Source organism: Elaeis guineensis, chromosome 10, assembly GCF_000442705.2.
Source record: "Elaeis guineensis isolate ETL-2024a chromosome 10, EG11, whole genome shotgun sequence".
Taxonomy (NCBI): domain Eukaryota; kingdom Viridiplantae; phylum Streptophyta; class Magnoliopsida; order Arecales; family Arecaceae; genus Elaeis; species Elaeis guineensis.
In genome coordinates this window covers 20329954-20402042 of record NC_026002.2, presented here as the reverse complement: position 1 = coordinate 20402042, position 72089 = coordinate 20329954, and the positions used below count along the sequence as shown (strand labels likewise).

The 72089-nt window shown below is 36.6% G+C and overlaps 3 protein-coding genes and 1 long non-coding RNA gene across 8 annotated transcripts in view; 1 reads left to right on the top strand and 3 right to left on the bottom strand.

Moving 5' to 3' along the window:
• Positions 1-9012, top strand: part of LOC105059741 (uncharacterized) — a 14163-nt gene extending 5151 nt beyond the window's left edge. The window contains exons 2-3 of the long non-coding RNA XR_003798388.2: positions 1-498; positions 8627-9012. The exon at positions 1-498 is cut by the window's left edge and continues 1877 nt beyond it. This is a non-coding gene — a long non-coding RNA (uncharacterized lncRNA). The remainder of the gene's footprint in view (positions 499-8626) is intronic.
• Positions 9013-25948: 16936 nt separating this feature from the next.
• Positions 25949-28028, bottom strand: LOC105059740 (transcription factor MYB61). Its single transcript, XM_010943160.4, has 3 exons — positions 27578-28028; positions 27247-27376; positions 25949-27144 (listed from the first exon to the last, which is right to left on the bottom strand). The coding sequence occupies exons 1-3, from the start codon at positions 27708-27710 to the stop codon at positions 26220-26222; spliced, it is 1188 nt and encodes a 395-aa protein (XP_010941462.1). The 5' UTR covers positions 27711-28028; the 3' UTR covers positions 25949-26219.
• A 9299-nt stretch (positions 28029-37327) lies between these two features.
• Positions 37328-54512, bottom strand: LOC105059739 (uncharacterized). Of its 4 annotated transcripts, none has more exons than XM_010943154.4 (20): positions 54162-54509; positions 53641-53675; positions 53338-53459; positions 52833-52922; positions 52541-52660; positions 52294-52377; positions 51372-51449; positions 51015-51140; positions 50824-50913; positions 49764-49799; positions 49600-49655; positions 48142-48289; positions 46463-46919; positions 46262-46353; positions 45559-46114; positions 45318-45456; positions 39749-39790; positions 39263-39428; positions 38544-38627; positions 37328-37997 (listed from the first exon to the last, which is right to left on the bottom strand). In XM_010943154.4, exons 1-20 carry the CDS (start codon positions 54413-54415, stop codon positions 37902-37904), a joined length of 2871 nt encoding a protein of 956 aa, XP_010941456.3. In that variant the 5' UTR covers positions 54416-54509; the 3' UTR covers positions 37328-37901. The 4 variants fall into 4 exon arrangements, 3 of the variants coding, with proteins under 3 accessions (XP_010941456.3, XP_073100527.1, XP_073100526.1); XM_073244425.1 differs by lacking the exon at positions 37328-37997 and having other exon boundaries at positions 38541-38627; positions 39263-39313; positions 39400-39428; positions 54162-54512; XM_073244426.1 differs by lacking the exon at positions 53641-53675.
• Positions 54513-59925: 5413 nt separating this feature from the next.
• On the bottom strand, positions 59926-65593 carry LOC105059738 (protein ABC transporter 1, mitochondrial). Of its 2 annotated transcripts, XM_010943153.4 has the most exons (8): positions 64879-65592; positions 64172-64397; positions 63648-63800; positions 63253-63411; positions 62751-62910; positions 61445-61554; positions 60775-60891; positions 59926-60456 (listed from the first exon to the last, which is right to left on the bottom strand). In XM_010943153.4, exons 1-8 carry the CDS (start codon positions 65421-65423, stop codon positions 60067-60069), a joined length of 1860 nt encoding a protein of 619 aa, XP_010941455.1. In that variant the 5' UTR covers positions 65424-65592; the 3' UTR covers positions 59926-60066. The 2 variants fall into 2 exon arrangements, with proteins under 2 accessions (XP_010941455.1, XP_073100688.1); XM_073244587.1 differs by lacking the exon at positions 60775-60891 and having other exon boundaries at positions 64879-65593.
• Positions 65594-72089: the final 6496 nt, after the last annotated feature.

Sequence of the window (72089 nt, the reverse complement as noted above, 5' to 3'; positions counted from 1 at the left end):
GCTCCTTTCCCTCTCACCGGTGTCTTCTCTTCTCTCCATCCTTTTGACGGAGCCTCGAACGCGTGCCCAAAGAAACCGCGTTTCTGCTTTGCCCCCATTCTCCTTCCCAAACCCTATTTCCCTCCCCTTCAGCCCCCTCGCCTTCGCCCTCTTCCCCTAATCCCGCCCCTAGATGTCGCTCCCCGACGCCGCCGCCTCCGCTTCATCCTAGAGGAATGCCCACCCTCCACTGCGTAGAAGGCCAAGCCAGGTCCACGCCTCTCATCTTTCCCCTTAGGGTTAGGTTAGGGTTTCTGGGTGCTTGTGATTTCATCTTTTAAAGCTCTTCTCTTCTTCGTCGTGTTGAGGGTAGTGACGAGAAAGTGTTCATGGTTCCGGACGTGGAGTTGGGCCCCAGCAGCTTGGGAGGGCGGGGCGTCGGAGGCGGCCATGGAGATCTAGTAGAACACCGGCGGCGGGGGGGGGGGGGGGTGGGCGAGGGCCGGAATCCGATGGACCGTGAGTACTCTTCCTCCTCCCTCCTCTAACGCTTACTTTAAATCTGTTGTTAAATGAGATGCATGATCATATGATTCGTGGATTGAAACTATCTTTTGATGTGCAAATAGGTTTCAGGAAAGCCAAACAACGACTGCGAAAGAATTCGTAAATACATATGGTATTTCATTTGGTTGTAACCCAGCAGAAATGGCCGATAAGCATATAAAATTAGAGAATCTTCCAACGAAAACCTCGAGCAAATCAGAGAGATACTCCCCCTCCCTCTCTTGGCCAACACCCCCCGCCCCTCCCCAAAAAAAAAAGGGAGTCTTGCTATCATGTTTTAAAATGTTTCAAGGCAATAAGATGATTAATCAATTATTTTCCCCTCTTCTTTATCCACTTAATATTTAACTACATCCTTCCTTTTGTTCTTCTGTCTTCTAGGAGTATATGATAGCATCAGAAGATTACCATCTTTTCTTTGAAGAATAAAATCCTTATTGTCTCTTTGGTATCCATTGGATTCTTAATGAATGGCTGGAAAAAATCTCAAGCTTTAAAATCTTGCAGACAACAATTGCAATACTAGGCACTCGTTCTATAGGCTAGACTCCTGATCCTATTGTTCAAAGCCAAAACTTGAGCTAGATAAAAAAGAAAAGTATCCCTACACAATAAGGAACTTATGATCAACTCAATACATTAGCATAACTTGGACAACCTAATGAATGCTTTCACACTGGGAGAAGAGTCCCCTTTAGCTAAAATCAGTTGTAAAACTCACACTCATCAAGAACAATAACTTCTTTAAGTCTTAGTTTAGCAATTACCTGTGAAACATCCTCTTTTGTTTTTCTTAGCTTGTCTAAAGCAAGTGCCTTTGGTACCTTAAATATTTCAGAGATCATTGAGGCCTCATCAATAATATGCAGTACCAGCTTTTCTCATTTGATGACCTTCAAAGGATGCACCCTGAATACACAAACATGCATGTCTGCATTCTTTGGGGCTTGCATCTACTAATGCAAGGGTGTTAAGAGCGCCAGGCACCCTCAAGGCACTAGATCCTATATAGCACTTGAGGCGCTAGGCGCTGAAAAAGCGAGCGCTTGATTAAAGTCAGGCATTATTTTTTTAGGAAAAAAATAAGAAATATAAAAAATAAATATAGTCTATTCTAAAACTAAAAGTCTTCATTACAGCCTATTGTTCTAATGATTTAATCCAAAATTAAAAGTCTTCATCAGATTTTTTGTCTAAACACCACACCCAAAAGACTAAGGTTGCATTTGGTGCATTGCCGAGCAATCTTAGAAGGTAATGTGGATTGCCTTTAAGATAGTTGCCAACATTAAATTGCTAGTAATGTCGATTACTGTATTTGATACACACAAGTAATGTTGCAGTAAAATTACTGAAAATTTTGATTGACATGTTTGGTATGATAATTAGATTATCGATAATGTGAAATAAATTTTCAAAATATCCCCAATAATTTTGCCCTGGTGTTCTTTTTTTTTTTTTGGTGAGAAGTAATGGGAGTGATGTAGGTGTGGTGGTGGCGCAAAGAAGTATAGGCCGAGGGGTGTGGAAAATCGCAAGCACTGGGGTTGGGGAGCCGTGGAGGTGGTGGGGACGGGCATGAAGGAGCCACGGGGGGGTGGTGGGGGTTAAGGGCAGAGGAACCGCGGACAGGCAAAGGGAGATAGAGGAGCCACGAGCCAGGGGCGCACGTGGAGGGGCGTGGGGGGGAGGGTTGGACAATGGGTTTTATGAGATTTTTTTTAGAGATAATTTTGTCCAAAATTTTTATTGTAACATTGCCAAAAAAATGATAATCTGGATAGCCACCCCTCCCCAAGGCAATCCATGAGGCAATCTGGATTACCACCCAAAAAGCATACCAAATGCAGTAATCCAGATTACCACATTAAATTACCAGCAATCTGGATAGATTGCCAGCTACCAAGCACAACCTAAAATTTTTTTGAGTTTTTTATTTTCTCCATTGCTTACACAGGGCAGCCTATTATTCTATTCTAAAAATCTTCATCAGATTCTATGCCTAAGTTGTTATAATGATCATCTCCTCCATCATCAAATAGGCCATTCTCTACGTTCTTAATCTCTTTTTCTCATTGTAAAACTAGTGCACTGCTGACCTACTTTGTGAACTATTTTATTGAAGACAAATACAAACATGCTCTGTTTTATTGAATAAAAAACAGAGACGAACAGAGAAGGTGAAAGAGAGGAGATTAGGAGAAGGAGAAGAGAAAATAAATTGTGAAAAGAGGGTGAAAAAGAGAACAAAATTCATACTTTCTTTTTGCTTGGGTGCTATCAACTCAATGGAGGGAAGAAAACTGCTCCAGCCGTCCAAAGTGTAGGAAAGTTGAAGGGGTATAGGCGTATAGGATGCATGTAGTTATGACTCTTTAATCTCTTTTTTTAAAACCTATTCATCTCTTAATTTCTTTTAGTAAATTACTTAAGTATCCTTCTTTTTTGCTCTTTTAAAGGATTTATCTATTATCCATAGCTGTAATTTCAAATTGAAGTGAATTACAATTGTTAAATTGGAAGCTGAACATTCAGGAGAATAAAAGCAATTTTAATTGGGCACCAAAGACAAGCGCCTTGCGCCTCGCTCCAGGCGAGCGCCTAAGCGACAAAGGCGCTCGCTTGGCTGAAGACGCCTCACTTGGAGGAGGCTGAGGTGCTTTCAACCAAGGGCGCCTCACCTGAGCGCCCAGGCGAGCACCTTAATAATGTTGTACTAATGTGTGATGAGAGGTGTGTCTCCACCATCGAGCCAATCAATAATGTATGAAGGGTAGAGGCTAATTGTCTCTATTAGTCCTATTTCAAGTATTACTAATTTAAAATAACATATTTCCTTAATAGAATGTTTTGAGAAAGTCCAACAATTATAATTAATATTACAAAAACCCATGGAGTTTGTATTCATAATTTATAAAAATTGATATGTAACACCTAGCCTATTCTTTGAACTACGTTCAGTCCATTTGACCTACCTAGCAGTATTGTTTAGGCCCAAAATCGGAAGATATGAAAGAATGTTTTGGCATGTGCATTGCACGTGCAGTGAAGAAGGTAGACTCTCGATGGAAGTCTCCTTCTTGATTTTATCGGAGGGAAGCCGATGCCGAGAGGGATTTCGGCCTTCCTTCCATTCTATTTAAGGACCCTCCCACCCCCACACAAAGACAGGAGCTTGGATGGGGAGCTTGCCAAAATTCACTGAAGTAATTCGAGTTTTCATCCATCCACCAACATTGCAGCCAAACACACTATTGGAGGCCAGGTAAGGTTCTAAGATCCTTTGATTTATCCTCCTCCACACCCTCCTTAACCCTTAAACCATAAATTCTGGTTGGTTATTATCAGATTTTCTTTGAAAACCCGAGCCTTTGGTTCTCTTTTTTTGTTGTTTTTTGATTTCCAGCACCAATCATCGTCACCAATTGCCTATTGGGTGACCCTCCATTGCCCCCCATAGGCAACATTGCCAGCCACAGGTATGCTAGCCAAGAGTCATCCTTGTTCTGGGAAAAAAGGGAGCATATGTCCTTTATTTCACCAAGAAACAATAGAAAAAAAGAGGAGAAGAAAAGAAAGAAATAAAGCAAGAAGAAAAGAAAAAGAAAAGAGGAGTTTCTCTCTCCTTTCTTCTTCTCTCTTTTCTCTCTCTTTCCTTACTTTCTCTAGTTTCTCTCTCTAATAGGGTTTTCTAGATCTTAGAGAAAGGCCTGCTTTTAATGATTTTGTTCGATCTTGATGAAGGAGGTTTTGATTCCTGGCTGTTGGATAGCATATTGGTCCTACCATGACTAGATCGGGCACTGTTAGATTTCAACATCAATTATATCTTAGCATAATTTTTTATTTATAGTTGATCAGCTAGATGTCCTAGATCGAACTTATCGGGATGTCAGATGCTATCGCTTGGTTAGCCTATGGAGGTGTCGAAACTTCAGATTTTTATTCTTAAAATTAGCATGGTGAAATTTTGCTGAAAATATAATTTTGAAATATTAAGCTTTGAGAGGGATTTTTGGAATTAATTGGATTTGTAGTTCGATTTTGCTTGCAGAATAAGTAATGCTTCATTTGTTTTAGATTTATTGACAAATTATAAATTTATTATATTAATAACTTTTGAATCGTATTATTCATGATGCATGAATTTCGTGGTGCATGAATTGGATGAATGGTATTTGATTATTGAATATATTTTATTTTGGAATAGTATGATGATGTATTATCAAAAGTATTGATCTTATTTGATTGATTTCAATACTGCATGATTTTATGTATTTTTATCAAACTGAAATATGAATCATATGATTGATCTAGACTCTCAGTCTGACTATGTTAAGGATCATGCCAATGGAGGCTAATGTGTTGGCACTTGATTATTTTTGTAGGTTTATATCGGAAAAAAATATGCAGTATATTGCAAGTAGATGTGTGGTCCTGAAAGACATTGTCATAAGATGGCATAGCACACCGCAAGATGATGTACAATATTATGATCATGCCATAGAAAAAAATATGGTCATAACTCATGGCTAATGAGATGAACTTGATGTTTTGAAAGAATTTCGATTCATGAATAGAAAATTTTGAATTTTGATAAAGAATTGAATTTAGTATGCACAACGTTTTGGTAAGCCGAATATTTGGATTTGGATTTGAACTGATGGATTTTATATGCTTATTTTATAGAAATAATTACTTAATTTATTGCCTAATTAATTTAGTTGAAGTTTCATTGCTTGCTAAATTGTTTAGCTCATTATTTCTTAGCGTATTATTTTTACAAATCTTGAGAACTAAAGTGGCACTAGAATATGTTTCAGGAGAGCTAGTAGACTTAGTTTGATTTTTCGCCATTCTAGATTCAGATTTCTTAAAGTTTGATTAAGACCTTGAATATTATAGAAATTTTGTGAGGCATCAAAGTTTTATTTTTAGTTATTTAAATTTTGGATTAATTTATTTTTTTTGGCCATTTGCCTTATGATATTGTAATGAGATGGCTTGCATGCTTGTGTGGAGAGTATCCTATGGGTATGAGGTGGTTGTTGTGATCCCTGGCTTGCGATCTTGGATCGAGGGTGTGACAATTAAAATGGTATTAGAGCATAAGTGGATATATTCTAACAAATAGAATTAGATATAAAATGAGTGTAGGTGGGTAGACACTAGGGATATTAGAATATTAATTTATGTTGATCGTGGATAACTTAGAAATCTAGATTTGACATAGGTGTGTCTGTGGGTTTGAATCAGAATGCGTAGCAGAAGTTTAAAGGTTTGAATTATTTTAAAGTTGATTAGAGCAATTAATAGGCAATAATTCTAAATTTTTGAAGACTTCGGTAAGAAAATTTCAAGAAAGAATTTTTTTATGGTGGAGAATGCAACACCCAATCTTTTTTTTTTAATTTTTTTGAATTGGGCCTAGCCCATTTGATTGGCCTAGAAGTATGGTTTAGGCCCAAAACTGGAAGAAAGAAAAAAAATTTGACACGTGCACTACACATGCAGTGAACAAGGCAGACTCTTGATGGGAGTCTCCTATCCGATTTCGCTATAGGGAAGCTGATGTCGATAGAAATTTTGGCTTCCTTCTGTTTGGTTTAAGGACCCCTCACCTTCCCCTTTGATCCCACACCAAATATAGGAGCTTGGATAGGGAGCTTGCTAGAGTTCGTTGGAGTTTTCGCCCATGCACCGTCTGCCACTGTCACGGTCAAAAACACCATCGCAAGCTGGGTAAGGTTTCAAAATCTACACTTTCATTAACGTTAAACCATGGATTCTGGCTGGCTATCACTAGATTTTCTTCAAAAATCTGTTTTTTCTTATTTTTTCCTTTTTTTTGGCATATTCTTTGATTTTTTGGACTGCTTGTTGGGTGACCTCCAACTATGGTGCCATGGCTAGCATCGCCGGCCACAGCCATGCCAACCAAGGGCTCCCTTGTTTTATGAAAAAAGGCGAACATGAGGCTCCTGTTTCACCAAGAAGACAAGGAAAAAAAGAGAAGAAAAGAAAGAAAGGACAAAGCAAAGAAAAGAGAGAGAGTTTCTCTCTCTTCTATTCTTCTCTCCTTTCTCCCTCTAGTTTTTCTCTCTACTAAGATTTCTAGATCTTATAGTATGACTTTCTCTCAATAATTTTGATCGATCCCGTGAAGGGGGTCCTGATTCATGGTTATTAGGTAGTGTATCGATTTCTGTCCCGATTAGGTTAGATATCGCTATATCTCACGATCATCCTAGCATCTTAGCATAACTTTTGATTTGTAGTTGATCAATTGGATGCTCTAGATCAAACTATCCAGAATGTCGGGTGCTATCGCTTGGCCAGCCCCGTGAGGGTGTCGGAACTTCAAATTTTTATTCTTAAATTAATCATGATGAAATTTTGATGAAAATATAATTTTAAATATTAGTGAGAGGGATTTCGGGATTATTTGGATCTGTAATTTGTTTTGGCTCACAAGATAAGTAATGTTTCACTTTTATTAGAATATTAGCAAATTATAAAATTATTATATTAATAACTTTTGAACTATTCATGATGATGGATTTGATGAACTGTATTTTCTTATCGAATATATTTTATTTTGGAATTGTATGATGATGTATTATTGGAAGTATTTATCTTATTTGATTGATTTCAATACTCATGTTTCTATATATTTTTATGGAACTGAAATATAAACTACATGATTGATTTGGACTTTCAGTTTGACTATACTAAGGGCTCCACTAATTGGGGCAATACATTAGCATTTGATTAGTCCTTAAGGTTTATGTTGCAAGAAGATGCGCAGCATACTGCAAGTAGATATGCAGTCTTAAAGGACATTGCCGTAAGATGATGCACGTTACACTATAAGAAGATGCATATATTATGATCTTACCATAGAAAAATATGGTCATAGCTCATGGCTGACAACATAAACTTGATGTTGTGAAAGAATTTTGATTCATGAATAGAAATTTTGAATTTTGGGAAAAAAATTGAATTTAGCATGCATAGTATTTTGATAATGCTGCATATCTGGTTTTGCATTTGAATTGATGGATTCTATATACTTATTTTCTATAAATGATTATTTAATTTGTTGTCCGATTAATCTAGTTGAAATATTTATTGCTTGCTGGGCTTTTTTAGCTCATTATTCTATATCTTATTGTTTTTACAAATCCTAAGAATTGTGGCACAGGAATATAATTTGGGAGATTGATTAGAAGTAATTTTATTTTTTTATTCTAAATTAGGATTTCTTAAAGTCTAATCTAAGATCTTGAATATTAATGAAATTTTGTGAGACATTAAAGTTTAAATTTTAGTTATTTAAATTTTGGATTTATTTAATGGATTATTATTTTGTTGTTTGTTTTATTATATCATGATGAGATGTCTTGCATGCTTGTGGAGAGAGTTTCCTACGAGTATGCAGCGGTTGCATGACTCCTAATTTATGATCTCGGATTAGGGGTGTGACATGATTAGTATATAGTCATTTTTGAGATGTTGTGATTGTTGATTGGGACAAAAATAGCAACATAACTGATGTTTGTGCACGTGGTGATACTATAGAAACTATACATCACTAAGTAAAGTCTACTATGATGCATGGATGATATCTGTAGAATCATGAAAGGCATTCTCTCAAGTGGATAACTGGATATGCCTAGGAGATTTTCAAAAGTTGTTACTAAGAGAATGGCCTATTAAAGGTCCTTAGGATCTGTCTTCCCATAATAAATTAAAATTTTTGGCTGACTATTATCTTTTCTTTCTAACATAACCATCTTATTAATGATGAACATGCTTTTAAAAGTTCTCCATTCCCCAGGCCTGCTTATTGGCTGGATGAGTAAATTGCTTAGACATATATATTATTTTTAAAAATGCTTTTCAAGCCATCCGTTACTTGTTTGCTATTCTGATCATGTCTGATGCTATCATGCGAGTTATTATATTAGCATGTTAGAGCTCAGCTGGTGAACAATGTCTAGTTGTTTGATTAGTTTGTTTGATGCTTCCTTTGTTTATTTAATTTATTTCTCTCCCTCCTTTTTTTTTTTTTTTAAAGGCTGCTTAGGAACAGAGTTTCTGCTCAGCAAGCCAGAGAAAGAAGATCTATTTGAACGACCGGAAGTGCTGCACGACAAAATTTGGAAGTTAGAAGAAAAGATTTCAACTTTGATCTATGAAAACACTATGCTTAGGAACACCAGGCCTAAAGTTGATGAAGGTGTTGAGCCACAAGATGATGTGTCAGGCAACAACAACTAGTTATCTTGGTTAATGTTTCATGGATTACTGTCAGGGAGTCAGTTAATATATCAAAACTAATACTTTTGGGAGTTTTTTATCTCTTGATGCGAGACAAAGCTTCTTATGTTTATGGTTACTTGACCATCTCTTCCTTGACATTTCATTCTGCTTAATTCAGTTGGAAACTAAGGCCTTTTCCAATTGTCAGAGAGTTCTTTGTAAACTCTGTTTGCGTGTTGTGTTTTTAATTCTTGTGGAGCCACCCAGTCTTTCAGCCTTGATAGAGCTTTTTTTCTCATTCTCTTTATGAGGTCTTGACCTTATTGTCAAATTGTAAAAGTGGTGTCGCCACTTATCACCCATTATTCATCTTATATATATAATTTCACCTCAAATTACAGTCTGATGGATTTTTTTAGGCCAATCCTGAAAGGTTGTTGAGGTTTTCATGTTGCTCCTTGGCAAGATGAAGGATTTTGGCCACCAATTGCTAATTGAATCCTATGTTTTATAGATCCTCTTCATTAACCACTCTTCCCTCATTGCTCTCTGTATATCTGTTTTTCACCCAGCATGCTACCATCTGTCTGTTTGATTAATTTGGCCTCGTTCCTTGCATTTGTGTGGCTCTTATTCGGGCTTCGGCCCCTATACTACCCTTTCCAAGTAATTCATGTTCAATTTGTCCATTTGTTACCCTCTATATCCTTTATTAATTACCTGGGACTTCTTGAGTCTCTGCGCTAATTCTTTCTAGTTTACTCTTGTACCTGAGACTCCAGGGAGTTTCAGATATTGGGTTCCCTTTGTTATGAGCTTTGGATCTTGGAGCCTCTGCTCTCTTGAAACTTACATCTTGCTTTGATTCGACATCTTGGCTGCTCACCTACATCATGATGCAGGTTGCATTTTTCATTGATCACCTCTTATGACAACTGCTATGAAATTTGGTATAAAAAACTTCAAAAAGTGTGAAAAAGTTGAACAAAAAATGGTAAAAGTATGGAAGGGTGGTACTCTTCTATTGATTGGGTTGATCATATTTTCATGGATGAACAATGAACATCAAAACTGCAATTTTTCAGAAAGTTTTCAAGAAAACATATAGAGTGACATCAGAGGTTTAAAGAATTTGTGATCACTTATATTATGCCCTGCTGGAGATTCTGGAAATGAGCTATCATATCTTTGTGAAAATTTAGCAAACAATATGTAGAACAAGGAAATACAACACAAAGAGGTATTTAATCAGATCCTTTGTTTTCTGCAGGTATCCAGTGGAAAGTATGAAATTTTATTAAATAAAATGATTGAAAAATATATGCTAAGCATGATGGAAGTAATGTCGAAATATAAGGTGTATAGTCATGAGGTAGTACTGCTTCAGTTTCAACATTTAAATCAGAATACCAATGGGTCATTCTCTATTGGTGCATAACATGCTAAACATGTAACCAAAGGTCTTATATATTATAAAAGTTCATAAGTCGAATCTTATGTGCTCATATATAATTTGTCTTTGGCAGATTGTGATATTTTATTCGCTTATATTTTTTAATCCTGAATGGGACATTGTACATATATTTTCTACCTTCTTACATCTGCTTTTTGTGAGCTCTTACACAGTAAATCATCTGGCTGCTGATCCTGTGATGGTTTAAATTGTTTTTGCTTCTCAATTTGAAGGAATATGAAAGTGGTCTGAACTCACATAACATCTTGACATTTGAAATGAAAACTAGTTTATATTTTGGGCCCATTCTTTTGTGGGTAAAAAATTTATCTGGGAATCTACATTTTTCTTGGTAAATATTTTCTGGGCAACATTTAGATAGGAAAATATTTATCCATGTTCTTTTACGCATGGAAAAGTAGCTTCGAAATCTATTATCCATGTTCTTTCGCATTACTACTTTCCTGGGTAAGTTGCTAAAATTTATCCATATTTCACATGATATCTTTATGCTTTTTAAGTTTGGAGAAAGTGGATGATTGAGTTATTGGTCATTGAATGGAGGCAATGGAAATGAGGATGGGGCATTTTAAGAATAGCATTAAATGCTTACTTTACTGGTCGATGGGAAAATGATTTAGTCATCCTCTTAGATGGGTAAGATTTTTCCTCCATTTGATATGTAAATGCTATCCATGGAAAGTAACTTATCCCTTTTGAAAAGCATGAGAACATGGGTTAGTTGGTCAATGAAAAAGTTGATTAACTTTCTCATGATATTTATCTACAAAAGAACGGGCCCTTTATAAGATTTAGCTATGTAGCAAGTAAAGCATGAGTTAAATGCATGTATGCAGTAACCTATTCTGTTGTATAAAAACTCGCTTTCTGACAGACAATTCAGCAGATATCTATCCTTGAAAATTGTGTTACTTAAACATCTATTTGAATTTCAGCTTTTAATAGGAGGCTTGTTTGGTCGATATATTGTTGTACTACTTCAAACCACTCATGCTTTAACCACTCGTAATCTAAGAGTATCTTGAATAATTGACATCTCCATCATTAAAGCTGTCTTGCTACTTTGTTTTTCTATATGGTTAAGGTATTTAGGTTGGTATTCTCTTGATTCATGTTGTGTTTCTGTTCAATTTCTTTTGATAATTCAATATTATATATAACAAATTCAAAACATTGCAGACTTTCAAATCCCAATCTATGTCCCTGTCTATTTAAAAGTTCATAAAATATTTGGAAGGCCAAAAAGAGGTAGCTAGAAAAATCTTTGAAAAATAACAATTAATACATTATCTAAACATGTCTGTGTATGGTGATCTTTTTTTGGTATAAATGCATGGAGTTTTTTCTAAGACCAGAAAATCTACCCCAGTAACCTCCTCATTTCTGTCCTATCATAGTCAACTCTTTCCATGATTCCTAATCTATCATGTTTGGGACAGTTACGACAATTTTTAAAATTCTTGCTCGTCTGTTTGAATCATCATGTGTTTTGCTCGATTCGTGCAAGTTTTAGTTATCCAGGGTACAACAGCAGGTCTCTCTCTCCTCTCTCTCTCTCTCTCTTTCGGCATGTTAGTAGTCTGTACCATTGTTGTGATCATCCTGTACTGCTTGATGTATATTTGTATGTTTTCATGCTTGCACATATATGTAGATTATTTGTTGACGTAACCTATGTATTGGAGTTTACCTAGGCCACATGATTTTTGTTCAGATGAGTTGGATACATCCTCTGTATAGAACATAACTCATTTCCCTCTTATGATTCCTCATTCCTAACACCAATGCTCCAAGAAATTAAAATGCATATGCCATGATAGCCTGACTTAGATACTTTGTATCTATTTATTCCCTTGATGCTTGTGCTTGTTATTGTTAACCGGTAATGTCGTTTTATTATTTAGAGAAAAATTTCCACGATGAGAGAACATAACACCTCATATAATGATTATGATGGTAAGAGAAGCTAAATAGAGGGGAGAAGTTTGAGATTCTCATAGCTAAATCAGCTTTTGCAGTAGTCAATTGATATGCATGATGCGAGTGGCAAAAGCTGGCCTATTTCATCATGATCATCCAAATCTAACAGGATTTGCAGCGGTCATATTGGAATAATAGGGATTGTGATAGGGCTGCCTTCCTTTTCGCCTTGTTGGCTTTTTATGTTTTGGAGAACATTGATAAATTCCATCTCTTGGGGTACCTTAACTGTGAGTAACAAGCCTCATCACATCAATAAATCAGCTTTTTTTCGTTGCCATTTTTTTCGATCATTCATTATCATAGCTGTCAGCAAACCTGGCATCAATATCCACCTTTGTTACCTGGGCTTGGTTTTAAATATCATTTTTTTGTTACCGGACATGAAACAGATCTTGATTGTTCGCAGACTCACACAGCAGTTGGCTAATCGTCAAGCTTCCTGTGTTTTCTAGGTAAATAAATCTTTGTGAACAGTTTACTGTCTAACTGCCACTCTTCTTGAATTTTATAACTAAATATTAATGTCCTAATCCCAATTGACAGTGTTCAATGCTGGGTTTGGTATGGATCGAATAATAAAAACCAAGACGTCATGTGGTATCTTCGCTCCCAAACAATGTGCTCCATAGTTCTTTGTTCGTCTTACTTGCTAAGTGAATCCATCAGTTCGATGCCAGTTTGAAACATCTTACTTGACCAAAATCAGTCGTATTCTTCCAGTACCATTTTCAAGAGACATACCTAATTTTCATTAAGGCTGCTTATTGATTGCATCTATTTTTCATTGACTGCTGATGTTATACTCGGCATCAAGTTCCTACACATCCATTGGTAGTGTGGTTATAGTCAATGCCCTGTAAGCTTCTCTTGGCATTGACAGGCGATAGTTGTGGAATGCCAAAGGGTCTAAGAAGATTCCACAAGTAATTTGATGTTTGGCTGGCCTTTAGGCTTTTAAACGATGGCTTAGCGACCTCCTTATGGATTGATTTGATTCTTAACTGCACCAAGTCATACTTTAGTGATTTTATATAGGATTGATATTCATAAAACTTCTCAACACAAATTTACCTAATATTATGTCTTAGATGTTTGTAAGATTCGCTTGATCCTCTCTCTTTATGTTGTTTGATCCTGTGACCATTTATCGGTATACTCATATAACGATGTGTTTCATAAGCCAACAATTTATCTCCTCATTCTTCTTGGAAGGCTTCATATCTTAATTAATCCAATTCTCTGTTATTGCCTCATTTGTAGGATGGCTTTTCAACTATATACTCTTGCTATTATTTTATTCAAGTGCCATTGGATTAGATTTTTTATTCGATTAGACACCCTGCTCATCAAAACCTGTTAACATAGTCTGGCTGGCTGGTCGACATGACATCACCAGGAGATCTTTCGGACAATAAGAATGTAACAAAAATTATGAAATCATTCAGCGTTATATTTACAGGTGAACTAGGGGCCCAAGCTCAGCCAATGATGCGAGGTGTGAGGAAAGCTGCCACTTTCCAATTAACAAAAGGAAAAAAATCTTATTACTTAAAAGGTGGAATATATAGGGCAATAGGGGGACAAAGTAGCACTTTCAACCAGACAAGTTTTAGATAATTGGTATGTTAAAGGCTTTAAGGCTTTTTAGGTTTTCTACTTTCTTCTTGTTAAGGTCTATTGTCATGATTACGTGGCCCCTCCAATACCATTATTTTCATAAATGAAAAGTTAAACCACTTTATCTTTTCTCTCTTTTTCCATGTGCCAAACCAATTTGGACTAGCTTTAGACTAGTGGTAAATATTCTTTAGGAGTAGGCAACCTATTAACAGAGCAATTCGCGACTGCAGTTGCTTTGATGCAGTAATAATCACCACACAGCTTTGGAGAAGTAATATGTATCTGCTTCCAATGCCAAGCATTTCTATCATGCACATGGTCATCAAAATGTTCCCATGCTGTTAGAAAGGTGACGTCAGATAAACTCCTGTTGCACATGACTTCCAGGTGAAAATGTTGAGTAAGCAAAATGGAAGATTATACAAGCTGCATGGAGATTTCATGTTGTTAATTTGAAAAATATTGCACATGAAACACAACAATTATCAGGAAATTTCAATCGCAATGTTTCAATTGGCCGGTTCATTTGGTAAATAGTTTTTGAATGATAAAACCTGCTATGTTTCATAAGTCACCAACAATTTACGGATTATTGCAGCAGGTAAGGGATGCCATTTTAATGGGACAAGGCATCAAGGTTGTTGCCGCTCCCATGTTTGACTTTGAATACCATTGACCATAAGTTATTTTACAATTGTTATATTACATTTAAACTTGTGTACTTCTTCCCACTCAAAACTTGTTTGAAATTCTCCCTGTCATCTTAAATTTTGAATTCATCCTAAATTTTGAATTTGGTAGGTGAAAATTGGGCTGCTGCTTGGAAGTTTCAGCTGGGACATAACAGCTCTGATTTGGACTAATCAAAGGATTGTTATCAAGTGATCGTTGCTTGTTCTTTTCGATAGCTGTTTTGTCAAAAGGTAGGCCATTACCGTTGTGCTTGGTGGATGGATGATTGCGATAATATTATGTGAACAACAACCATCAATTCGCATATCCTTCCGATCATCTTACATAACCCCTTTTTTTTTTTTTTTTTTAATTTAAATCTTGATGAGTTCAAAGCCGGAGCACTTGTATCCTTTATCTGTATTGGTTTGTTAAATTTTTCTTGCATATATTTATGATATAACTGGAGCAAGATGCCTTCTTAACCCACAAGTACTAAGCAGTCATTGATGTTTTTAAAGGTATCTTGCAGCCCCCTCAGAGTTTATATCATTTGTGTTCTATGCAGTAGATCCGAGCTTCGATTTGCATGATCTTTTAGTAATATTCTTTACTTATTCAGAGTCCTACCTTATCAATCTCATGAGATGGAATCCATTGTTTTATATCAGTAAATTAGTTTCGTGCTTGCATGCTGAAAGATGCCTTGGTAGCTTAATGATATTTAAAATTCATTGTCACAATGTGGATGAATAGGATCAAGCAATAATATATAATTTCTTTATAGATGATGTGACATTGGGATTAAAGTGACCCCTAGTTGTCTCTTAATCATAGAAGTCTCGCACTCCTTATGTGCCTGACCTTATTAATTTATCTCTCTAATAACATACAAAATTTCAAAGGTGCATCCAAAGTTTTATTTCCGTTTCGTATTGCCTTTCAAATGATTAACAAATGGTGTGCCACCTGTTCTCCACCGACAGCATCTACTGAAGTACATACCAGCGGCTAGCAAACTTATGAGGAGCTCTATACAAACTCCAAATTAAGAATAGCTGTAGGATACAAAATACTCAAGTATAAATGATTTCAATCATGCATTTTGAGAATACCTATAGGATCTCTCAAGGGCTCAAAATGACTCATTAAATCGGGGGAAAAAAAAATCCTTTCAAAACATCTAAGTTAAAAGAGTTCAAAGATAAGTTTTTAAAATTTTGTTTTAGAGGAGTCGACCCGAAGTCAAGAGTTGATTTCTGAATGTTCACAAGTTCAAATAGAAGATTATTTTTTTTAGGAATTTTCAAGAGTCGAACCTCAAGATTCAAGAGTTCACCTCAGCATGTTTAAGTAGATAGGTACTTTCCAAGAAATGATCCCAAATTTTCAGGAGTTGATCCCTGAACAGTCTCAAATCATCAAAGAAAGAAATCTTGCAAGATTAATCTTCTAAAAAGTTGATCTAGAGTAGCATGAGTCGACCATAGATCCAAATTAGTCGACCTTAGGATGGTCTCAGGGATAAGATGAAAAGCTTGGAAAAATAGTCTCTCTACGAGTCAACATCAAAATGGCCATAGGTACAAGGCAAAGGATAATCAAAATATAATTGCTTCAAGAATCAATCTGAAGGCTGACTGGATGATCTTAGATGATGATGAGTCAACCTTTGAAGAAGAGGAGTCAGCCTCTCTGTATCTCATAGCTTAGCAATTAGTTTTTCTGGGAGCTTTCAATGGGTAGAATTGATTCTTAATGACTAGTTTGGCCCCTCCAATGGCTATTTTATTTCTTTCAATCAAAATTAAAAGTATTTAAGATAAGGATTCAATTGAGGAACAGAAAGGATGAATGATAAGATATATGATAAGATACTCAAGTGAACTTTCATGCCAATAACCAAGAGTGCATTAAAACCTTTGAGCTAGAGAGGCAAGAGTCTTAATTGCCTCAGCTATCAAGGAGAGAATCAATCATGCCATCAATCAACTTAATCTTGAAAAATAAGAAGTCAAAGCCCTTAATGCACTTCATTCATGACTTCTCTGTGCTTCATCAAGTGATTTTTTATTTCTCAAATTTTGGCTCATTTCTTCTAAACTTTATTATAGATTTTGCTTTTATTATAGAGTTCTTGGATTAGAAATTTGTGGAATAGATTTGTTCAAGTTCGTAACTGGATGGTGTATTAAACCATTTAGGAGTGATGGTAAAGGTTTTGTTTGATTTTCTGTACAAAATCAATTGGTTGATTATGAGCCCAATTTAAAACAATCAAAATGTAATCTTTGATAATTATAGTTGAATTCTCAAGCAAGAGATCTTGAAAAGTGAATGTAGGCACTGAATTCGATGCTAAACCACTATAAAATTAATGTATTTGTGATTGTGCATCGTTACTTTATATTTTTTAGCTTAATTCTATTATTATTTCTGCAGACACTTCACTTTCACACTGCAGTACTGAAATTAGTGCATATATTTATTTAAATTTTTTAAATAATTTAATTCATCCTTACTTTTGGGTTGCTATATCTAGGCAATGGGGTGCTCTTAGAACTCTCAAAAAAAAGTGGTATGATGCGTTCCTGATCTATTAAACCAACATCTATTGGCTATTTAAAGAAATTATCCAATAGTCTCATCTAGGTTGGAGGAAAAAAAAGATTCTATAACTTGCCCATTATATTTGCATTATTCTAGAGCAAAAAAGGTTCCTACTCAGATTAGGAATCAATCTAGACCGCTCAATCACACATGATTGGATGGGAGACATCAATCATGTGGTCTCACTCAATTATTGGTCTATATAAATTTGTTGTAGACCGACATGATTTAGCAGTAGCCCATGTGAGTAGTGTCGCTCTCCTTAGAAGAGTTGACCGAAACTAAAGTGGTAGGTGATGCAGTTTAAATGATTTTTCAATCCAATCTAACCCGACTTGATCTAATTATTAAATATATTAAATGGGTTAAATAGATCAAAAATTTGAAATCTGAATCCGACTTGATTATTAAACAATTTAAATAGAGCGATCTGTTATGATCCAAATCTATTTAGTCCAAATCCAAATCTATTGTATATTAGATACGGGTTGGATTGACGGGTTGGATCGCTATTTGTTATCTTTCTACTTTTTTACCATCATCTCGTGGCCATTAACACTACCTTCCTTTCCTACTTCTACCATGATGGTAGTGCTGGAGGTGGAGGTGGGCTTCGATGCTTCAATTCAAAAAGAAAGTGCAGGAAGTTGCGAATGGTGAGAAAGGGCAAGTAGCGGTCAAATTGGTTGAGCTTATGATACATGTTGGTGATGTAGTTGAGTTCTCTTTTCTTAGCAAGGTCAACAATAAAGATGTCGAGGTTAGGGATGGAAAGTGGGAGGAGGTCAATTGGTAGATGTCCTCGGGATGCCCACGCTCTCCATATAGAAATGATAACCCGAGTGGGTGAACCAAGGGGTGCCATGGGCCACACCCAAGAGGAGGTGGAGGTCTATTGATCTCATTGGTGTTGATAAGGCTAGGTGCGGAGGGAAGTGCAAAAGTGATCAAAGAGGTACCATGAGGCCGTTGCTAATGATTAATTTCAAGTGGTTTGTTAATTGAATCGAAAAAGTTTAGTTCTAAAAAATTATCAAAGGCATTTTAATCCTAAGCATATCATGTGACTATCACACGACAGTATCTCATGAGCTTAGGCAAATAGAGATGGACAATATGATCATATTATATCACTTAATAAATTTAAAAAATTTAATTTAAAATTTTTAAATTAAAAAAATAATAAGTAAAACAACGGTAGCAGCATATTACGGGCGGAACCTAAGATGACATTCTTTGCAGGTGAAATAAAATCTTACAGTCTAATCAAAAAAATAAAAAATAAAAAAATAAAACCTTACAGTACCTATGCATGGAGCGTCTATCGAGGTACAACAATTTGTGAAAGTTTTGGGCACTGGACATGCTGGATGCAGATAAAATTACGAAAGACATGGGCGTGGACCTGTTTCTTTTCTTTTCTGGGTTTTTTTTTTTTTTTCCCCCGGCTTTCCCTTTTCTTTGATTTTTGGGAAAGGAAAATGCCCTTCATTTGGTCGCCGAATACGCTTTCTGAATGGGGATCAGATCCAGCCTTGAGAGGCAATATATAACCGGCCTTTTAGCTCGTTAAAAAAAATAAAAAAAATAAAAAATAAAAAAAGACGAAGGATTTACCAATCAAAAAAAAAAAAAAAAAAAAAAAAAAAGGATAATGGACTTTGATTCGTCCGTGAGGCTTGAGATTCGTACATGCGCACGTTCTGGTCACGGGTGTCCAAAACGCCCAGTCCCGCAAGGAGCCGCCTGGTGGTGGGGCCCGCTGTCGGTGCGTTGACTTGGAGACGTCTCCTCCGTACGATCCGATGTCATCATGACAAGCCCTTCGTGCCAGATGCGCGCGTCCGGTTGGTTGGGACCACGCAGCAGTGGGCCCCATCCGGAAGTACGGTACAGCTGTCAGACGGAGCATGTTACTGACACGTGCCAGCGTGGTCTCACGTGCGGACGAAGCGGGGTTGCCATCTGAAAATGATTGACAACCGCTATCATCTAATGGAAGTTCCATGCGAGGCACTGTGATTCTTCTCTTACGGGGCGCTCCGAACCTACTCTGAACGGGTAATGAAAGGGCAAATATGGCTGCTACTCCTAAGCTAGAGTGGATCCATGCACATGTTTGTAATTGGAAAAATATTATTGGTTGGATCACATCCATCAGCTCCCTAATGGACCAATTCAATCATAAACCAACACGAATAAACAATAGACAAAAAAATAAATATATGAGAAGGGACCAATAGAAGCGTGATGGTTCTTGGTTAGATTGATCCATTAGCTCAGCAATGTTTCGGTCCGACGAAAAATTTCACATCTTTAGGACTAATACGTAAGAGAGGTAAATTACATAGGAATATAGTACGTCGGCAGTAAGGCTTTGGAGAATGGGCTCCACAGAGAGAAGGGTTGGTGGAGAAAAATTAGTTGTTGAGAGCCTATGTTTTGCCTTGTAGGAAAGGTTGGATGCCATAAATTGCCTCCTTATCCATTGCAAATTAATTCCTGAAGGTTAAAAGGTAAAATCAGAGGCAGTCATGTTCTAGATTATCAACTTTGACACGTTGTTTCAGGGGGAGAGCTCATGTCTTAGAGCTGCATTGATGAAGAACTTCAAAAGTTAATCCAGATTAGTGCAGATGCATTTGGATTTTCTTTTTTTTGATTGAAGATGCATTTGGATTTTCACTGTAGGGGGCTTTTAGCTTCCCGTTCTCTTCACTGTTGTTCAATAAATCGGGTGGAGTGTTGCTCCCCCTTCTCCACTTAGATAAAGGGAAGAAAAGGTTTCTGTTTGATCTGCCATCCACTGTCCATATCCTTGTACAAGTTACATGCATCACTGTTACATTGAGAACGCTGTACATGGCCGGACGCACGAGAGAGTTTTGGAAGAGAAGGCCAGATGGAATCGAGCACGTGTATTGAAAGTTCTGCATATGCTCTTGGAGCTAAGCTTTCTCCAATCACATTATGCATGGCATCATGTGTCCGTGTGATTTTGGATGTCTTTACATACCAAAGTTTGGGAACATAAATCTGTCCTCCACCCTATCATTTGTGGTGTGGAAGGGAAGTGTTTTGCCATTGTTTTCTACTGTTTCCGTCCAATTTGGTATCGTATCATCACTAGGTGCTAAGCATCATACAAAGGTGAATCTAAGTAAAATCAAAAGGCTAGAAATATCAATTTTCCTGCAATATCTATAACTTGCAGCTTCAGAAACTGAGTACTAAGCTTCCTATGGAGCTAAAAAGATTGTTAAAACAATGGCATGAGATAACAACTTAGTAACACTCCCCCTCCTCCAAGCACACATGCTAGTCAAAGTGTTGATCCAAAGATTAATTTTGATGAATAAAAATATTTAAGTATTTATTTTAGTTTTAATAAGTTGTTGGACTTTATATTAAAAATATTTCAGCAAGCTAAAGTCACTTTGAGAAAGTATTTTATGAATGCCTAATTGAGGAGTCAAAAAAATAAATTAAAGAAGCCACATCATGAAAAATCAAGAGAAAGAGATTAAAAGTCGACTTTAAGCTTCAAAAAATCAACTCTGGCATGCAAATGTCAAGTGGCACAATTCGAGTCAACTCCTACTTTTATCAAGTCAACTCTCTTAGGTAGACAAAGAGTTAGATTTTTCAACTTAGCCTCAAGCCGACTCCTACTTAGTTTTGAATCGACTCTCTTAAAAAAATAGAGAGTCATATTTTTCAGGCTAGACATCGAGTCTATCCTTACTTCTATCGAGTTGACTCATAGTCACCTCGAGGCGATCTCTATTTGAGTCAAGTCGACTTGAATGCGGCTAATAATTCCAATGACTAGTTCTGCAAAAGTTTCAGAAATGTACACAATAAGTCTAACAGCTAATTTTTGGTTTCTAACGGCTGGAAATATTTTTTTTAATATTTTAAGAAATTTTAAAGACTACCAAATAAATAGAAGAGTCAAAAAAAAAGAGAAAAAAAGAAAACCCAAGAGAATCAAGTATGCATTCAAAAAAGAGTTACAAGTCTCTAACCACCAAAAATCTTGAACCATTCAAGTGATTTTAAGAAAAATGAGTGCATTGATTGTCAAACTTTCTTAACACAATCTTCAATAGCTTTATCAACTTTGTGTTTTGCTCTTTTAGGAGCTTTTGTTGTGCTTTACAGTATAGTTCCAATTTACTATTGTAAACAAGTTTTATTTGGGATAAAAACATGGAGATAGGCCTATGCCAGTCTTGAATTAGAGTGCATTTGTTGTGCGAGCCTAGGATTAGCTTGAGGATATAGTTTTGGTTGATTTCACCAAAAAAGCAACTAAATTTTGATTATAAATTTAAAAAAATAATCAAGCTATAATCTAAAGAAATTATAGTAGAATTTTCAAAGATGACTTGAAAAGTGGATACAGATGCTGAGTTTAACACCAAGTCACTATAAAAGTCTTGTATTTGCTTATGCCTTATTGTTTCTTTACGTTAGCTATTATTTGCATCTTCATATTGTTGTTTATGACATAGCCCTCATTTATATTACCTCACTCAATTTAATTATTATCTATAACAAGTTTTAAATTTTTAAAAAATCCAATCATCCCTCTCTTAGATTGTCTATTTGGACAACAAGTGGTATCAGAGCTTGATACTCAGTCCCTTTTGATCTAACTATCAAGAGTAAAAGATCGGATGGTAGTTCAAATTGATGTGTCATTTACCGAAGACAATTGACATATACATCTCCTTTGTTTAACGACACAAACCATACTTATTAGAAAGCATGTATGTGTATTCTTATTCAAATATTTGATTATGATCTTTAGAGTGTCATAATCAATGGTCCACACATATCCATAATCATGGGAAATGATATTGTTGTTCCCAAACTTGACAAGGATTAGGATGACTTAGATAAAAAAATGGATCAACTCAATATCAAATTCATGAATGTTCTTTACCATTTTTTTGATGCAAATAAATTCAATAGGATTTTTACTTGTATTTCTACCAAAAAATGGGAGATAGAGTAGAGGTTACCCATAAGGATATCAACCAAATTAAAGAATCTAAGATAAATATATTTATTTATAAATATAAATTATTTAAAATGAAAAAAAATGAATCAATTACTAAAGTTTTTACTAGATTTATTGATATTACTAATGTTTTAAAAGCGTGGAAAAGTCTTATCCTAATAATGAGCTGGATCGAGAAATTTTGAGGTCACTTCCTAAGACTTGAGAGGCCAAAGTATCAGCTATTCAAGAGATCTAGGATTTCAATATTTTGCCCTTAGAATGACTTATTAGTTCTCTCATGACTCATGAGTTAACTATGAAATAAAATAATTAAAAAAAATTAAAAAAAAAATAATTACCTCAAATCCACGATAAAAGATGAGGACGATAGTAAGGGATCAGAAGAAGGAGATGAGGATAAGGATGTGGCACTCATCACTAGAAAGTTTAGGGAGTTCATGAGAAAAAAGAAAAAAAAAATTCAGAAAAAAAACTTTCATCAAATGAGAATCAAGCAAGAAGAAGAAAAAAGAAAAAAAGTAGATTATGTGCTATGAGTACAAAAAGTCAGGGTACTTCAAAATTAACTATACTCTCCTCAAGAGATCTTCAAAGAAAATTAAGAAGAATATTATGATGGCCACTTGGAGCAATGGTAAAGACTCAAACTATGATGAAAATAATAAAAAGTGGCAAATCTATGCTTTATAACATATGAGGAGGAGATAATATCCAAAACTAAGACTAATTTTATATTTGATGAATTGTAAGATGCATTCTATAATCTTTTTGATGAATTTAAAAGACTTAGTTTGAAAAATAAAGAATTTGAAAAATCTAATCATGTTTTGATTGAAGAAAAGGATGAATATTTGAAAGAAAAATATTCTTTACTTAAAAAAAATCAAGATTGAGGAAAGAAGTTTAAAAACTTAAACACATTGTTAAAAAATTTTCTTTTAATATTAAAAAACTCCAAATAATTTTATGTAGTCAAAAAGTCATTTCCAACGGAGCTGGATTTGGTTTTAACCCTATAAAAAAAAAAATTTTTTAAATTTTTTTTATTAAATCTTTATCAATTGCATTTCAAATGTTAGTGTCTTTTATTTGGGCAAGCTGGGACACAAAGCATATTCTTGTGATTTCAAAAAATTAAATATAATAAATTAAAAAATTTTAGATTACAAAAGAAATCAAATCATTTTAAAAGAAATGGTTCGTAACCTTACAAGATCTCAATCCAATGGTTGTTTCAGGAATTCATCATGATCCATCAATAAATTTCAAATGAAAATAAGAATTTAAATAATTTACTGGATCGATTTCTCTTGCTTTTCTGTTTTGGGTTGGTGAAAGGAGGCTTGAAATTGGACGAAAAATATTTAAATTAGGTGAAAATACTCGGGTGGGTACACAGTTTTTTTTTTTTTTTCCCTCATGGCTTAGTAGTTATCCCTGTTGCCCGCATTGACGAAAAGAAAATAGAATGGCGAGATCCGCCGCTAATAAGCTACCACCGATAAGCAAGAAAAGGAGACAGGACCGTTGTGTCAAGTGGAAAAAGGAAAGAGAGGGCAGTATCCAACCCCCTCTCAGCTAGCTGGCTCGAGACAAGTGGAAAAAGGAAAGAGAGGCAGTATCCAACCCCATCTCAGCTAGCCGCCTCGGGACCTTCTGGGTTGGCTGCCAGAAATGGTAGAATTAGCGGAGAAAGGGAAGCAAAACCAAAGGAGGAAACATCCTCCCCTGCTTCCGGTCATTACACATATATTTTTAATATCAAAAGAAGAAAAATCTCTATAAACTACCTGTAACTATTTTGGATCAATTATGTACTCGTGCCAATTTGCGGCAGAAAGATTCATGGCATAACTTGGGACTGGTGATTTGGAATGATATTAGCTTCTAGATATTTCCTTTGGCTCCCCACGCAAATTCCTGTTGGTAGCTCATCGCATAACAGAGGCTGGAGAGGCCTCTCGGAAGATTCTGCTTCAGTCTGTGCTTCCAAAAGAATCTTAATAAATGATGGTATTGTTCTAATTTCCTGGTTCAAAATTCTTCAACGTCACAAATAAGGCCATCAGATTCAGGCTTGCCCCACTAAATTCAGATCAGGAAACCGATTGGCTATTCTGATTACAATTCATCGATCGGATAAACCTTTTTTATTGAACTGTGATGGATGCATGCAGTTCCGATTCATTGCATTCCACAAACTTCCGTATGATAGTTTGACAGTAGCGGGATAAGCTTTCGAGCAGCCAGTACTCCATAAAAACACTGCTCGTTTTACACATGTGCTTTGCTGGTACCATGCAATCAAGGTGGTAGGGCCTTTTAGGATGGTGGCTTGCACCGAACTTTCGTAGATGTTCTCAAAGTCTATCCAACTCAATCAGAAGGTCCATTGGAGTTGGATTCTTTTAATCTCCTGCTTTCTTTTTGTCCCCTAAGCGAAAGAACCTAATAATACGGTTCACATGCACTGGAACAGAACAAGACCGAGCATAAATTAAATGATCTGAATAAAACTATTTCATACAGCAAAACATGCCACACTTAATCCTTATTACATGTCGACACCGTAGTTGCTCTTGTTCGATGCTCATTATTTGTCTTTTTACCATTTGATCATCAACTATTTTATTATTACTTCTTCATCTGTTATAGTTTCCGAACTCAATTAATGTTGTGAAATTTCATTTAGTGAACAGTTGTCTTGGCCATCTCATTAATACATTAGCATGTGATATGCTTCTTTTCTAAAACATGATGGCCCATCCCCATCAATTCTACGTCGTCAAGAAATTAAGTTGTAGCTGCTGATGGCGCATCTGCAGCATAGGAGGGAAAAGATGGGAAGGATATGAAATTTGAAATGAACCTTAGAGTGGTGAAGATTCTTCTCAAGAGAAATAGACCCCTCTCTCCCCCATTCTTTAAATTATTTTCTTCTTTTACTTTTCGATGGCATTGATCATGTGGCTAGATAACGCAGGCACAATGATGCTCGACTGATGGCGAATGCTCGAGAGAAGAAGGTGCTGTCTCTATTTGCTACATAATTTATACCTTTCCTTACCGAATTCAGCATCCTAACCGAAATCGACTGCTTGGGCTTGATTTATGTTTTCGACCCTTTTCCTAAGAGCCCAAGTTTCGCGATCTAGTGGTTAGTTAACATGGTATCCAAGCAAAAGATCATGAGTTCATCAAATCCTCATTCAAGGTGATATGTTATTTGTCTACAGAGTCCATATCTTGGTTGGTAGGAGTATAGCAGTCACAATCCTTCTATTAGTAGGTAAATCAATGTGGTACTAAACTCTTCTTTTTGGAGATTTGCTCTCTTTCTTCTCTGAGAAGTGTGTTGCCTTGCTTGACAAAAGTAACCAACCCTTCTCGGACTCTTCCTTCTAAAGCCATCCAATTGAAGTTGAGGCAATTGTGGTAGCTATCAGATTAGCAAACTAGAGGTGCACAGCTGTAACTCATTCCCAAAAGCAGACAGTGTGCAGTAGCATCATGGACGCCAATTCTGACTCTAATGAGAGGTTTTGATAGGAATACCATACCTTTTTATACCTGAAGCCATAGATTTTTTTTATTGAGTATGATGGCAATGGGGTAAGAAAAGATTTTTTTTTTTTTCTTTTTTTTTTTTAAATAATGGCAGGAGACCAAATAATCTGAAGTAGAGACATGATTGCTTACATGAGATACTATCAATATGCTTGTTCCAAGACAGCGAAATCAGATGTAAAAAATTAAAAACATTCACCGAAACAAGCTTTATTCAGTGCTTACCATCCAAAGATCAATAAGGGCTAACGTTTTTGTATCACAAGGGCCTATTTACATGAGAAGAATTCTATGGTGCACACTGTAAACCATTAGAAGAAGCCGTTCCTTCTTATTTCAAGCCTTTCTAAGTAGACAACTCTTGTGAAAAAGGAGTGCTTCTGTATGTCTCCCCTCCCATTCTATGAATCAGAGGCTCCACAAGGACTAGCATATATGCGTATCGATAATTTAAATTTGTTTGAAAGCTGTGGAAATCTTCTGGAAATCCTTACCAAATAATTCAGGAGGTTGCAGCCATGAGCTGAACCCATCAACCAAAAACTGGTTCTCTTCTTTGACAGCTCCATTAAATAGTTGACTTTGGTTCTGTAAATCGGTGGACGGAGAGATGGCGCCGTTAAGGTACTCAGACCATTTGAGGTCCTCCGGTTCCCCTCCGAGCTGGATTTGATCTTCTTTGTTGAGCACCAAGTCCGGCCATTGGAAGATGCTGCTGTCGAAGAGAGAATTGTTGCTCTGCAAGTCTGTCCCACTGCTGGCGTTCCCGCTGCTTGCACTATTGTTGCTAGAGTTACCGGCCTCCAAATACTGGAAACGTGGGAGATACTCCTCTGCAATACTAACCGTGGGCTTCAAATCCATGGAGTTCGGGACAACCGAGTTTGAGCCTGATGGAACAGCACTAGATATCATGTTGCAATTTAACTCCGTATTCGTGTTGAACAGCCTCAAGTTCTGGTTAAACCAGAGAGGCAGATTTTGGTGCATGGATGATAGGTTGGGGCTGTAAGCTGAATTCCGAAGGGGAAAGTAGTCCATTGAATTGGAGCTCTCATGGGTTGCGGCGAACCGGTCTAGAAAGAAATCTTTGGTGGGTGCTGCCAAATTCTTCGGCATCAATGGAGGAGCTGGCTCGGGAACTGTCGAGTTTGAATTCCCTGAGGTGGGGGCAAGAAGCTTCAGCTTGCTGGATCCGGAAGTCTTGTCACTGATTGTGAGGGCCTCATCTTCTCCTCCTCCGGTCTCAGAAAGCGGTTTGTGGGTGTTGGGATCAATGCCTCTCTGCCTTAGCTTCTTCTTGATGCAGGAGTTCCACAGGTTCTTAATCTCGTTGTCGGTCCTCCCGGGCAATTGAGCTGCAATTTGAGACCATCTGAAGGGGAGGAAATTAAGATATATCAGCTCACATAGATTGAATTCTGAGGGATGCAATGTTGGTAATTGAGGTTTGATGAGCTCAAGGACTGGTTGGTACCTGTTGCCCAGGACCGCATGGAGCTCGACGATGAGGTTCTCCTCCTGCTGTGAAAATGAGCCTCTCTTGAGATCAGGCCTCAGATAATTTATCCACCTCAACCTGCAGCTCTTTCCACACCTTTGAAGACCTGGAATGTGTGATTTTATCTTAGAATCTGGAAATAGTTCCATGCAGATATGAACTCTTTTCAAGATATTATCCCATGAAAGGAAAGAGCAGTCAGTATGATTAATTAAAAGAATTGCTCTTTGTTAGGTTTTCCTTTTTTTTTTTTTTTTTTTATGCATTCTTGTTTTAGGAGTTGATGAAGACAAAGTGGTAGAATTACCTGCTAGCTTGGGCACAGAGCTCCAACACCCATGGCCATATTTAGTGATGTGCTTGAGGAGCTTCTCATCCTCCTCTGGGGACCAGAGGCCTTTCCTTAGCTTCTGCTTGTAGCAGCAGGAGTGTTTCCCCATTTTGAGCGAGACAGGAGTGCAATGCCACTGAGGCCTTCAAAACTCCAGAGAATTTGGTGTTGGATCCTTTCCAATTATCAGCTCGAGGAGGTAGCTTTTGAGAGTATGAGGATTGGGTGTTGGTCTCTGAGAAGTTGAGGGGCTGAGAAAATGCAGTGGCAGTAGAGAGGGGCAATTGAATTAGGGGGAGAAAGTTGAGCTTGGAGAGAGAGAGAGAGATAGATAGAGAGATGTGAGGGTGACAATCAACTGGGTGTGATTGGGTTTGAGGTTTTTTTTTTTAATTTCTTTTCCCCATTTATTTCCTCCTCCTTTTTAAGGTGGGGAAAGGGGGGATCGAACATCTAAAATGTAGATCTCATCAGGCTCTGAGATAAACGTTTGTTCCTCTAATGGTGGGGTATCTAATCCCATAAATTAATGGAGAAGCAGTGGCGGGATTTGGTCCCCATGACTTTAAAGTTAAGGCAGCAAAAGTAACATTATTTGAAAGGTAACATAACAAAATATGACATGAATGGGAAGCAATCCAATACAGAAACAACCGTAGATTTTTGGGAAAAGGGTTGGAAAGTCCTCTCCTAGCAATAGACAAACATTAAACAATAAGCATTGGCCTATACCGCAGCAGTATATGTTTATCGTATTTGTGAAGGACTGAGGCCCAAAGGACAGTCCGAGCCCCATTCGAGTTCCTAAGATAATCTTGTGTCAGAGAAAACAGGACCCTTTTAGCTTTTTGCACAGATCCCCAGACCATGATCACTTCGGAAAGGCTGATCATTGATCGGAAAGAACAAAATGGCTCCATACATCTTCTAAAACAGAGGACACCTTCCTCTAGTTTGGAAAGAGACAATTGTGTCCCTTGGAAACTGCTTGGAGAACTTGGTATTTACCAATTGCAGAGAGTGGACAACCATATCATGGCTTCTCTGAAGAAACTGAAATAATGAGTGTGCCTGTGGATCAAGTATATAACTGAAAACAGGACTACTTGAAGTATCAATCAGTTAGAAGTACATAACTTGGCATGGTCACTATATTGCTCATCAGATGAGATGGCAAATTGCCTGTTACCATGCATCAGTCTAGATATATATATATATATATATATATATATGCTCCAATAACTTTTCACCCTGTACTTTTCTCTAATGAATGCATTTTTTATTTTTTTTTATATTTTTTTTGATGAAAAGGAGGTCAGAGACCACATTTTTTATTAAAGAATGAAAGAATTACAATACAATTAATATAGTGCTATTTTTAGTCAGAGGTATCAGACAAATAACAAAACAGCAAAAGTATTGGGAGCCAGGATGGATGGTGGAAGCACCGAGGAAAGCCCAAGCTAGGCTCTGAAAAAGATCTGTGACCAAGTTAGGTGAAGCTTCAGCAGTCGACTAGATCATGCAAGGAAATTCTACAGATTCTTCCAGACAGTTTATGAATACATATTTTCCAACTATTCCTCTCTCTCCTCACTTTCCTCGTATTTTAGCTTTGATATCTTTTCCAAAAATCTTCCAATGCAAACAGGATTGAAAAAGGAAAATTTTCTCCTCAAGAAGAAATGTAACAGTTTGTGCTTATCGAAAAAGTACCCTATGGCTCCTTACCCTATGAATAGGGTTTTAGGCTTTGTTCTTGAGAGTTTTTTTTTTTTAAAAGTAATAACTTTGTGGTTAATTTTCTCAAAAACCTTCAACAGCCTTGTTCCTCATTTTACTAAGTTATCATTTTGTACAATGAATTTAGTTGGAATTTTCTTTTCTTTTAATTCAATTCTAGCACCGAAATGTACCAAAATCATCAAAAGGTGAGGATGCAAGGCCTGAGAAATAAAATAACCTACAGTCTACGCAGTGTCTTTGTAATTAATTCTATTTTTCATCAATGATTAGACATGCAGAGTGCCATGATTGGGTTCATGTGACCCTAAGTAATTCTTGATTAAACAAAAGGGGGAATTTTTTTTTGGCAACAAGAATATTTTAATGATGGATACTGACCATCTTTTTTGTGTGATTTCTATTCCATTGGGCCCCTTCTTTAGAAAAGCAATCTCCTTTGTATCTCCTAGCACTCCAAGTCCCTGCTGTTTCCAGCTTAGGTGAGGGCCCCCCCAACCATCAGCTGTCCATGAACCTTGACAAAATTTTTCCATATTAAAGTCCAAGAACATGTTATTTAAAAAAAAGAAAAAAGATTAAAAAAAAAAAGTCCAGGAACACCAAATATTCTCTGAATAAAAAAATTCCATCAACCCTACGTATACCAATCGTAAATCAATAGAAAATGTCAAAAATATTATATTATATTATTAGATGTTATTAGCTGTCGTTGCTTGCTGCCACCTTGAGGTGCAAAGAACTCTCCATTCACTGTCTGAACAATTAACTTAAAAAATAAATAAAATAATATACAGCCATGTATATTCACAAAATTATGCCAATAAATTATATGTTTTTGTGTATTTATAATGCCTATCCTAGCGATCACAACCATCAATTTCATATCAATCCAATGCTCTCTATCAAGATTGTTGATACCAAAGATGTCTAACGATCCATGCCTATCATAAAAAAAAATTATATCCCACACTGCATGCATCATACCAATCATCTCACCTCATTTCGATGAGCCCCATTCATTTGCTCTCATCTTAGTGATTAGCACGGTGTACAGTTATGCTGGTGCAGATGGTGTAGGATATAATTTTTCAACCATTAATAGCGCACCATCGAAGTCTCTCCATCAGAGTACCAAAGTGGATCCCCCGAAACCAATGGCTCAAACAGGAGACTTTGATCCTGCCGGTCAGTGCAAATGGATGGCCTATTAGAGGGTTGGGAAAAAAGTTTGGGTCGACTCTGGGTGCCAATCACACGGCCCACCATTGACAAGGTCCCTCACCAGGGTATGTGTCCGGTGCGGTGCATGTACGGATCACCACAACCCATGGTTGAGATTTTTTTTTTTTTTTTTTTTTGTGAAAATTATGGCAAAGTCTTCTCTCCAAAGAAAATTACAGACAAGCCCTCAAAGAACCACTGCTTCTTCGAGATTCGGGACTGTTTAGAATGCACGGGCCCAGCCGGTGTATGGCTAAAAAGACCAAAATGCCCATGTTCCTTTCTACAGTAATGGGACATTCATTGCAAAGTCGTAGATAGAATGGTAATTTCACTGAAGGGGGGCATCCTTTACATGAGATAAGCGAAGCTCAGCAGAAAGTTGCAGCCCTTGATGTTACAGCCGAAAGTCTACTCGAGGTCGGATATAATTCGAATCCTATTTGCAGGCTCAAATTTGGCTTTGATTAAAGTCTCGAACAACACCTGAATAGTTTAATTGCGGGCAATGAAGTTTAATAAATTTCAAAGACCTATATATCAAAACGAGTACGAATGAATAGATTGTCAACCTGCCATACGTGTACCGATTAGTTTGGTCTTCTTTTTTTTTTTCTTTTTTTTTAAAAAAAATACAGTGATAATTAACATGGCACCACCCCTACTCTCCAAGAAGGGAGTGTGCCAACCACTTGGACCGAGTCCTCTTGGCCAAAATAGTATGAGCATACCATACCAAAGACCCGTTGACTCAGTCAAAACTACAGGTTAATCATTGGAGCGGCCGACGAAGACTCTCAGTCCCCGCGCAATTATGTAGATATATTTAGCATGGGAAGTAGCCCCTACATGATCCCTCTTTTGATGGGATTTAGCCTCTACCTACTCCGATTAGTACACTGATTACGCTATACCATATTTACATTTGCAATTCATCGTCCATAAAAGAATCCATCAATTGTTTGATCCCCGAGTGTGTGGGCTTGGGGGGGGGGGGGGGGGGAGACTCTAGTGTGATGCACGGCGATTGTTGTGATTGAATGGCTCAATTATAAGGTTTCTTAAGATGGTAGTTGTCAACATCTCTTTGAGGTGAGCAAGATGGCGCATTGAGCTCATCAGATCGGTTGTAATTGACCGGTTGGCCTCACACCAAGTGGATCAATCACTTTGATGGACCATATAAGGGATCACCGACGTTATAGCAAGATCATTAAGCTCTCTAAAAGTTGGTATTCTTACTGAACTTATCTTTTGAGTCCCGATGATGTTAATGGCAACTGACTTGTCATCATTGTCTAATATAGACAACAACTTATCGATGCTGAATCATTTACAGTATCATTGCTATATCGTTCTCGCTACCCCAAACTGTGTCGGCTGTCTGTCAACTAAAAATTTTTGTGGCTACCTCGGTTAAATTTATGATCTTGGTTATATTTCCACATCACCCTGTCATGTGTTTGGAATCAACCTGCAGACTGACATAATACAAAGGTATGGATCCATTGATGTTCTTAATCCTCTACTTTTTTTCTTATGTATAGCAAAGCATACAAGTTGACAGAAGGATTTGATCCGTAGAATGTTTGTTATGTCCTAACTATTGCTAAAATGTGGTCCAATCATGCAGATGGTAGAACAGGTAATTTATGGTAGATCACCTTTGTTGCTCCCCGATCCCAAGATGCTAACACAAACCGCCTCCATGGATCGACAATAAGCAAAGGTCAAAAAGCTCACCAAATTGGCTTCGACGAGTTCCTCCAATTATTTAGAGAGGGTTTTTCCCTCGCAAGCAATGAAAGAATGAAAAGAGAATAGTAATACTGGTACTAAGAACTAATAGAGTATTGCTATAAGACTTCGATTCAATGCAGATATGGCTGAGGTCGAATGCCGTCCAAGAACCAAAATACCAAGGGAGAACTTAAAGGAGAAGTCCGCTCTCGCTGGAATTTTTCCGACAAGATCTTCTGATGCTTAAGTCAATTAAAGTTTGAAAATGATAAAAAAAAGAGAGTATCGAAGGAAGAGGGAGTGAGAGTACGAGAATGTTCTCTGCAGTTGAGTTTATCTGAGGATCCCCTTGTTTCCTCTTGATCTCACTTCTAGTTAGGGTCTCCTTTCCCTCCGCCTCCTTCTATGCAGCTCGAGCTTTTTCTTTTTGTGCATACTTCCAAGCTCCCACTAGCAAGTTAGCATAGTCCATTGAAAATGTTTTGTCGAGAGAGAAGATAAGGTGCTTATTCCGCAATCCTCGCTTGAGCACCAACGTCACTACTGACTTATCAAGACTATGTACTTCAAGCATGGCGGTATTGAAACGCACCACATAGCTATGTAGTGACTCATCATCTTCTTGCTGGATGGAGAAAAGACTATCGGAGTTCTTCAGTTGGGCTCGATTATTGACAAAGTGGGCGAGGAACAACCTTTCGAGTTGTTCAAATGAATGAATGAATTTTGGTTGGAGTTCCAAATACCACACCCATGCCGACTTCTTAAAGATGGACAGGAAGGCGAAGCAGAGAAGGGTAGGACTGGCAAAATATGACCCAACCCATCAACTTGATCCACGTTCAATCCGCCATAAATAAGTTTGGATTGAGACTAAATGGATTTAGATCATAAATAGGTCAATCCGTTTAATCCGTTTAATATTTGGATCAGATTTAAATTTCAAACATTTGATCCGTTTAATCCATTTAATATTCAGATCGCATTGAATTAAATAATCTGTTTAACCTATTTAACTTGTTTAATCCATTTAAGACCTATTTATCCTATTTAAAATCTACTTAATCTATTTCTGATCCATTTAACCCGATCTGTTTAATCCATTTAACCCATTTAATCTATTTAACCAATTTAACCTAATTTGCCTATTTAATAAATGGGCTAAGTGAGTAAGATCGGGTTCAAGTCTAAATTTTTGATCTGTTTAATAGACAAATCGGTTTGGGTTGATGATTTTTTGACTCGACCCATATTGATCCAACCCGTATATGATTTGATCCGATCCAATTACCACCCCTAAAGAAGGGCATCTGAGATATCCTGAAGCATCATGAGGGCTTTGTAACCTTTGAAGTAATCGAGGAGGTCTGAGGAGCCATCGTACGACTCTATCTGAGACATCTTGAACCGATTTGGGATTGATTTTCTCAGAATAGCCTGAAAAAAGGGAGGTCAAGAGTTGAAGCTGAGACCGTCATTGTTCCGGTGACTCCCATTCTGGACCTTGTCGAGGTGGCGCTCGATATCGCAAACTTTTCACTCAAGATTCTCTTTCCGACAAGATCTTCAGAACTATGGAGAATAATCCAAAGTCAAATCTCCATCGAAAGAGGGGGATCACTATTATCAGTCCTCCTTCCTTAGGCTTCTTTGGGAAGGTGACTAGCAAAGAGCAAGAGTGGGAACAGAATGGAGAGTTCGTTAGGGGGCTGATTTTGGGCTTTGAGGATGAGATCGGCGGTGGTGCGAAGAGGGAGCCATTTGAGGTGCCAGCTCTATGGGTTGATGCCGTTTTGTCGCCTACTAGAGCTACTACACGATGTTGGTCAATGTCCGGATCTGCTAGATCAGGATGTCGAACAGTTGCAGATCCATCATGATAGGGTTGCACGATGGCAGACTCCCAGGCAGCACCACCCTAGCTACAACGAGAGGATTGCCAATTGGAGGCAGCGGAGTTGTACGCTCTTAATATTGTCATATTTTCTTTCCTTTTTGAATGGACTTGGGATCCTTTCTCTAGTACCAAACTATTGCTGCAAGACTTCGGTCCAAAATAAGTATGGCAGAGGTCGGCTCCTTCTGACCCAGGAGCTTGGCTTTAACTCAAGAACTGCAGCGTCTAAGAAAAACCTATGAGAAAAAATTTCTCTTCCAAAGAATCCTTCGATATCTAAGTTAGCTAGAGCTTGAGAACAATAAAGAAAAGAGAGAAAGGAAGAGTAAAAATATGGGTTGTTCTCTAAAGTTGGATTTACCGGAGGGTCCCTATATTATCTCTTTATATAGAGGTGAAGCAGTGAAAGTTGTTACGTTGGAATCTGATAGACCGTTAGGCCCTAGGTTGTTAAGTCTCAATCTGACAGGCCGTTAGGATATGAAATCTATTCACTAACCTATGAATCAGAGTCATTAATTGTGCATCTCAGTTGTGGATTCTACCCACGTTCTGAAGATTGTTAAGATATCCTTTACATGACTGAATAAGCTAGCAGTTTGAGATCGGTACAAAACTGAGATTTCGCCATAGATCTATCAGTGCCTATGCTGGTCGTGGGATCTCATTTTTTTTATCAATAAGATCTCGATCTTGAGGTCGATAAACGTCCAAATGAAGACCATCCATTGAAAAAATGAGAGGAGGCTCAATATTGTCTCATCAGCTTCACTCCTTTATATTTTAGTCATCATTCTCGCTATTAAATGCAACCTTGTTAATCATCCAAACCAATCTTCGTTTAGGACATGGGCCACTGTATAGCTACCACTATCCTAAAGATTTAGGGTTGGATTTTAGGGATTTACTCAACTCATGATGACTCATTGGATCCACGAGTCAAACACGTGGGTTGATCTCAGCTAGCCCAAACCTAATCCAATTATAAAAATACCATCCAAAGCCATTTATTATGAGTGGTTAAAATTTTGAACCCTAATGACGTCAACATTCAAAAAAACTCCCCATCCAGCCAGCGGTCAACATCAACGATACAGATCAATCAACTTCTTACCAACCAGACCAAAAAATTGCTTTGGTTGACTCATGAACAACCTAGACCAGAATCAGTTAAACCTAATGGACCTCTTTTGGAAATCCATGGGTTAGGTTGGGCCGAAAACTAGAGCCATTTTAAAGTCAGCGTAAAAAATTAGAGACATTTGAGAAACATTTGGGTTTTGTGATTCTAACCTGACCTGGCCCCTAAATTTTCCGGGTTCGCTTTACATCAATCCAAGTGTACTTAACCCAACTCAGATACAGATTGACCTAATCCAAAATCCTCAATATATCCCTCTTCTTCCCAAAGGCTTTTGCTAATTATATTGAGAACTTGTTTGGTTCATGAGAAAATTTTTTTCTAGGAATCAACTTTCTAAAAAATAACTTTAAGCAAGTCACCTCCTAAAAATATATTTTTGACATATTGATTGATCATAAAAAAAAATAATTTATCCAAAAATAGTTTATATTTGATTGAACATCTACTTTCTTGAAAAAATTATATAAAATAATTATTATATCCTTAATAAATATAAGATCATATCTTTTTACTCACAAACTTTATATAAATAATAATATTATATTATATTAATATAAATATAACAAATTATATTATAATATAATATTAAATTATAATAATTTATTATATTAATATAATATAATATATATTACTATTTTAATATAAAATTTATTTATATAGATATAAATATAATATTAAATATTATATTATATTAAAATATTGATGCAAAAATTATATTAATATTAATAAAATATTATATCAATATAAATATCAAAATAATATTAATATATTATAAATATTATAATATATATTATAATAAATATTATAATTTATTAATATAAATATTAATATTATATTATATTAATTTTACAAGGAAAAAAAATAAAGATCTTGACATATTTTACTTTTCACTATTTCTTCTTTACCATTCATTAATATGTTATAAAATTTTAATTATAGATCTTAAAATAATATTTTTTTAAAAAAATCATCACTTTTTATCTCACGAGAAGTCACAAAATTCATTCCTTCCATGAATTTTCACTATAAATTTTCACTTTTTATGAAACATAAGCGGTATCTTTTCCATAGAAAAAATTTTTTCATCTTTTTTTTCTTTCTTAAAACTCCAATTAAATAAAAAAAATCTTTTTTTACTTCTCAAAAATTACCACTCCCTCCACTTCCTGCAAACCGCACGAAACAAGTCCTAAATAAAGCATCCACAGAATTTATCCCTTTTATCTAGGTTGATCCCACCACTTATTTACTTGTGTTTAGTCCTATACGTGGTTTGTTTAAAATATATCAACTATTTTTTTTTGCAGTCATGAGTTTTAAACCTGTACGTTAGAAGTATTCCTTTTTTTTTTTTTTGTAACAAAAAATAAATGTATTCATTTTTATCATAACAAAGAAGTTTTATTTCAAAAAAAAATGATTAATTTAGCAAACCTCAAGTTTTACTCTGACAAAGAGTCATTTTCTCGTTTGATTACCAACTTTCATATTTTTAACTAAAAAAAATTTCCCGATACAGACCCAATCGAGCCGCAACCCAGCCTTTTAATCTGCCTGACCTGATCTAACCTCATTAGCTAATGAGACGCATCTAAGTCCCAAAATCATGCGAGATCCTCGTCAAGCATGACTTGGTCCCAACCCTCAACCCTATAACAAACTTAGCAATAATATTCTGAGATACCTGGAAATTTTTCGTACCCTGGATGTTATTCCACCTTAAATTTTCCAAGCTTAGAGCAGCCGAAACAGACCAATCCATTTGGAAGGATGCATAAGCACAGTTTCAATCATCTTTCTACACTGACAGAGGCATAGCATGAAACTTGTATATGCGGAGCAATACATAAAAGTCAAAAAGGGGCCAAGAAGAAAGTGAGGGATCCTGATGGAGCTCCTGTCCGGATTCAGATAATTATGTCTACCCTTTGTTACAGGGTTGAACATAAATGACAAATGCGAGTGATAAGAAAGAGGATTTTAATGGCAACAACAAGCTTACCATCGACTGCAGTAAAAGAACTCCATAAAATTGTTTCCTTAATGTTGATTGAAAATTTAGGAAAGCCTCGGTGCCAATGACAACACTTGAGCTCGCATCCACTGTTTGCAAAGGGAGCAATTCACCCTACCATCTAATGCTTCATATGATGATTTGATGACAAATAATCACGAACAAAATCAACAATATGTAAGATGGTACAGCAAAGCTTGGAATAAACTCGAAAGAGTAATTCAACTTTCTGGAGCCTTCATAGTGAACATGCAGTTTGTATTTTTAGAAAATAATGATCCAATTAGAAACTCATCATAAAAGATGCCTGCACTCGTTCCAAGTCTATGGATGTCAGCTGTATTTGATTTTTCTGATCAAGCATGATCACCTTAAATTTCAGTAAACACATTAGGCCATCAGCAACAACGACTATTACCAGAATTTGAATGAATCAGCTCCTGAAAAGAACTGGTTAAAACAATCACCAGCCAAGATTTTCTGAAAAGATTATCAACAGGGAATTCTGGCAGCTTTCTTGACACAGGTTACTGCTCTGTCAGTAATAGTAGAGAGATGCCAAGCAAATTAAGACATCTGTTAGAAGAAGGCTCAACGCATCAAAAACATATTTTGGTGCAAATAATCCCCATACCTGTAAGATAAAAATGAAATATGAGATAAAGATACGTAAGTTGCAATTACAAGTCAAGATACAAAAAACAGCACCAGAAAAATGAGGTTGCAAGGAGGCAAGCTTGACTTAATCTGGAAATTATCTGATTAGATCTGATCTGAACTAAACATTAATAACCATTGAGTTCTCTCCACTTGAAGGTGAGACCAACTAAAAGGAACACTGGTCACTAGAATTGCAGGTATAAATGATGAGTTCCCACCATTTTATTCTTCGTCAGTCCAAGCCAAACAAGTACTAATTCTTAGAAGTTGCATTTCAACCTGTGTCAATCAGCTGATCTTTTGTTGCTAGTAGTGTTGCTAACCTCACAATGTACCAATTAATCTTTTTCCAGAAATCTTTGAAATTGTCTGAACTTCCCATGTTGCTCTATGAAAGTTTCAACCATGAAATTGGAGTGCCAAAGCACATCTATCAAATTATGGATCCTATAATCTTGCTTTAGTGATCCATAAAATCTAGTAATGAAGAGAAAGATGGGAATTTGGAAAAATTATTTACCATCAAATGCCGTCTGTGAATTGTAACACATATAATCGCAAACATAGTTGTCACTGATGTTATCAGCCCATAAATCAAGAATACCTGAAAATGACGGAAAAAAAAAAAAAACATGTAAACAAAACATAATATCAACTCATATAATTTACAAGAATGAGAAATTGCTGGAGAATTATTTTACTACTTCTAGTGTAATTTCAAATTGGACTGAAAATGGATCAATGCCATTTATTAAACGAAAGCACCTGATCATCCATTATGATTGAGGCGGAAAGATACAAAATTCTTTCAACTGTTAAGATCTTCCAATTGATAGGAGATGAAAGACGAGCAAGAAATAATGTGAAGAAATCTAACTAATTGTACTCTACAAAGCATGGCTCAGAACTCAAGCAGATATATGGTCATAACAGAAGCTCATTAGTGTATGCCATCGATTGATAAATTAGAATATCGGTGCATTCATTAACAGCCTATGGTGACACTTCTGACAGCCAATCATCCAAATGCTCTCTCTCTGTCTCCCTCCCCCCCCCCCCCCCCTCCCTCCCCACCAAACCATTAAAATGTTAAGAAAGAGTAGGCATTTGTTTACATATATACGATGACAAGAATGTTTATCAAAGTAATGAGACTAAGGAGAGGTGAAATAGACCCAAAAAAAAAAATCTTTTGAGGGAAGGACAATTAAAAAATATTCAACATTGATAGGTCATTACCTGAGTTAATTTAACAAAAACGATACCCTTTGCCTTGTTTTCCTCAGAGTTCTGGGAATGGAGCGTGACAAGAAATGGAAGGCTAAGAATGGGAACAATGTGAGAAACACCGAACGTATCAATTGCTAGTAGAATACCTTGGCGAATGATATTGAAATGATCAAACCTGAATAACAAGACAGTACTGAAACTCATTATTGAAGTCAATGGACAACTTTAGCATCCAGACAAAGGTGTACACTTGTTAGATGAAAAAAGAAATCATACACTTAAAAAAGAAAAGGAACAAAACTAACAGTTACTCCTTAGGTGAACAATCTTAGACATCAAACAAAAAATATAGCCAACAGAAGTTAGTTCAGCTGGTTGATCCCCCTCTCCTAAAGGTTTGCCCTAAGGGAAGTCCAGCATTCAAATTCTGATGGTGGCACATTACCACTGTATTGTTCAAGAAAAAAAGTGAGAAAAAAAAAGTTCCTATCTCACCCAATAAATGCTGCGCCATACCGAAGACCATCAAAAGTACACCTGCAAAATTAAAATTCACATTACAAACATGTCATATACATGTAAAAAGAACAGCAATTTCATGCATGCATATAGCACGAAAAGCTATGCATGTAAATAAGAATGAATCAGATACACAAAAATTACATACACGTCCTATAAATGAGCCTACTGTAGTGTTATTGTGAATGAATATCATTTATCATCTAATAGTGATGAAGAACCCTCAGTTAATAAGGAATTTAGGCCCACTTATATTAGGTGCAAATATGGAAATAAGATAATTTTATCTTATTTAGAAACTAGAAATTTTTATTTTATTTAGATTTTAGAATTTTATTTTTATGCAGACTCTTATTAGGATTTTAAGGTGTTTGCATAAATTCATTCCTATGTTAATTGAAAACACTGATTGCATTATTAAGAATACAAGGAATACTGAGTGGCCCTCTCCCTCTGCCTTCTCCTCTTCCTCCTCTTCTCTCTCTCTCTCTCTCTCTCTCTCTCTCTCCATCTATCTCTTTCTTCTTCTATCCTTTGTTAATTGGTATCAAAGCTAACTTCCATCTACCCTCAGTATGGTAGCCGCTTTGCTACACCATCACCGCAAACCTAACAACTGAATGCACCACCCTCCCTAGATTTGCCGTCACCACCACCACTATCCATGCCCCACCACACCAACACCAAGAAAAAATGTTTAAAAAAAAAAAAACACAAAATAATCCCTTGTTTTCTTATCACCACCATCCTCATCCTATTCTTCTCCGCCACCGACTCACCTCACCCACAGCACCTTCACGAGCTCATCCACAATGGATCTCCGAAAAGTCTATTAAACACCTCCAAGGGCCACCAAGAGGTCACGCCCCCTTCCCCATTACCATCTAGTGCCTGATCACCATCCCAACCTTCTGCCTCTTGCCACTCCCCTTGTTCAGTCTCTCGCTGCCTCTCCTCTCTGCCACTCGAGCACCTATTCACTATCGCTGCCCTCCCATCTTCTTCCAGCGCCTCTTGAAACCCCACAAAACCATAGTCAAACCTCCTTGCACCCCCTCTTCCAACACACTCTCTCTCCAACCGTGTTTCCACCGACAACGACACCTCCAACCCTGGAAACTCTCATGGATCATTCTCTCCTCCCTCACCAGATGGCCTCACACGTGGCCTTACACACTAGGGCTTCAGATTTGAGGCCTTGCAAGGAAGGAAGCCCCGTGGATCCAAATCTAATCCAGATCCAACCCGTTTGGCTTTTATCCAATCCAGCTAGCACTGCCATGTCAGCATTTAGTCACTACTATGCTAGAAATCAATCAGCAATGCCACATCAGCATCCAATCAACATTGTCATGTCAGCATCCCTTGCCACATCAGCGCCATATCACTTGCTAAGTGCAAGCTAGCACATTTGCGCCACGTCAGCATTTGCAAAATTTTCCAAAGACATGTCCCTAACTAATTTCAGCATGCTAATTCCATTTTGGTATCTGATTTTGCAAATTCTACCTCTGCAATGAGTTTCTCTTTGCTAGAAGGTGAAGTAGTGATTTAATTTGCCCTTTCTAAGATAAGATTTTTCCATTGAAAGCTTGATTGATATTTATCCGATTGGATAACTAGTAAGTTGCTTTAGTATCAAGTTTAACCTTATTCATGTTCTTTTAAAAAAACCCTATATTTTTGTTTGTTTGCACCTAACCTTTATTTGCATCTAGCCTTCTTATTTGTTGCATCTAGCTAGTTTCTAGACATCCACCTATCATTTACATTAAAGTTACTAGTCTTGCATATGTGTATCGTAGTACTTTAGGATTCATATTACTTATTGCAATTTTAAGTCTATTTCTATATACTTTCATGGTCCCTGCGGTTGATTGTATCACAGTATGACCAAGAACTATGGACCAAATTACCACAAATGTTATCCCCTCCACTTCTGCAACATAATTTGACCCACAACCCCTTACGAACTCCATAGCCCAGAAATTTAAGCAAGTCAGCAATATGAGCAATTGAGCCAATAGGTAGGTCAAGCCCTAAGAGGTTAGACAGACACCATGTAGCAAATAGGGCAGATGAGTCTATTATGCAACCTGATGGGGCATCTTATTTAGTTGGATCAGTCCAAGGTACCCTGCCTACTCCTGAATCATTAGCAACTACTAATAGGATGAGTTATACCTTAGACTTGCTATTAGAGCCTTGCTTAGAGATCCTCATTATAATGTAGAGTCCAGGTTTGATGAGGGTGAGTTTATAGAGGCACAACAGAACCCTAGACACCAACATTAACAAGACCATGGCAGCCAATCCATAACTATGCAGGAGGAGTTTGTCATAGGCTAGTTGACCACCATGCTAGGCATCCTGATAGAGTCAATAGGCACTTCCCTCCACCCTATAGATATGCTCAGGAAACACTAGATGCATTACCAGGTTGATTAAGGTAGATATGCAATCTTATAATGGTAAATTAGATCCTAACACCTTCCTAGATTGGTTGGATGAACTTAAGGATTCAATTGATATGATATGACTAATAGGGACAGTTCACTTTGCTAAGATGAAGTTAGTAGGAGCTGCTAAGAAATATTAGAAGAGTGTCCAGCAAAACCTCCAACATTTAGATAAGCCACTTATCACCCAGTCATAAATCAAAAGTTAATGGAGAAATACATACTTTCTTACTACAAGAATATGTTCTTTGATCAGCTTCTACACCTTAGGCAAGCCTCAATTGTGTCTAAATATATGTAAAAACTTGATAAGCCTATGCTTAAGACAAGGATAGAGGAAGATCCATTCCACATAATTAGGAGGTTTATCAATGGGCTTGAAGAAAACATAAAGGAGGTAGAGTTATATGCTCCTAATTCTTTGAAGAAGGCCTATCAAAAGGCCATCACCATAGAGAGGTATCTTAAGACTCCTCAGCTAGGTTCTTCAATCATATGAGTCTTGTCAGTCTAGACCTGTCTCCCAATCGAGATTTGCTAAATCTAAAATTGTTTCCCAGTCAGCTTTTAGGAATAATGCTGCTAGGAATAGGAAATCTTAGGCTATTACTTGACGTAGTGGTTATGTAGGTGATCTTCATTCTAGTGGTTCTTCAGTGTAATGTCATCACTATCATAATAGAAATCATATAGCTGCACATTGTCCTCAATGAGCTTTAGCTTTAGAGCAAAAGTCTGATGATCCACAAGAGCCCAAGGACCAAGTAATAGACCCCATAAAATATTCTAGCGATGAGGTAGAGTTTGATGATGGTTAAGAGGTAGATGACCGCTATTGTAATATAGTGAGATGTGTTTTGCCTACTATTGTGGATAATGATGAGTGGAAATGTTTCACACCTTCGGTAGATACAATGAGAGATCTACTACGTTGGTCATAGATGGAGGTCATACCGTGGATGTGGCCTCTAAGACTGATGTAACTAAATTGAACCTTAAAGTAGAGCCACGCCCCAAGCCTTTTAAGATACTCTGGGTTAATAAGACAACCTTGCCTATGACTAAGGGATGTTTAAAGTCCATCAAAATGGGAGACTATGAGGATGAGGTGTATTGTGATGTGATACCTATCTACAGGTAATTTTTTGTTAGGGCGCCCATGGCTTTATGACATAGGTGACCAAACTTGGTAGGGGGAAAACCTATATGTTTAAGTATAAGCGCAAGAACATCATTTTAACCCCTGCCAAACCCTCAAGTAATGAGTCTAGGCTTAAGAATAGACCAACCCCTCAAGTTCCTGTTAGAAAAAGCATCTATATCCTTAAACAATAAATTTAGGCACAAAATTGCAATGAGTGATGTAAATTATAAACTTGCCATTGATGTGCATCATAGGGCTAAGAAGTTAAATGTAGGAGATAGTATCATGGTTCATATTCATCCTAAATCCTTGCAAAAAAAATCCTTCAAGAAATTGTGTGCCGGAGCCATTAACTCATTCCCCATCATTAGAAACCTTGGACATAATGCATATTTACTTGATTTACCTGGTCATATAAATATTTGTCATATTTTCATTGTGGAGGATTTATTACTTTACCCAGGCACCCTTAAGCCTCCAACTTTGCCATCTAGCATTTTTGCAGATACTTCAATTCCTAAGACATTTTCCTCAGCAATGAGATGAGACTGAGACAATTTTGGATGATGACATTGTTACTTCTTTTGATGATGGCTTCCATCATTATCTTGTTCTATGGAAAGGCTGCCCTTCATCTGATGCTTCTTGAATTACAAAAGATGAGTTTCACATCTTGGATTCTAAGCTTCTAAAGTGGTACTTGCAATCAGACTCTCTGGAATTAAGTTCCTTTCAACTAGGAAAGTATGATGAAGGGTCGTCCATTAATAAGGAATCTAGGCGCACCTATGTTAAGCGCAAATATAGAAATTAGAAAATTTTATTTTATTTGAAAAATAGAAAAAAATTGGGATTCTAAAATTTTATTTGGACTCTGGAATTTTATTTTATACAGACTCTTATTCGGGTTTTGAGTTGTCTATATAAATCCATTGCTTGTTAATTAAAAACACATATTGCATGATTAAAAATACAAGGAACATTGTGTTGCCCGCTCCCCCTGCCTTCTTCTCCTACTCTTCTTTCCCCTTTTCTTCTTCTTCTTCTTCTTCTTCTTCTTCTCTCTATCTCTTTCTTCTTCTATACTTGACCCCACCAAACCTGATGGTTGATCACCATCAGTCATACCACATAAGGATATGTTCATAATGCAACATATCTATTCTTGAAAAATTGCCCCTCTATGTTTTCATATGTAGACTCAACTTTTAGCACATGGGCAACAAATCATACTAGTATATGTGCATGCATTCATTTAATTATACATTATGCACATAGGTATCAATCCATGCAGGATAACCAAAGCAATTCCTCATGTTTCATTCGAGCAAATGTTTGGAAATATGAGTATTCTTGACTTTTAACTGATGCATCGTGTGCAATGGTTGCATATCTATTGAATGCATTTAGCGCACTTGTAGAAAACCCATTCCATATGTGTATTAAACAGAAAACAAAGCAATACATGGGGCATGAACTCAAGTGTCAGTCTTCTAAAGATGAACATAACACCATTTTTTACGTTGTTTCATCATTCATGTATACAGATGCAAAGGCACCACAACTTTCACAGTGCATTTGTTGCACAAACAACAACAATGATGTTAGTAATGTCAGTTTCAGGAGAAAAGATGTGTTCTTGTCAACAATCAGCAAGACACCAGTAACTCTGACTATTTGTTCTGTGTATATCTGCATGCATGTGCTTAAACACTGGAAGAGAGAGAGAGAGAGAGAGAGAGAGAGAGAGAGAGAGAGAGCAATTTTCAGGTGTAAATCATATATGACGCACTAAGAAGCTTAACTAATGCTGAAGTAAATAAATTGAATTGACTGAACAACAATAAAAGCTTACAATTGCACAATGTAAGACAGATAGGATTTGATTTCATCAGTAATTATATGATATACTCAAAATGCATCCAAATGGAAGGTACCTTACCAATGACCACTATAAAAAAATAGACAAACTGCTAGGAGGTTCCATTGTGTTACATGAATAGGACTAATGACAAACCCTCCCGAAGTCCCACTTTTGGAGTTTATTTGTTCTTCATTCTTGGACCTTATAATACACCATGCTGTCATATGAAAATGGTCCCAATATGAACATGTTATTTAAAGAATTAAAGTGCTGAAAAGAACTATTATAAGCAATAAACATAAAACTTGCAAACAAGTACCTCCAATTATGCAAATCAAACCAACGAACGGACCTTGCCTTCCCAAAAGAATCAAGATGGCTGGGCTCCATGAAGAAAGCATAGAAATAGTTGAAATAGTCAAACTTGCAATCGAATTTAAATTCCTATCTTTCTGGCCTAAAATCCGAGAAAGCACTGATGATATTAGTAGCCCTAATCCAACAGCATAAACTATTCGGGGTGCCAAGTTCCTCCCAATATCTTGAATCACCATGGACAAAGCAATTAATTTGCTTTCCAACACCCAATGGACTGAGATGAGCATATAGCTAACAATGGTACCCGTTATAAGAAGATATTTCAAGTATCGCCAACAAGATATCCCTAAAGTGCACTTGTATAGCAAGATTGCCAGTAAGGATAACATAATCACTGGTAACATCTCCAACAGCATCATCCAAAGAGGGTGACCCTCATAGATACCAAGTATATTCAAAGATTGAGTATTCAAAGATGTTGAACCAACAGTCTGCTTTGACATCCCAAATTCAATGCCATATCTAATAATGATATTTATAAGGAGAAAGAAAAACTCCTGCAAAGTGACAGTATAAGTCAAACTCAGAAAATCCAGTACATTGTGAAACTCAACATGTCCACAATATACAATTTCAGCAATAACATTATTACAAACTGAATACAGGAAGATATTCGAGTCTTTACTACTACTAATGATACTCACATCTTTTGAAAACTTCCCATTCCTGACTGAACATCGTAAGTTGAGAATACCAGTTGTAGCCAGAAGAAAGTTTGCCACTCTTCCTTCCATTACTAAATTTCATAATGCAAAAAGAAAAAAGAAAATTAGAAACGGAATGAACAAATTAGATTGACAGAAGGCTGTACCTACAGGAGTATGCAAAAGCAATTCAGAACTCACATATGTAACTGTTCGATAGGAAACTGGCTGCACGTATTATGACCAAAAGAAAAGCAGTAAAGAGACTAAAAGGAAAGGCAGAAATGCCTGATACAGCATAATATGACCGACATGCAATATTTGCCCTTCCAATAGCAAAAAGATGTATGGAAAGGGACACTAGCATAAAGCCAATTCCCGTGGCCATCAATATTAAGTCAAACTCAGTCCATGCTGAGCGAGCAAGCTTGGCAACACTCTCTAAGAAATTAGAGTATGCATTGATTTGCAACTGAAGAATTGATGCTGAACTATCTTGAGCTTCATTAGAGATGCCATTTTCAGATAAGCAAGCAGACGTTTTGGTATTTGACCAGCTTGTCTGTGCTTGTGCGTATAATTCTGCTACATGGTGCAAGTCTTCTGAAGGTAATCCAATAACTGATGTTGCAGAATAGAGATCAATGAATCTTTTTACCTGCAAGGTAAAGAGACCATAATAATTATGCAAACAACCATGCAAAAGGATGATATGATAAAGTATGTCAACAAGTTTAGAGATAGCTCAAGCTACATTGGATAATCTTTGTTGAATGAAATCAAGATGATCCTTCAATGAGGATAGAATGCTTGATGTCAGTTTCATGATGTATTGCACATAATTAATTTGGTCCTAGACCTAATGCACATTGCTTGAATATTAATTCATTGATGTACCATAGATGAGCAACTACCACAGACCCAGTGGAGATAGAAATGCATGACACCGCCAGAGAATTAATTTAATATAAAAGGCATCCTTTAAATGAATCCTAATAGCCATAGCAACATCACCAAAACTAATAATATATAGCAATTGAAGAAAATTGTACATTTATGCTGTGCCATTTAAGGGAAAATGTGTAAGTATTTCCATGAGTTAGTTCCATTGACATGAGAAATATAGAATGTGGGCATGTCACAAGAGATCATAACCAGCATATAAACAAGTTACTTGGGCAATTCCAAAAATGGGAGCTTTCTTTTTCCATTTTTGTAATACCAGAATCCCAATCATCCTAGGTTTTTCATTAAAGACTCCAAAAATCAGTTTCAGAAGGTGACAATAAGCATAGCAATAAATAAAAATAAAATAAAGGTCAGGTACACCTTGGTGGCTACTTTTCCACCAACTTATGAGAAATTATCAAGTAATTCTGGCATGTTTTCTATATTTAATGGATCCTTTGATCCTTGCATAGAAATGATAATCTTACAAGAAATTCCTTCAACCAAAATGCCTTGAGAAAACTGTTACATAGCATTCCTCTTAATGTTGCTAGAATTTTGCCTTGTCCACAGCGAGGGCTTTGTTATGTACAGGTGTAGATATTGAAAGATCAAAACACTGTCTCTAGGTGACAATGATGGAGAGACAATGAAGTACATGATATACTTATTTGAACATCCTTCCCAAGCAGGAAATTGATATGCCCTGCACAGTTGACCACATAAAAGGCCACTTGGAGGCTGACTTTCTCACTACTGAAACACATTTTCCTAAGTAGCAAAAAATAAAAGATCAAATAATAAATCTTCCAGCTTAGTTTTATCAGCTCGCTTGTATAGAAGCATATTTTCATAGAATTATATAGCCCTGTTCCTCCCATAGACACAGAGAATGATGCTACCCTAGTATAAAAAGTGGATATAAACATTACCTGCCAGCAATTTAAGCAGAGAGTGTTGGCATAATTTTGCATCCAAGCTTCCAAATTTGACCGAGATTTGCAATTATTAGTACCCATCTTTTGCCCATCCCATGTCGGAGCACTTAAAGCATATAATTCAGGATTTACACGCCCGATGCTAGAAACAGAATAACATAAATGTTTTCAATAAGACAGAAAATTCATATGTTTACTACAAAAAATTTGGAGTGGGTGAAAAAAAATATCCAACATATACAACATAATTTGTGAAGACATGTCGAGAAGTTGGTTGTGCATATGTGAGTGAATGCATGTGTCTATGTTTGTCTATTTGGAAGGATTTACATGCTCATAACACAAACAGGGAGGTTGAGAGAAATTCTCCATTTTTTATAAGAAATCCTCTGCTCCTCATTTTACTGACTCTTATTTGTGGTTTGGAGGATATTCTGTGCAAATAAATTTGTAGGCATTTGGTGAAGATGAAAACATATACATCATTCAACTACATTAAAAATCAGAAACATTGAAGTTTCATGCTCCTAAAGATTCCTACTTGATGACTTAGTATATAAGTACATACATGGTATGAATCTTTCCAGGGTGAGCTATTATGGTCCAGATAAAGAAGACTATGAGTAGTATGCCAATTTATATTTAGTATCAGTCCACATAGGGAAAATACATATTGCATCCAGCAGATATAACTTATGTGAAAGTCATGTATTTATGTTGCAAATTCTAACAGCAGTAGAGGTCCAGTTGTTGAAAAGTTGGAAGGAAATGCCAATATACATTATTGGTCGGCTACTTTATAGGTGTAACTATTATTAAATATGTAGGTGCAGTAAGTACCAGTCTATACCATACACTGTGGATTGCACCAAACAAGTAGGAGCACGATATAATTTTTAAGTACCTATATATTATGTGTATTCATCTGCACCAGTGTCCACTGACACAAACCAACAGGGACCAACAATTACCCCTTTTCATGTTTTTACCCCTTTTCATGTTTTGCTATAAGCTTTGGTACATAACCAGCACGGCATGGCATAATATGGCATGCTACCCACCCATGTCAGTTAATGCCCGCAGTGGTGAGGATCAGTGCACATCATTTCAGTCTTTGTATTTGTAAGTCAGGTAACAGATTGCTCATTGTCAACAAAAGAGGAAATCAACAAAATAGATAGGTCAATGGCACCAAGAAAATGCAATTGCATATTTGGTAGGTAAAGACTCGTTATATTGTAAACAGTTCCCACAAGCACAAACATGAGCATGAGAAATAAGAAAAATTCCCAAAGCCTAGGAAATAACCGTTCAAATAAGAGCACCTTACTGGAGGTAAGACTATCTGATATTTAACAAAATACTATATATCTATAGATAAATTTCCAGGTAAACAAAAATTTTGAATATAGTATTATAGCTATGGCATAAATTGTCATTGTTATTATGTACCTTCCAAAAGGAATAGGAATACCAAGAAGTGCTGCCACAGTTGCTGCAAAATCAAGCTGCAACAAAGAAAAGACAACAAAAAAATAAGTCTTGAACTAAAATGAGTTGAAGACTATTGATGGTCTTGATAAATCAACAATCTAGAGAACATAATTGCATCTGACCTGTTGGATGGTGCTAATGCATATCTTTTCTCCATCCTAAGAATTCGAAACATTACAAAACAAAAACATATAAGTAATTTATGCCAAAGCCTACTGATGCTGGCATCATAATATTTTTCTCAGATATAATAAAAAGAGGAAAAAAAATTGAGCAGCAAGTGAAATAAGAATTAAATAAAGTGCAGAAGAGTCAATATCACTTCAATTATTAAAGGTTGTTCTGTTTCACTATTTAAGTGATTGCTTCAATTAGTTCAGTGAACACACATCTGTTGTTTGACAAGGTCCAAAGTTTGTGGGTGCAGGAAAACATCAGATGTCGGAGAATTCAAAGATGATATGATAGTGATACGAACAATACAGGGCCAGTTGGGTAACAAAATTTACAACAGTGAAATAGGCTATATATCTCATTAGCTGATAATTTCCTTGGAAGCATTTAGGTGGACATTTAAAATGCCACCCATGTTGGAAGAACAAATCAATCCTCTAGCAAAATTGAAAATCATTTGTAGCTCTTCATTTTTTCCTCCACTTTTCATGGGAGTTTATAGAAGCAACATGCACTTTTATTAAGAAAATGCAAATGTTTCTATTTTACTACTCTAAACAGTATGGCTATATCGTTTTAATCTTCAAAAAAATTAATTGGTATAGGCAATGCCCATTGAGATTTTAATAATATTTTAAAACTATATAAAGACCATGTGAAAAGATAGGTTATGATATAGAAAACTATCTTTTAGCAATTCAGAGTCACGAGAATTGCTGAGTAGGCATGTGTTATCCGCATATCTACAAGTCTGCAATTATGTATTTATCTATCTATATTTTGCATTAGTTTCTGTCTCATGCCATAGTGCAATATTATTTGTTCTACACATCAAGGGGCACGGGCAGAAATCAGCATAACCAAATGATCTGAAAATGGAATATGAGTTCAAACAGGCATTGCTTAAGAATTTGGTCTGAAGATTCCATTTACAACAAGGTATGGCATCTGAATATAAAACAGTTCCATCAGTTACATGAATAAGCTTCACAGAGGTCATAAAAATACCAAATCAAGTTTGCAAGAATTCATATCAAGAATGGACAAGCTGGAAGCTGGAGGGCTTCTAAAACTCATTGCAAATAGCGATGTTTCAACCTGCACAGAATATGGTATAATTAGCAAGAAGGTGAATTTGAGCATGTATTAACATTTGCTTTAAAGAAAAAAAAAAGAAAGAAAAGAAAAGATGGATAAACCTCCTCCGGAGTGCCTCCACCATGATCGCCATTTAAGGTTTGGCCATGATCCCCCATCACAAGAAGAAAACTGTTCTCATGAGGACGACTAGGTCCAGACTGGCTCTTAAGCACATCAACAACTTTCTGGAAAATGGCAGTTAATTATTCAGGAAGGAAAGACTGAAGGATTATGAAGTGCATAAGGATAGTCACACACTAGAATAACTTCCGTAATCTAACAAGGCAGTACATTTCAAGAAACTCTATTCTTCCCTAGCAGCAACATAATGAGCTTCTAAGTAAACGCAAAGAAGCTAGGCAAGAGTGTTTTTACAGAAATTAATATTTAAATAGTTGAATTTCAAGAAAATTTACCTCCAAGATACTATTATATTGCTCCAACTTTTGTATCATTGGAGTAGAATCAACACCAAATATATGCCCTGCATGATCCTAACACCAGTTGGAGTCACAAGAATTGCTACATTACTCAAAATATAAACAAAGAAGATGGTATGAAAAGTAAGTGACAGAGAATCATTTAATTACTGAGTGCAGTAAGGTGTAATATTTATGAACTATAAATGAGTGCAATATCTTGAAAAAAGAATGACTTCTTATGGTTCTGGATAAGCATAAAATAAAAAAATTAGAAATCTTGCCAGGATGCATGTTATTTTATTTTAGAAGCGTTGAACTATGTTATCAAGAGAACTTCAGGAGATTTTTTTTTTTTTAAGTCTTGGAAATTGGGATAGCAGATGACCCTACTCCCTCTTTTTTCCAGCAATTCAGAATTTCATTCTGCCAAAGCTAGTGTCAAAATTTTGTGTTCTTGATATTTGCAACCCCCTCTTCCATCCATGCTTGGAGGCAGAAAGGGGACTTGCAGTCCAAGGAAACATGGGATTTCAATTGGATGAACACACAAGATGAAAACCTAGAATCTATATGCACAGAGTTAGTAGCTTCTGTGGCCAAGAAACAATTTTCTCATTATAAAACATGCAAACGAACCAGCAAATAAAGTTTTAGACAACAAAAGGCTACATTATGATCCATGCATTAAGTGTCATTACTTGCTCTTATTTCAGAAACCTACCAGCATACAACTTAATAGCATGCAAGAAAGAGGCTACAAACTCATTGAACTCATTCGAGTATACCACAGTGCAAAAACTAGAAGTGTGTGTATGTAATATGTGTAATACAAGCATAGCTGGCATGCTTATACAAATATGAGAAGTATTGTGTACTTGGACAAAGAACTATCTTGAAAACAGATACCCAGACTTACCACTCCAAGAAAATGTGCAATAAGAACATCCCAGTCATCTTTATACAGTGATGGCAGCAAATGTTCCATGACACCATTATCTACCTGCAGCATGCAATTCACACATATCATATGCAGAAAAGATAAAATCACCAGTAAATATAAATAAGAAAATAAACATACATGCATGCATGTTAAATTCTTTTTTTTTTTTTCAAAAAGATAATAATTTAAAACAATAGAGAAGCTATATTTAAAGAAAACATACTGTATCAAGATCTTTAACATCAAAAGAAGGGTAAGGATATGACTTGTTAAAATGATCAGGAAATAATTGCAACCACGTATCATCTCCCATCATCAGCACTCTCTTTCCATTTTTATTCAACTGTTTTGACATAAACAACATAAAGAGAAGGCATCGATAAGATTGAAAGAAATAATGGATGAGCAAGAAAATCAACTCAATATTGAACATTAAATTATATATTTATATTGCCTTGATTCCATTCTCTGCAATCCAAACATATGAACCGCAAAAACATATTATTAGAACAAACCTGATATATCAAATTATCTTCAACAATTGCTGGAGCTCCAAAACTATTACCAACATCAATAAATGTAGGAAGTCCACCAGTTGTTAGACCCTAGAGAATTTCAACAGAACTGAGGTTATTTATAGGCATTAGTTGATTACATGTTAAGCGAACACTTGAACACATGTAATGGTTCTCCAAGTCAAGAAACTCAGAAACATGAAAGAAGAACATGTTGAATCATGCATACGTAAAAATATAATGTACATTGTTTTTAAAATCTTCAAATGATCATCATCTACAATGAAAAAGAAGGCATTCAGCATCCACGAGATTACTAACCAAGATGATGATCCTTTAAGATTTATCTAGTGGGGAGGAAGGAAAAAAGAAAGAGAGCTAGATTATTCGTGAATAAAATGACGATAGTGATATGATTTACCAGACATATAATGTTTGAAATCAAATCAATTTAAAAAAAAAAAAAAATCATCATAAAACAAATCTTAGAGGGAATAAGGTTGACCTTCAGCCGCTGCAGGCTAGTTGTTGGCGGGTCTGCGATGGCCTTAAAAATCCTAGCAGATGATCCTTCTCCAGAGGCGAGCTTCTGCAGCACCCGTAACTTGTCCATCCACGGCTTTGCATCTGGAACAAAAGCCCTGCATCATCTCCGATCCTATACAAATGTTCTACTAGTAATCAACCTATCACCTAATTTTATTAACGATGCATGATGCTGCTGAGTTTTGGACTCTCCGATCAGAAAAAAGTTTTTTTTTTTTAAAAAAGAGAAAAAATAAATGGAGTAGATGGAGAGGATGCTGACCTGCGAAGAATGAACTAGGTGCAAGAAAATCAAACCTGCAACACGATGACCAATTTCTCTGAGAACTTGGAGAAAAGCCCCCACGAAAATAAACACGAAAAGGAAAAAAAAAATGAAAGCGATGCCTTAGTCCATTAATTTGGGGTTTGGGATTTGAATCCAATACAGGGTCCAACTTTTGTTAGAAAACGGAGCATAACTCCCCAAAAATTCTCATCGCATCCATCTTCTAGGTCTTCTCGGAGGAAAAAAAAAGGCCCAGAAAAATAAACAAGAAATCAAGCAAAGGAGCCGCTTTTTCCTACAAAATTGGATTTGGAGTCAAAATCCAACCCGAGTCCAAGTAATTTTTGGAATGAACTTCACATCAATTCTCACTCCATCAGTCTCCAGTTTATTCCAAGCCTTTATCAGTCGGAAGTCTCAATCCACCACGCGGAATCTAAGAAAGGGCTAGGGCAACCTCTTTTTTTTGGAGACGAAAGGAGGGAGGGAGGGAGGGAAGGAAGGGGCGGGGTCACCTGAGGGCGTCGAGGATGATGATGACGAGGCGATCGACGGCGGGCTTCGTCCAGCAGCGGCCGTCGTCGTGGGAGGAGGAGTTGTGAACGGGAGAGCAAGGGGAGTGGGAGAGGTCGGAGCAGCGGCTGTAGGCGGAGAGCTCGGTGCGGGTGAGAAGGAAGCCGCGGGTGAAGAGATAGATGGCCAGGGAGTGGAGGAGGAGGATGAGGAAGAAGGGCCGAATCAGAGCCCACTTCGATCCCATGGGAGCCATCGACGCAAACACACAAACAGAGAGACGAAGAAGGGAGACACCGAATCGCGAGGGCGATCGGATCGCTCGATCGTCTGCGTTGGCTTCTTCCCTTCGAAGCGGGAACAAAGGGTTCATCTCCTGCACGTGTCGCTCACGTGAGAAATACAGAAGAGGGGGGTAAACTTTGAGGCATTCATGTACGCAGATCCCTTGCAGGCTGATCGCAAGAAATCTTTTGCAACACACTTACCAGCTTTATAATTATAGTTTGCATCTGATGAAGCAAAGAGGCTTGTTACAAATAGAAAGGAATCTTGAATTATTTTTGTGGCAATCAAAATCCATCATGTAACTCAATTGATCCTATTGCCAAAAAAATAAAAAAATCAATTTTAGATTATAAGAGTTGTGTCCTTTGTAAGATGTGGCTTGATTCTATCTATCGTGACAACATTATACATGTATCAAATATATGATATCTTGAATATTAATAGTCTTAACATATATTAAATTTATATTATATTATAATTTTATTATATTAATCATGTTGAAACTTATAAACTTTTTAATTTTTTTATTTTTTATCTTGAACTTCAATTTTATACAATCAGACCATTAAACTTTCAATATTTTATAATTGATATCCTAACTTAACTTCTATTAGATAGTCTTGATGGAGATAGTCACATGATATCATTGAATATCAAAAGTTAATGATGTATATAAGATTTTCTTTCTCATTTTCGTGACTCTTTGGCTAGGATTTTTACTTTCTAATCCCATCCAAATTCTATCCTTCCTTTCCAATTAACAATTAGAAACTGGCAACAACTGCAAGGGTGAGGGGTGGTTTTTTCCTTGAGCAATGAGTGACAATAATCAACGGGCTTTCTCTCTAGTTTAGTAATAAAAGTAATATCATTAGCTATATTAGATTTTTCTATTATGCTTTAATCTTATATCCCTTAGGTTTTCCCCCTATCTTTTCATCCCGCATCTTTCACATTATTGAAAAACAAAGAAAATATTAGCTTATTTTGAAACTTTGCTAGTAATTATGATTTGTGAGTAATATCAATGATTAGGAGCAGTTTTGTTATTGTCATGTCTATATGGTTCCAAATCTTTATTATTTAATTGAACATGGTCCAAAATGTTTATCTTCTTTTTAGTCAAATCTATGCACCCGTTTCAAATGGGATTAAATAATTATATTTGTTACAATTTGTTTAATATAACCCAATCTATTTAGTATAATCTATTTTTTCAAATGGGATTAAATAATCAATGTTTCATATACCATGCATAATGGACAATGCCACCATAGTGGTGCATTATAGTAGCAAATTTGTCAACATGGGTGAACATGTTGATTATGTTGGAGGAGGTACAGCCTTTTATGACATCTATGACATATGAAGCATATGCTATGATAGGTTGCAAGATATGGTGAAGAAGCGGTGTGAGGATAAAGTTACGAGTATATTTTATAGGGTGTCTATTCTAAATCATGATAAAAGAATGAGGATTGTATATGAAGATATTCGACTTAAAGAGATGATAAAGATTGATCAGATACAAGGAATATTATTTATATTTATGTGAAATATGAAGAGGTGGCACTCAATGAAGTAGTCAAAAAGAGAGGTGAAAGAGTTTAGGTTAAGGAAAAAAGAATGAAAAATTAGGGCAACTAAAGGGTGGAAAGAAGCAAACTTAGGAATTTATGAGAAGCAAAGAAAAAGAAAAAGTAGCAGAGAGATCAAGAGCTTGAATGCTTCCCAATGAAATCCTGAGCTATTAAGTGATAATGAAAAGTTAATAAATATGAGGAACAAAGTGAAGGAAGCAAGAAATAAAAATAAGAATATTATTAATGAGGTACAGAGAGAACAGCCACCACTTGTAAGTGTGAGTACATTACCAAGTAATTCTACTAGTACTTTAGATGAAGTACAAGAATACACTAGTTCATAATTCTTCAGAGTTTGATGCACCTCACTCAAGTTCTTAAAATGAGTCTGCTAAGCTTAAAAAGAGAAAAAGTAGACATATTTCAACCCAAAGACGGACATACAAGATATTAAATTTTGTACAAAAGTTATGATATGCAATGAACAGTTCAAAAATGTTGTGGTATAGTATAGTATTATACAAAGATATGATGTTAGGTTTAGTAAGAATAAATGTAATAGAGCAAAAGTTAAATTATATTTAGTGGTTGTCTATTTAGACCACACTGTTCATATAAGAATACTATAGATAAATTTCATTTAAAACTTATATTGAGAGTGTAGACATGTAAGAACATGCAAAAATAGGAAATGACAACAAATGGATTGTAATAGAGTTTCTAGAGAAGCTAAGGATATATTCTCATACAAAACTAAGAAGATGAAGTATGACATCGGGACAAAATATGAAATAGATGTAAATATGTATAAATATTGAAGAGCTAGACAAATGGCATTGGAGGTAGCAGGTCTCATTACAAGTACTATCCAAGGCTAGTTGATGATTGTGAAAAGATTAAGAGCAATAAGGGCACCATAGCAATCTCGAAGGTTAAAAGGACTGATAATGGAGTGTGGAGTTTGAAATATTGTACCTAGAATTTGAAGCATTTAGAAAAGGCTTCTTGATAGCTTGCATACCCATATTTGGTCTCAATAGATGCTTTCTAAAATAGATAAGGATGAGATATTAGCTGCTATTATAGAGATGCCAATAACCAGATGTTCCCAATTGCAACGGTTCTGATTGAGGTGGAATGCAAAGACTCTTCATCTTGATTCGTCAATCTTTTGGTTGAAAAATCTAAGGCTTGAGATGAGTTGGGTTAGATAGTTATCAACGACCAATAAACATAAAACTTCATAGTTTAGGTACTTGATAAATTATATTATTTTTTAATTTTATTTTTTATTACATACTCAATGTAAAGTTTCGTACAAACAATAAGTGATCTACTACCATATGCTAAATGCAAACACTATACAAAACATATATATAAAAATTGGAGGAGGTATAAGGGTAAAGTTTTTAAGTCCATATCTTTTAGACCGTAAAGTGGACAACAAAAGATAACTTCCTTGATCTCATGGATGAGTTGAAAGAGCTATTAGAGGAAGCATGAAATGATTTCATATATGTAAATCCAACAACTTTTGTGAAAATCCTTTTCAGTCCATTTCTATAGTGTGATGTCATTAACAATAACATGACAAGGAACATTCAATAGGTATGTAATACAAACAAGAAAGAAGCCAATCAAAGAGATACTCAAAGATATAAAAAGGGCCATGAATGATCAGCATGGCAAAGAGGAGAAATATACTGTCAAGTGGCATAGAAGAATCTACCCTCAAACTCAAGAAAAAATTGAGAAGGACATGTGAAAACTAGATGGTGTAGGACAATATATAATAGAGACAAAAAGTATGAAATTATATATGAGAGACAATTTTATAAAGCGAGAATAATACCAAGCAGACCTTAAAAAAAAAAAAAAGGAAGGATCTATACGAGGAGTCTAAGTATCTTAAGAAACTTTCAAGAAATCAAAGATGTATGACATGTCAAATATACTTTCAAAGATATCATAACATGCAAGGATGCCTTAAAGGAAGTGAGACATCATCAATTGATATGACCCATTATGCAGCACCAATGAGACCTAAGAGTAGATTAAGGAAAAATCAGGTTGTGATCTAATTCATAATATACCTTTCAACTTAGTGTATGTTTGATAATAATTGATAATGTTTTGCTAGGTTATAACTAGTAGAGACGGTACAAGAAGACAAACAAAGTTGCTTATAAGGAGAATAATAGAATAATTAGCAGCTATTAGAACTAATAAGCAACTGTATAATGGAGGCTCTAATGAAAGCAGAAAAAGGCCAAGGTAAGAAAGGCTACCTAAGAGTCGTGGGCTCTATGTATCGCTAAATATTAAGAGAAATTTTGTACTAAGGTTCATATCGATATTAATTAGTTTGACTATCTTCTCTATGATTTTTACCCACCTAATATCAATATTAATCAAACTCATAGGGATCAAGTATGGCAAGATGCTTGAGTGAGGAAAGTGGAAGCTAGGTTAGTATAAGCTCACTAAGAGTTCATTTAAATACCGGAAGAAAATGCTCATTGGTGGATTTAGTCAACTAATATCTTCTCAGCTAGACACTCAAATTCTATTTGGTACGAAGGATTGATTGGAAGAAGGATAGATTGGGGAGAAAAGTTGATGAGGGAGAGGATGGATGGGTCTTCCATCCATCCTCCCCTGTGTTTGGTTAAAAAATTGAAAAATGTATGGAAATGATTTCTTTCTATCTTTGGTACAAAAAGCGTTAGGATGTGAGTCATTTTTTATGGATCAAAGTACTTCAGTCTAGGATGAGATGACTTTAACCATAAAATAGCTTTAGTTTTAAGAGCAACAACAAGTCTATGATCTCGAATAACAACCAATCTTCTCACCAGATGGAAGCCAATCAGAAAATGCCAACCCCAGCTTATCACAAAGCATCCTAAACGTTGGATAAACACTATCCCGAGGTTTACGATCTCACACATACTCGATCGATCCTGGATTTATACCGAAGTGGCAGATGGTATTCTACCGACCTCAAGAAAAGTTGCTTTTGCTTGATCCTATATTGAAATACACGCCATATGAATCATTCTTCTACCTGTAAACACCCACAAATATTACAATTAAACAACCCATGATAGCATAGTTTAACATCCGCAAAATTGAAAATATAAATCTAAGATACTGATTACACTCATTTGATAGTTTGGACATTCGTTAAACTTTTAACTTGAGTTGTCATGACTCCATGACATCCAGATTTTAGGTGCAAAGCTACACTAGCACTAACCTGAACTTTTATAGTTTTTTGTTGAGTCCATATTGCAGACTTGCAGTTGGAGACTCATATGATGATTTTGTGACTTTCCTTAATGCCATCTCTTTCGAATGGATTATGCATTTGAGATGAGACAGGTACCCTTCTTATTCTCCTCTTTCTACTCTTTTTGCTCATCTTGCAGCCATCACCAATCTCTAGTAACCAAAAAGCATGAAAATACGGATAACTAAGTTCAAGGTTAAATCCATCTTTACATGCCACATCAACAACTTCTTGACAGCATGTAATAATATATGACCATCTCCGTCACAACCACACAACCACCCAAACGAAGTTACAATAAAGTATTCATTATAAAATTTTGAAAGTTTGATAATTTGATTGTTTTAAATTAAAATTTAAAATAACAAATAAAAAAATCATAAAATTTTTGGCATAATTAATCCAAATTTATTTTATTTTTGGTTGCTCAAAAATTTGTCTCCATCTAAATGGATAGGAAAAGAGAAAGAACTCTAAAAAAAATTAGGTACTCTGTAAAAAAAAAGTATTGGTAAAAATATAATTAAAAAATAGGCAAGGTTGAATCAAGGTTTTCAACAATATTGTACTCCGCACAAAAAGCACCAAGAATGCACAAGCCTATACAAAGTATTTTGATTGAGTAGGCCATATACCATGTTGATGTCAACATTGATGCCAAATCAAAAAATGGCCTAAAAAAATTGAGCTGCCCACTGCAGCATAATATTATTGTACTGGTCAAGAATAAGACATCAATAAAGGTTAGACTGAACCGGACAAAATTTCAGCATCATCATTGCTGAATTGGTACCGTTGGTAAACTTGTAGCAACAACTCTCTGCATGGCACCACAGCACCGAGTTTGATGCAAGCCAAGAACGCACCAGAGAGCTTTCGGTGCAGACTGTAGGCCTCATCAGGTGGTGGAGTTAGCCTGTGCTTCAGCATCGTTGCCCCCAGGCTGGAGATGCTTTGAGCGATGTTGGTCGAACGGAAGTCATAGCCGCCCGGTTTCGAGAAGGGTAGCCCGACAATAAAACCAGCTTGGACGTGAGCCTCTAACATGACCTCTGATTCCTCACCTGTAAGGAAGCCTAGTCTACGGGACATTTCTATCACAGCGTCTCTGTCACTGTTTGCACAAGCCATCACCTGCTCACTCAAGGTAAATTAATTTTAGCACCAAGAGCTCAAGGAAAATGTTTCATGCGAAGATATCACTCTTCTGACATGTTTTGGAAAAGTGAAATTTTTCAATACAAAACCTGTTTTTTTAGCATTATCTTTGATACATTTCACCACTTCTGATGTTATTATAGTTTCAAATATCTCATCATATAGAACCACAAAAAACATTAAAAAATTATAATTGATAGATAAGGATTTAAAGGCCTGCATAAAGATTTAGTGAGAAAGTAGTCACTTCGAAAACCTCAGAAAGTGACTGCATGAAAAATGCAGGGTGCATACCATTCGCAGGTAATCATCTACAAAATGCTGTGGGTATTCACGAGCTGCCCCGAAATCAATGAGATTAATCATTTTTGCAGTCTCATCATAAAGGAAGTTCCCCCAATTTGGATCCGTCTGAGAACAAATCCAGGACATCATTACATACAAGCACAGGACGAAGGCAAACATAAGAGATTAACTAGTTAAAACAGAAATATTGAAAAACTAACTGAACGGATACACAAGATCATAGAAGCCAAATTGTGCAATCCTATGATAGCTATTACAGTGGCAGCAACATTTCAACTATGGAACTATCAATAACAACCAAATGTACATCACACAGAAGTATGATGCTCCCAAAATATCAAGAAAAAGAAATGCAATATTTGGAAAGGAATAGCAAAACTCTTTTGAAGAAATGCAAAATAACTATTCAATGGGGACATCTTTCACTGGTAAGCCTAAGAAACGGATAATAAGCTAAAACTTGATCCATTCGGAATATCTTGCAAAACCACCACGTGCATGCACAGACATTTGCATATGTTACATGCATGCATCATGCATGTTCAATCAAAATATTTGGACATAATCATAGCAATTTAAGTCCCAGGAGAACGTACTGGGGGTTTGATGTTTTTATTTGATTTCTAGGACAGAAGTATATAATGGGGTGAGATCATGCCTGCATGAAGCGGAAAACAAATAACTCCTTCAGAGTCAGCTCGAGCAACTTTTTTCCAACATAGTTACGAGTTTCCTGACTTAATAGTGCCACCTTATCAATTGGAATTCCTGAGCATAGGAAAACAGGAAGTCAGAAAAACTGGTTAAAGTTGTCTGTCCAAACTTTTGACCTTTATCCATGATGAAAAGGCGACACAAGAATATATTGGTTTTTCTTATTAATTATTAAAATGAAACAAATTAATAAATAAAACTTTGAGAGGAATATGACTTGTCTTTTGACAAAGAGAAAAGTTCAATTAAGGAACAACTCAAGTCTAGTCAAGCAACCTGTCATGAATACCAAATTTTCAGCATTGAGAAAGCCTACAAAGCTTTTCCAAGGAATATACATCTTCAGCAAGTTAAGAACACTTTAAAGAAATGCAATTCTCATTTTTCATTTGAGAACTCAACTGTTACATATTTCCAACAAGGAAATGACCAAAATGTTTGAAGAAAGGTCTAAATGCCTGGTCAGAAAAATACTAATAAATGGGATAAGGAGCAAAGTTAAATTAGCATGCGGGGTAAGGGGTACAAAATTAATATGCCTCACGAGATGGTACACAAAGAATCAAAATAGTCAGTCATTCAGTTTAATTTTCCAAATTATCCATGCATTTTAAATCCCCTTATATCCAATCTCTTTAATGCAAAGTTTATATATACAAAAATGAGATTAAATTTCCAAATGGAAAATATAGAGAGCAATAGTTTCTGAGAAAGGGAGCCTAATAACGTGTGCAAATTAGAAGGATTTATCTAGCATGAAATCAAGCTCTTGCCCCACATTTTTAAAGTATTCAATATCACTAGATTCATACACACTGCCATCCTTCACTTAGCGCTAGCAACTCTATATTATTTAATAAAACGTTGCAACAATCAGATTAATTTGGACTTATCTTTCCAAGTGCAACCACAAGCAGTTGTTAGGAAAACAAATGAATAAACTCACAAATCCATGTCTCCCAATGAAGCAACAGGTGCCTTAAAATCTAAAGAAAATGAATCATAGCAACAAAAAGCAATAACATACATCATAAATGCAATCGATACAGTGAAGAAGTCTATAGAATACTCATGTAATACTGCTAGAAACCGTAAATGATAGAGACAATGAACATTATCTTTCATATTACAGCTAAGCACACCTCAGGCTCAGGATACAGTCGAATACACTAACAAACTGGGATAAGATCAGATTCCAAAACTTTCAGTTATTTAGGAAAGAGAAGTGATACATAGTGGATGTATATTACCTGTGACAAGCTCTGTTGTTAACACTCTTCTGCTTGAAATCTCATCAAAGACCATCGGAACATAGAATCCTTCTGAACCTGACAGTAGCTCACGGAATCGCTTTTGATTTGTGGCTTCCAACACATAATCACATTCTCGAGATAGTTCCTCTTTTGCCACCTGCAAAAAATTCAACATTACCCATGATTATTTTTATAATTTAACAAGAAAGCTTCTTTCTTTCCTTCTTTAGAGTTTTGAGGCATTGAGATCTATAAAGATCGATATTTTGGATTTAAAACTGGAAATGAAAGAAATCTGAGACTATTTGCAGATTTGAAGTAAATAATGTGTTTGAACAATTGCATAAGAGTGTTCATAGTTGCTAAATACTTGGAAGGGCCATACAAATTTTATTGACAGAATATTTAGATGGTTGAAAAGCAATCAGTTAAGGTCAGAATAATTAAAAATTTTATAGAGAATCAACATCAAAAATACTATCAAAATAAATCAATTTACCTTCATAGCTTTATCAAGAAAAAGCCCTTTTGGGATGAGATTTGTATAATCTAGAAGCCGCCTCACATTCTCAATATCACTTTCAATGCTATCTGCAACACCAGGGTACTGTATTTTCATAGCAACCTCCAAACCATCCTTCATAACAGCCCGGTGAACCTGAATAGAAGAAGGTACATTGCCTTTCAAAATCAAAGTAAACAAAAATCAACTGAAACAAATCCAGTTAAAATTAGATTAAACAGATAGGTACTTGAAAATGTAATTACTAAGCCTTTTAAGAATTGATTTATTTGATCTTGTGACATGGCAAAAGAAATGAATAATTTTGAGAGAAGAAGAAAGATAAGTCTCAGCCACATAGTTAACTTTAAATGACTTGGGAATGAAATGACCTGTCCAATACTAGCAGCAGCCAATGGCTCATAATCAAAGCTCCTAAGTTTAGATGACCAATCAGGACCCAGTTCAGCATCCAAGACTTCATTGAGCTGGCTCCTTGGCATCACATCAGCACCTTGACGAACTATTTCTAAAGCTGCCAAAATCTGCATCAGGGAGAAGAAAAAAAAATAAAAAAGATGCCATGAATGCACTTATGATAAAGTTAATGCACTATATGTAATTCCATGCATTAATGGACAATGGTGACAACTTTTCGCTAGTATACAGAGTTTCCTGACAGTTCTTGTTCTAATAATATTGTTATACTTGAAGAAGAATCTGAAGTAACAATTTTGTTATATCATCAAATCCATTATACCAAATCATAGATACATGCATGAAGATTCAATATGCTGTTTAGTTGCCGAAGAATATGGTCCACAAGAAATCAACTCAAGTAAATTATTTAGCCTGTATTGGTAAAAAATGTATAGCAGCATGGGACTAAACTAAAAGCCTGAGAAACGAATAATACCGGTGCTGGCACAAGGGTCTCATCTTGGATGCTCAACATCTGGCCCAATTTCAGAGCAGCCCCCCGCATTCTACACAGTGCAAGTGCCAAACGTTCTGCATTTTGCTCTGATAAGAATGGTGAAAGGGAAGGCTGCTTCTCGTCGGTTTTCGGCATACCAAAGACGATCCTCTTTGCTGATTCTTGGATTGTTCCCCATGCAAGCCCAGCACCCAGACCAGCAAACCTTCAGAATTACGAAAAAAAAGGGAGAAATCTAAGCTCATGATATCAAATAATGAAGATTATGATGATGATTTATCCCTGGAATTTCCGAGTTCTAAGAACAGAATAAATAGGATTCACATTTTAAAAAGAAATGGGTTAAACCAACGCTTTAAATCCTTAAGCGGTGTGAAAAGAACATTTATAAAAACGAATTATATCATCAATGGGACTACCTGAAACTGTAAATCTCACGTTCAGTGGAGATTTACCCAAGAGAATCTGCAAAACCAACGAAGAGCAGAATTCACCAATGCTATCAAAAGGAAGCAATTTGCCAGTCAAAATTAGTGTTTTTGAAGGCCCTAGAAGTGGTCCTCATCGAGAAAATGTCATCCATTTCGTCTTCTAATGGAAATTTGAATCAAGGTCTAACGTTATAGAAGAAAGTATAAGAATAGCTAATTGGTTACCAGATGGATGGAGAGAATGTCTTGACTCACCCAAGAGCTCTGCTAAAAGGGGTCGATGGGACTCTTCTCTCCCGCGGCCGCCTCCTCTTCAATGGAACGACTGTTACATCACTTTTACCACCACCACCACCATCACCATCGCTTCTTCCCCTCGAAGCGTCCAAAATTTGATCTTTGTGCCCACAATTTCCGTCCAAATCCTTCAATTCGCCTCTAGCCTTGGCATCCTTGGAATCCTCCGAGGTAAGGACTTTCTCTTCAATCTCCACTGCCGGAGCCTCCCTGGAACCGCCCTGCTGGTGTTCGGATCTCGCGACGGCCTCTTCGGGAACTTGGTCGGAGAAATAAACGATGGACTCCTTAGTTCGGGGGGCGGAAACCAGGTGCGGCCTCCCTCTTGTGAGCCCGGCGATATCGGTGGCGGAGACCACGGCGCTCTTGAGGGTTCTGGAGATTAGGGTTTCAAAGTCGCCGGCACGGGCGGACTCGAGGGCCGGGGACCGGCGGGCGGCCTCGAGGGCGACGAGGGAGACGCCACGGAGGAGGCGGCGGAGGTCCTGGAGCGGCGGTGCCATGGGCGGGGAGGGGATGCTGCTAATCAACGGGCGCTCTCGCGCGCTAACGTGCGCACCGTGAGCGGCGGTGCCCCAATATGCGCGCCGCCCACGGGGATTGGCGAAGGAAAGAAGCGCGCCGGGTGTCACGTGGAAGCCCTCCACCCGCCTTGCACGTTAAGACCGCACCGTGCTTGAGAACTTCCTAGTTAATCCGCCGCCCGAAATTGAAAGCCCTCCGAGCCGGGGCTCACAAAATATTATCCGATTCATTAATTTGATTCATATTTAATTTATTATAAATAAATTTAAATTTAAATTAAATAAATTTAAATTATAAATAAATTAATTTATTTAATAAATAGATCAGATTTGAATTTTAGATATTTTATTGATTTAATCCATTTAATATTCAAATCAAATTGAGTCAAATAATCTATTTAATCTATTTTTGATCTATTTAATCCGATCTGTTTAACCCATTTAAGACCCGTTTAACCTATTTAAAATTTGTTTAACATGTTTCTGACCCATTTAACCCGACCTATTTAATCCATTTAATATAATTTGATCTATTTAATAAACGAGTTAAACGGATCAGATTGGATTATCTGTTTAATAAACAGATTGGATTCAGATTTGAAATTTCGACCTGTTTAATCAATAGGTCAAGTTTGGATTGACGGCTTTATGATCCGATCCATTTATGATCTGATCCGATTGCCATCCTTATTTGGAGCAAGTTTATACTGTTTTTTCTTCTCTCTCTCTTTGATGGAAAAAAATAGCTTCGATTTTAATAAATTATAATATGTAAAAGAAATCTACAAAAGTTTAGCAATGTTTAATATAGTTCCACACGTATTGGAACTGCTTGGCTAACTTACTGATCGGCTATCTTGAGAGGTCGGTTTTGGTCATCTTAACCAGGAGGATAGAAAATTAAGATCTTATTTGGCTAAGTCTATAGAATATCAAAAAATAATTTTTGATCTTTCAAAAATCTTTTTAGATTGTACAGTGATATTTAATAAAAAATCAAAAAAATTATTTTGATTTTATCAAAAAATTAAAAAATTTTATTTGAAAAAAACTTCATTTTGAAATTTTTCTAAAAATATTTTGTGATTGATGCCAGAAAGCTATTTTTATTTAAATAAAAATTTTTAATGATAGAAATACCTACTAACAAATCTGAAAATTACATCTTATATCATATCATATTATATTTTATACTATAAATATAATATGATATAATAATAAACTAATATTATGATATATTATAAATATATAACATAACCTATTATAGCATTATTATATTATAAAAATATAATTTGATATAATAATATTTAATAATAATATAATATTTTAGATTATAATCATATAATATAATATGTTCTATTATAATTTATTATTAGATTAAATTATAGTCCATTATATTATATTACATTCTATATTACATCATAATTATAATAATATTATAATATTATATTATATTATATTATGTTATATGATAATAATATTATAGAAAAAATAATATTTTAAAATATAATAATATTTATGTTGTAGACATATAATATAATCTCTTGTAATATTATTATATTATAATAATATGATATAATATAATTATATTATAATAATTATAATATATAATATTATATTATAATCCATTATTAAATTAGATTATGATCAATATATTATATTATAAATTATATTATAATTATAATTATATTATATTATATTATATTATTATATGATAATAATATAATATAATATAATAATATTTTAATATATAATAATATATTATATTATTTTTCATTATAAAATATCATGTGATATCTTTTATTATTATTTTATTATATAAAAAATATCTTTTTATTTTAATTATTAAATATATATTAAAATTTTAAAATATTTTATAAATATAGTCACTAAACAGCAAACAGCTTTTTAAAAAAGCTCTACTTTCAAGAGCTTTACTGCCAACAATAATCTAAGACATATGGTCTTAAAATCTAATGCATACTTTAGCTAAAGTTTGTGGTTTTACTCTATATACTTTCTCTTCCTCAACTAAATTCATCTTCAACCTTATTAGTCTTATGTGAACATCCACCAATTGAGCTTATGGAGAAATTATTAACTATTCGGCTGAAAGCAACTTCAACCCGAAAGTTATTGCAAAAGCTCTTGCATGGGGTGACTTCGGCATGTTTGGCCAAGCTATAAAAATCAGCTTATTTTGAAATGACTTCTTTTCCAATGAAGTTTCAGAAAAAGTACTGTAAGAAAAAAGTAGTTTGTATTTGGCAAAATTATTTGATAAATACTTTTATCAGTATTTACGAAGCAGTTTATGTTGGGTAAATTTTTTTAAAAAAAGTATTTTTAACTGTCAAATTACAAAAAAAGACATGTATAGATTTACTTTACAATTAATATTATTTAAATATATAAATATTTTTTAATATTCATTATGGTTAATTTTAATTAAATTTTTTATTTTTATTTAATTAAAATATAAAAATAAAATAACAAAAAAATATTAAAAATTTTAATCAATAAAAATATAATTGAATTAAAAATAATATATATTGAATAGAATAATGGAAGGGTTATGTGAAAATAAATAAGGGTAGTTATTGTAAATAATAATTTTGAGTGAGGATATTTTTATTTTGAAAAAATTAATTTTTTGCTTCTGTTTTCAAGGAGAAGCTCCAATTTTCTGCTTCCTCCTCGTAATAGAAAAACTGCTTTTACTACCGCTCAAAAGTAAATTATTAAAAAAAAAAAAAAAAAAAAAAAGCCAAACAACCTATTTTTTTCAAAATAAATATATTTTTTTAAATAAACAGCTTTTTTCTCAAAAGCTTGGCCAAACAGGCCATTCATCCACCAGCACTGCCACGTTGAGCTCAAACTTTTTCTTCTAAGATGTCAAATATCCGATCTTTTCGGTTGCTATAGCAGTAGCGTGATGCATCCAAAAGAGGTTGGAAAATTAGCTTCTCAAGTCCATCAAATTTGCTACTTTACTATGTTTTTAACTTTGGCTAAGTCATCAAGATTTAAGCCAATGATATCTTGATAGCGGTCCTCTTTACATTTTTTTTTCCTTGTGCAAAGTGAAAATTAGGCTCAGACTCTTACAAAACCAGCCCTACAAGCATTTGTCGTTAACAAACAATTGAACTTAGATGGAAGTGTATCTCTTTGCTTCCGACAAACATCTTCTTGGATTGCATTTATTGGGTGGATGTCTGGCCAGGACACTATCTTCCAAAACTTTTTCAGTACCATGCGATGTAGCAGGAAGAAAGAAGAAACAAAACAAAAACAATCAAAATACGTGAATCAGCCATAAAAGAGCTCGCCTCCATGAGACATGCAAACTTCGCTATGAAAAAAAAAATTTTACAAGAGGAGACCTCATCCTCAACTCTTGTACATCCAATTTTCTCTCTCTAAAAGTTCCCCTCTCAAAAGCTCTCTCTCTTGAAAGACCCCCCTAAACCCCTGAAGTGTCTGGCGTCCGCTGTCCAGGAGCCTGCTGCTCCTTCTCTCTTAGCAACGCACGCTTCCTTTTCTTCCTCGGTTCCGTACGGCGTCCACAGCAGAAAAAACCAAACCCTTAAATCCTGATTAGAGATGGATTAGGAGTCCTAAACAAAGCCAAATAACCCCCTGGACCGTCAGATCAAAACCGAAACATCTATAGGCCCTCCGATCGCGCTCCGGTCCACATAATAGTACTGTGGACCGCGTGAAATACGTGAGAAATGCCCACACAGTCCACAGGCCCAGCCGTGGACCACCCGATCCACGGTGGACTGGGGCACAGGGCCCAGGCAGGGCGCCTGGGCCTGGGCCGGCCCGTGCACGGGTTGGGCCGCACGCCCGCCTGGGCTGCGCGCCTGGGTCGCGCATCCCGCGCGTTGGCCCCGCCTGGGCCGCGCGCCGCCGCCTGCGACCGCGCTGCCAGCGACCGGCGGTCCTCCGCCGCCTCGGATCTCGTGCTGACTTCAAAAGCTCGTATCTTCTCTGTTCGAGCTCCATTTTGGGTGATCTTGGTCTCGTTGGACTCCATTTTTCACCGCAAACCTCACTGTGGGCTCAATATGGATTGAATCTCGAGATGTCAAATCTTAACAATCTCCACCTCGACTCGATATTCGACCTCCTTCAAACTTCGAGAGCTTCTGAATCTCCTCGCCCCTATGTCCTGGGGCAAATGCCTGCTGATCATGGATGGGCAAACATGAAAGTCGAGCCAGGCTGTTCGATCCCATCTTCGTCGTATGCTGTGCTCCTCCTGACCTGAGACCTGCTCGGAGCATCGTCCTGCGGCAATAGGAATCTTATCTTGCGACGTCGCCTCTTGTCCTTCTGAGTCTCCTGTCTCGTGCCCGATCCACCTCCTAGAGCTCCACCTCACTCTGGACTCCACCTGGCTCCCAAAGCTCCACCTCGCACTGGGCTCTCCGTCAGGTAATAATGTCCTCTGCTCTCCTTCTTCCCCTCCAGCACAATCTTATCGCCGCGTAGCACCCTTAGAATTCCTCCACCGGCTACCATCCTGTAGCCTTTCGAATCCAGTCTGCTAAGTGAGATAAAATTTCGTCTAAAATCGGATATGTATCGGACCTCCCCCAATCTCCTCACTGCACCGTCATGTGTCCTCCAGCTGATCGTCCCAATGCCTCTGATCGCACAGCTCGATCCATCCGGCAGATATACAATGCCCTCACTGTTCTCCAAAGAGTCAAACTGCTCCTCTCTGCAACATACATGATAGGGGCATGCAGAATCTAATATCCACTGCTGAGAAAAAGTAGATACCTTGTCAGATATCTCCAAGACATCTCTATCTGAATCGCTGTCGGCCGTCGCTACAGCAGCCACCGTCTAATTTTTGAGTTGAGAATAATCTCTGGCTAGATGCTCCAACTCCTCACACCGGTAACACCTGATTTTGCTCAAGTCCCTCCTGGACTTGGACCACAATCGTTGTGATCTCTTATTGCTCCGTCTACCGCCTCCTGCTCCTCTAGAAGCCATCAAAGTTGAGCTACCGCCACCTGAGCTCGAAGCTGGGTTCTCCCTCCTGAGAATCTCGTTCTGGAGTATCACCGCGGTGACCTCGTCCATCTTGATGGTGCTCTTTCCTACTAGAAGAGCAGTCACCAAGGACTCGTATGAAGGGGGAAGCGACGCCAGCAAAACCAGCATCCTGGTCTTCTCCTCAACATTCTTGCCAACACTGAGGAGGTCAGTGAGGATCTTCTGAAAGTGGCTCAGATACTCCTGCACGCTCTGTCCCTCAGTCATCTGCAGTTGGTAGAACTGCCTCCAGAGAAAAAGAGTGTTGGTGAGAGACTTCGCCATGTACAACTCCTCGAGCTTCGACCACAGCACCATCGGAGAAGTCTCGCTCAGTACATGGATCACCACCTCATCCGTCAGGTACATGCGGATGGTGCTCACCGTCTGCATCTATAGCCATTTCCAATCCCGCACCTCCATGATGGTCGGCTTCTCATCACACAAGAGAGCATCGATCAACCCCTGTTGGATGAGCACGTTCTTCACCCTTGCCTGCCACAAGAAAAAATTGTTCTTACCATCAAACTTGTTGATCTCCATCTTGATTATTCCTGTCTTCTCCATCTTCAGTCTTGCTCACCACCGCTGTAATCTGCGTCCTTGTACCGCCTTTCTCTGATACCATTTATTGGATGGATGTCTAGCCTGGACACCACCTCTCAAGATCTTTTCAGTACTATGTGATGCAGCAGGAAAAAAGAAGAAACAAAACAAAAATAATCAAAATACGTGGATCAGCCACAAAAGGGCTTGCCTCCACGGGGCATGCAAACTTCGCTATAGAAAAAAAAAATTTACAAGAAGAGATCTCACCCTCAACCCTTGTACACCCAATTCACTCTCTCTAAAAGTTTCCCTCTCAAAAATTCTCTCTCTCTTGAAAGACCCTCCTGAACCCCTGAAGTGCCTAGCGTTCGCTGTCCAGGAGCCTGCTGCTCCTTCTCTCTTAGCAACGCACGCTTCTTTCTCTTCCTCAGTTTCGTACGGCGTCCACAGCAGAAAAAACCAAACCACACATTCTCTGTTGCCTCACAGGCCCTTTTAAAGGGCTTAAACCCTGATTAGAGATGGATTATGAGTCATAAAGAAAGCCAAATAACCCCCCGAACCGTCGGATCAAGATCGGAATATTCCTAGGCCCTCTGATTGCATTTCGGTTCATGGAATAGTACCATAGACCGCGAGAAATGCGTGGAAAATGTCCATGCGGTCCACAGACCCGGCCGTGGACCGCCCGATCCACGATGGATCGGGGCACAGGGCCCAGGCAGGGCGCCTGGGCTTGGGCCGGCCTGGCGCACGGGCTTGGGCCGCGCGCCTGGGTCGCGCATCCCGCGCATTGGCGTCACCTGGGCCGCGCGCCGCTGCTGCCGCTCCGCCGGCTGCCGGCTGCCGGCGGTCCTCCACCGCCTCGGGTCTCGTGCCGACTTCAAAAGCTCATATCTTCTCCGTCCGAACTTCGTTTTGGGTGACTTAATCTTGTTGGACTCCATTTTTTACCGCCAACCTCACTGTGGGCTCAATGTAAGCTGAATCTCGAGGTGTCAAATCCTAACAGCATTGATGCTATAAAATCAGCCA

Coding starts and splice junctions, on each gene's coding strand:
- LOC105059740 (XM_010943160.4), bottom strand. CDS start 27,710: ATGGGGAAACACTCCTGCTGCTACAAGCAGAAGCTAAGGAAAGGCCTC. Junction 27,377..27,577: donor CTCTGTGCCCAAGCTAGCAG/GTAATTCTACCA, acceptor CACACATTCCAG/GTCTTCAAAGGTGTGGAAAG. Junction 27,145..27,246: donor CATGCGGTCCTGGGCAACAG/GTACCAACCAGT, acceptor CCTCCCCTTCAG/ATGGTCTCAAATTGCAGCTC.
- LOC105059739 (XM_010943154.4), bottom strand. CDS start 54,415: ATGGCTCCCATGGGATCGAAGTGGGCTCTGATTCGGCCCTTCTTCCTC. Junction 52,923..53,337: donor CTAGCCTGCAGCGGCTGAAG/GTCAACCTTATT, acceptor GAAATTCTCTAG/GGTCTAACAACTGGTGGACT. Junction 39,429..39,748: donor TATGGCGCAGCATTTATTGG/GTGAGATAGGAA, acceptor CTTGTTATTCAG/GTTTGATCATTTCAATATCA.
- LOC105059738 (XM_010943153.4), bottom strand. CDS start 65,423: ATGGCACCGCCGCTCCAGGACCTCCGCCGCCTCCTCCGTGGCGTCTCC. Junction 64,398..64,878: donor CCTTTTAGCAGAGCTCTTGG/GTGAGTCAAGAC, acceptor GTAATTCTGAAG/GTTTGCTGGTCTGGGTGCTG. Junction 60,892..61,444: donor TTGTTTTCCGCTTCATGCAG/GCATGATCTCAC, acceptor ATTTGTTCTCAG/ACGGATCCAAATTGGGGGAA.